The sequence below is a fragment of the Cetorhinus maximus genome, chromosome 20 (genome assembly GCF_964194155.1).
Source record: "Cetorhinus maximus chromosome 20, sCetMax3.hap1.1, whole genome shotgun sequence".
In the NCBI taxonomy this organism is placed as follows: domain Eukaryota; kingdom Metazoa; phylum Chordata; class Chondrichthyes; order Lamniformes; family Cetorhinidae; genus Cetorhinus; species Cetorhinus maximus.
The window spans coordinates 73,498,392-73,570,480 of NC_135898.1; the positions used below are offsets into that span (position 1 = coordinate 73,498,392).

Genomic DNA, 72,089 nt, shown 5'->3' on the forward strand with positions numbered 1-72,089 from the left:
GCATGTACCCTCCTTCAATCCCCTTTACCAACACCTTGGCACTGACAGCACTATCTGGTGGAAAGGTCATACCTTTTACCTGCAGTAGGGTTTGGCTGGCCCCTGCATACCTTAGTATCACTACAGGCTTACTCACCTCACTCTGGGAAAATGTGGTTAGCCTTCCTTCGGATACAAAATCCTTGCAACTCTCAGGGATTTGTTTAACCTCATCCGCACTATCAAGAGTACATCAACAGGGATTTGCATCCGCAGTCAGCGCCATAGCCTGGTCTGTTATGCTCTCTGACTGACTCCCATTCTCTGCACGGAGTATATGTGCCCGATAGATCCCACTAGTTTTTCCCGTAGCCTCCAGCAATTTGCCTGGAGGTGCCCTACCTTTCAACAGTTAAAACACACAGGCTTCTTGGCCTCAATTTTCATCTCAGCACCACCCTTTCTGTCCTGAGGAGTGCCCCCAGCATTTCCTTCTTTCCCATGGGTGCTCTGTTTCCTACCACTCTCTCCACCTCTATCCTTTCCAGTTGGTTGGGAGTGACTAGGGGAGGGTCTTTTCTGGACCAAGGGTTTGTGGGTCAGCTCATCATCATCGGCCAGTGTGGTGGTCTACCTGGCCCCTGTTAGCCTCTGTTCCCCTAGTTGTGTTCTTATTGGGAAGGGTATGGAGTTTTTAAACTCCTCAAGGAGAATTATTTCACCCACTAGTCAAAAGCAAGTTGCTAAGCCTTTCAAATTCCAGGTACATCTGGTCAGGCCATTTCCTAAGGGTACAGAATTTATGACGGTATGCCTTCAGCACTAACTGGTATACGCTTAAAATAGCTCTTTTTTGTTGCCTCAAAGTCAGTGGCACTTTCCACAGGCAAGAGAAAGTAAAACTTGTGAGCTTTCCCTGAAAGTTCACTCTGCAGTAATGGGGACCAATGTTGGACTGGCCACTTTAACTGCTGTGCCAACCAATCGAAAGAGATAAAGAAGGCTTCCACCTCTGGTTCATCAATTTTAGGGATTAATGAGCAAACTGGTTTGCCTCAGCCCATAAGTCTGAGCTAGTGGTGTCTCCAAGGGACACATTAGGATTCCTGCCCCCAGCTTGAGCTGTTTTAGTTTAAACTCCCCTTCCCTCTTTCTGTCCTGAAATTATCTCTCCTCTTTCCCTTTCCCCTCTCTCTCTTTCTTTTTCCCTTTCCTTTTCTCTTTCCTGAAATCCTAATTTCCGTTGCTCCAATTTTAATCTCTCTATCACTACTTTATCGGTTTCATCGTCCTCAATTTCCACCTGTAGACTGTTGGCCACCCCTTTAAAAATCTTGGGTTTTCTGGCTTTCGAGTGAGATTCTAACCCTAAGTGCCTCGCTAGCTCTTTTAACTGTTCAAGGGACAGAACTTTTAAATCTTCAAAAGTAACGTACCCTTCTCCTAAGGAAGCATTGATATCAAATGTGGACATTTCTACATTTTAGTAGTACAGAAGAAAACCTTATGCAGTTTTTATAATTGGTATCAAAGGGACAATTTACTTTCTCCACTCTAACCCTTCTGTTTCATCTGTGGGAACTATTCAAGCACCGAGCCCCCAGTTTGTTATGAGCAGTCCCCGGGCGAGGTCCCCGCAATTTGTTATGATCCTGGGTGAGATATCACAAATTGTTAACTTCCCAGATGGGACCCCAATTTTGTTATGCTCCCAGGTGAGGTGGAATGTGCTGGCTCCCCTTCTTCATTCAACCCTTTCGGTTGGTCGCTACAAGATTAATTTAAAAAGGATCCCTTCCTTCATGGATACCTTTTCCCAGTCCAAATGTTTCAGAAGGAGCCAATTTAATCAGGTTTTCTTGAGCCAAAGGCAAAGTAGGTTTATTAGTTACTAAAAACCTGAGGAAAAAAATAATAAAAACACAACACACAGGTCAGAAATAAGAAGTTGAGCCCAAAAATATAAGTTGAAACAGATATATGAATCAGTCTTTGGGTTGTCCGTGAGGAGTAGATGGCAAAACGTTGTGGCCATTAAGTTGGGTGATTCCGGTAGAGCTGACTTTGGCAGTTGAGAAGCTGGTTTGGAGACACTTGATTCTGCAGATTAGCTGAAGGAGTTGTCCTGTTTCCTTTTTGACTGTGACTTTGCTGACTTGCCCCAAGCCAGAGAGAGAGAGAGAAAGAGAGAAATAAGATAAGATCCCATGGTGTTGGGAGTAGTATATTAGCATAGATAGAGGACTGGCTAACTAATTGACGACAGAGAATTGGGATATGGGGGTGCATTTTCAGGATGGCAATCTGTAACTAGTGGAGTGCCACAGGGATCAGTGCAGGGGCCACAATTATTTACAATAACTATTAATGACTTGGATGAGGGAAATTAATGTACTATCGCCAAGTTTGCTGATGACACAAAAATAGACGGGAAGGCAAGTGGTGAGGATGACACAAAGAGCCTTCAGAAGGATATAGACAGGTTAAGGGAGTGGGCAAAAATGTGGCAGATGGAATATAATGTGAGAAAGTGTGAGGTTATGCAATTTGGTGGGAAGAATAGAGGAGTGAATATAATTTAAATGGGGAAAGACTGCAGAAAGTTACAGCACAGAGGCATTTGGGGGTCCTCGTGTACGAATCCCAAAAAGCTGGCATACAAGTTCAGCAGGTAATGGGTATGGTAAATGGAATATTGGCCTTTATTTCAAAGAGAATGAAATATAAAAATAGGGAAGTCTTGCTAAAGCTATGCAAGGCACTAATTAGACCATACCTAGAATACTGTGAACTGCTTTGGTCCCCTTATCTAAAGAAAGATATACTGGCATTGGGGGCAGTCCAGAGAAAGTTCACTAGGTTGATCCCAGGGATGGAGGGATTTTTCTATGAAGAGAGGTTGAGTCGGTTGGGCCTGTACTCATTGAGTTTAGGAGAATGAGAGGCAACCTTATTGAAACATATGAGATTCTTAGGGGGCTTGACAGGGTAGACGCTGAGAGGTTGATTTCCCTTGTGGGAGAGTCTAGGACCAGAGGGCATAATCTCAGAGTAAGGGCTCACTCATTTAAAACAGAGATGAGGAGGAATTTCTTCTCTCAGAGGGCAGTCAATCTGTGGAATTCTTTACCGCAGAGGGCTGTAGAGGCTGGGTCGTTAAGTATATTCAAGGCTGAGATAGACAGATTTTTAATCAGTAAGGGAATCAAAGGTTATGGGGAAGAGGCAGGAAAGTCGAGTTGAGGATTGTCAGATCAGCCATGATCTCATTGAATGGTGGGGCAGACTTGATGGGCCGAATGGCCTACTTCTGTTCCTACATCTTATGGTCGTATGGTCAATCATTCAATTCCATATGGCCATAACAGACTCAGAAACAAGATGTTACTAATCAGATGATTCACAGACTAAGTCTTGTATCTGTTGACCTTGAGTGATCGTCCTTGCAGAATCTTCTATTCTGCTGCTCAAGAGTAGACAAGGCAGATCTGATTAATCAACATCTCTGAAGTTTGTTGATTGTTACAATGAAAATAGCATGATGATTGATACCCCATCACTGATGTTTCTTGACATTTATAGAATCAGAGGAGCATGGCTTAGGAACTTTGTTGCTCTCCCTATTTATCTTTACATTATTGTTTATCCATAATATATTGTTAGCATGTTGTTGGCAATTGATGTAAAGTAGACAGCATCTCATTCATTACACGATGTTGAATTAATAGCCACTGTGGTTGAGCCCTAGCCAAAATTCAATTTCAGGACCATATAACAGTTTGATATTTTGGTGAACAAATGATTTGAACTTTGGTATGCAAAATAAGGCTGTGTTTCCAGCCAATACTGTTCATGTACCGAGCACATGCAGTTCGAGCATGTTGCTCAGTGACGTAATTTGGAACGCCTGGGCAGGCAGTGGCCAGGACCAAAGATGGCGCTGCTGAAATCATCACAGCTGGGTGGAGGCGTACTTTTGACAGGCACTCGGAAATAAATGTGAAATTGTATTAATTTGTACTTATCCATTGTAGGTTATTTAAATTATAACATACATAAACAAAGACACAGATTTAAGGAAAGGTACTACACTCTCTCCGTCATGAATACCAGCATGCTGGAATGAATCACAGCTGCTTGTAAACAGAATTCATATAATGAGTTAGCTTTAAAAAGAGAGCATTTTTGCAAGAAATAATTGCAGAGTTGCCCGAGGAACAAGGGGTGATAGTAGATTGCTGGGTTTCACTGTGAAAACTGTACACTGTCTACCATCCATAAAGCCTGGAGAAAGCATATGGCAGCATGTGCTTGATCACAATAGCCATTAAATAAGCAAGCATTGGCAGGGATTCCCTGAGAATGTTTGCCCAGGGAGCAGAGTGGGGAGGGATGGGGGTGAGGAGGAGCAGATGGGGAGCCCCATAAATACTGCCCAACACTCCTTATAGATGCCCCATGCCTGCTGACACACTGGGAGCCGCTAAATATTGAAATTCGGGCATGCGTGATCCTTCTGACGCCACCATGCTGTGCAGCCCTTAATTGCACATGTGTAGAGGCCTGCGCATGAATAGACTGGTTCTGGCAGCCTGGGTGCAGCGGAATGACGTCAGTAGATTTCCACATGAGACTGGCATCTTATGTTGGCAGTGGCAAAATAATTGTTCAACTGTGCTGCATGTGCTGTTGAAGGCTGTACATAGTGGATGTAATGCTTCAGTTCATTTCTACTGTTATGTCACTGTTCCAGTAAATATTGCTATCAAAGTAGAAAGATTGTTCCATCTAGTCAATATTGTTACTTCCAACTTGCAGACCTGTAGTTGATGGAGTCAAATTGTTTTCATCTTGAGCCAAGTGACTTACATTTTTGACTTGGCAGAACCTTTAGATAGCCGCCCAAGGGTTTATGACAGATGCTATTCATTTCAGGATGAAAGATGTTGCCATACTTCTGTTCATAACTGCATTAAAGAGTTAATGGGGCATAACACATTTTTGACAAATATTTTAATGTGCAGTAAAAATGCATTTATTATTAGTAGTGCACAGCAACTGAAATATTTGCAGGTCCTTTTCAGACATGACCAATTTAGATATTGCAGTTGACTGTATCAAAGATGAACTAGGGCAGTATAATATGATCTGTTGCACTCCATCATCTTGTCACCATTGATCAGCTTCCAAAAACCTAGCTTCAGGAAGTGCAATCCCAAGATTCATTAGGCTTTGTCCACCAGGCCCTTAGCTGGCCTCAACTTCCACCGTCAAAAGCTTGTCCCAGTGGTTAGCCTCTGTCTACTGCCTGCCCACAGATGCAGAACTGCTCATTGCTGCAGTGCACTTTGAAAACTTCAAACCTTGAATGGCATTCCAATCCTGGAGCCTTGTTTGTGTTTTTATTTAATCCCTTAGTGAAAGTTTGATCATTTTGTTTTAAATAGGATCGGCAATAGATGCTGGCTTTGCCAGTGCATCCACATCAAGTGAATGAACAATGAAAACATCATAGAACACTGTAATAAAGGCCTTTGTCTTGGATTGCAGCGGAAGAACAATCACAAGTGCTTGAGTGGGTGTCCTTTCACGGCACTGTGCTGATTGGGGTGTGGAGTGCATTAGCCACTGTAGCAGTATGGATGGAAACTTAGGTGATGGATAGGAAACAAAGAGTTAGGTTAAATGAATGTTTCTCAGACCAGAGAAGGATTGCAAGTGATGTACTCCAAGGGCTAGTACTGTGTCCACTTTTATTCCTAGGATATATAGATGACTTGAATTTGAGTATAGAGAGCAAATCTCAAAATTTGTTGCCAACACAGAAGTAACCAATGTTTAAAAACTTGTGAAGAGCACTGTAAAAGACTTCAAGAAAAAAAATGGAAAGGCTAATGGATAAAATGTATCGTGTATAAACCTGAAGTAATACATTTTTTGTGGAAAAACAAGAGAGTGCACATTTAGGGGAAAGACACTGAAAAGTGTTGATGTACAGAGAGACCTAATTTTTTTTTATTCTTTCACAGGATGTGGGCTTTGCTGGCTTGGACAGCATTTGTTGCTTATCCCTAATTTCCCTTCAGAAGATAGTGGTGAGTCCTTCAAATATGCATTGCAGCAACTTCTCAAGGCTTATTCAAAAGCATCTTCCAAATCCATGACCTCCACCACCTTAAAGAACAAAGGCAGCAAAAATAATGGGGGCACGAACACCTGCAAATTTCCCTCCGAGTCACACACCATTCTGACTTGGAACTATGTGGCCAATCCCTTACCGTTGCTGGGTCAAAATTCTGGAACTCCCTCCCTATCAGCAGTGTGGGTGTACCTACACCACATGGACTACAGCAGTTCAAGAAGGTGGTGAAAAAACATAATTTTCTGACAGTTTGTATACAGGATTTAAAGCCAAAAAAAGGCACACAATATAAAAAGAACGAATGATGAATTCATATAAGATATTGGGTGAACCACAACTACAGATTTGGAGACTATCATAATAAGGGCATAAACATCATGGAGAAGGTACAGCAGTGATTCACCAAGGTAATGCCAGAGATGAGGGACTGTAATTATGAGAAGAGACTTGAGACACAGTAATTTTTCCCACTGAAATTGAGAAAGCAAAAAGGTTTAAGAAAGGATTTTTAAAATAATGACTACTTTTGATAGAGTGGATAAAGGGATGAATTCTTCTGGTCTTGTCTGGAAATGATCTAGTCATTTGTTTCACTGCTGTTTTCAGGAATTGATGTAAACAAATTGGCAGTAGTGTTTCCTACATTGCAACACTGATTGCACTTCAAAAAGTACTTTATTGGCTGTAAAGCACGAGGGATATCCTGAGGCCATGAAACACATTATTTAATTCAATTCAATTCAATTGCAATGCACAAATTCATTTCAGACACATTGCTTATTCATGAAAAAATAGCTGTATAAATGAATAACAACAATAAAGAAAGAAAATTACCCTATCACAAAAATCTAACTTTGATACGTTTAAAATTATTCCAGTACATTAAAATAATCAGTCAATAAGTCCAATCATGAGTGCATATCCTCATCCATTCATCAAATTCCTGATAAAAGTTCTTATAGAGAAAGGCATGACTGAGTTCAAAAACCGATTTGTCCTGCATCTAGGAGATTGTAGCCTTTTCCCTGAAAGCATCGAAGATTAGAGACTAGTGCTGATTCTCTCTATTCATAAGTCAATATTTTCAAGATTCTTCAAGAACAGGTTTTATCAGAAAGATCTGCTCGTCAAATATCCTTCCTGACTGGTTCAACAGTCTCTGCACCGTTAAAGAGTCTACTTCCCTAAGACAATAGTACCAAGAGGGACATCCAAAAAAGATAGCACACTCAACTACAGCCATATAGAAGAGTTTCGTGATTGCGGGATCTATTCAAAAGGATTTTAACTTTCTAAGATAATATAATCATGGATGTCCCTTGGCCACCACATTTCTACACAGTTCCCCCCAACACCACCCTCACCAGTTCAACTTTGATACCTAGATACTTGTAGCTGGTGACTAGTTCAATGTCCACATCATGAATCTTCATGGGAACAATATCATTGATTGGCTTTTTCCTAAAGGCTACAACTAGTAATTTTGCCTTGTTTTCATTGAGTTTAAGGGAATTGTTACTGCACCATTTTACAAAACTCTCCACCGAGTTCCTATAGTTTACTTTGTTATTCCTTATGAGAATCATCAGTATGGTGTCATCAGCATACTTATGTTATGTTGTTGTACTCTGATCGACAATCATTCGTGTAGAAGATGAAAAGCAGAAGATGACAGTACATAGCACTGAGGAGATCCAATATTTGTTGACATGGCCCTGAGTAAATTAGAGAACCTGACATCCATTGGGTTCTGTTGTGAAGGAAATTACTGATCCAAAGTAGGAGAGTAGGATTAACATTAATGTTTTTCAACTTCTCAATAAGCTTGAATGGTTGCATAGTATTAAAAGCTGAAACAAAATCAATAAAGGTAGCATGGTCATAGTTGCCTAATCTGTTGGTGTGCTGTTGGATCAGATGGACCAAGGTCAGAACAGCATCGTCCACTAACTTATGAGGTTGGTAAGCAATCTGTAACTGATCAATATATGGAACAAGAGAATCTAAAAGATGCTTTGACACAATGTGCTCGAAACACTTCATGACTATTGATGTAAGAGCAACTAGATGGTAATCATTCAGTTCAACAGGCCGCAGCTTCTTAGCAACCGGAACTGAAGAGGAGTCATATTGGACTCGAAACATTAACTCTGTTTCTCTCTCCACAGATGCTGCTGGACCAGTTGAGTTTTTCCAGCACTTTCTGTTTTTATTTCCGATCTCCAGCATCTGCAGTATTCTGCTTTTATATAATGATGTAGATGGTTCCCCTTCGTGACTGTATATAAAGAATAAATTCCATTGAATCTTTGCTGTGCACATTCAAGAACTGCTTTCGGGAGAAGAAAATGAGATGTCTTTGGTGATACTTTTATCGCTTTCTGATCTGTCATAAGCTGATCCTTCAACAGTAAGTGAGGGATAACTATTAACAGGACATCGGAGAGGACTCCCCTGCTCTTTTTCAAAATAGTACCTGGGGATATTTCACATCCACCTCAGAGTTCAGAAATGACTTCCATTTTACATCTCCACCAAAAGAGCTCTGACAGTGCAGCACTCGCCCAGTACTGCACTGGAATGTCATCCTAAAGTCACTGGAGTGGGATTTGAATCCACAATATTCTGTGTCCAAGATGAGAGTACTGTAGCTGAGCTACACCTAAAACATGCACAGTGTTAGCACCAGTGACACCACCAAAAATAGTTTTCTAATATTACATCTTTTAGGTTGACTTTTTAATTTGTGCAGTGCCCACATTTCTGCAGCAGAAAACAAATTATCTGAGTCTTCTTCCATCATTTTTTTGCAAATAACTAGTTCATGATTCACGTGTTTTAGAATAAAACTTTTACTTTTAGGAATAAAGCTTTTAGGTTATAAGTTAAAATGTTAAATGTAGGAACATCTGATGGAGAAACTGGTATTAATTCTGAAGTGAATGCAATTCAAAGAAGCTTGGAGTTTATTACACTTAAAATGTTGGGGCTGTGTTGACTTAAGATGTTAACAGCTAGAAAGGTAATTAAAGGGCATGTGGGCTTACTTAGCTACAGAACTGGAGACATGACTTCTGCAGTTATTGCAGTAAAAGCATATGTTATTCATGGGGTTTCCCAGCATCAAAGGAAGCTTTGGAATTAAAAGATAGTTAATCTGTGTTTCTACCTGGGGACAAGCTGTGTGTGTCACATTGCCATGTAAATGGGTAGAGTTTAGGGAGATTCTGTGGTTTCAATTTACCTGGTATTTGCTGAGTTTTATTTGCCACTTAGAGCTGGTGTGTACAATTTGCAGTTCACTAAGAAGATAGACAAAATAAATGACAGTTAGTTAGGCCTGCACTGTAAACAGAGAAAAAACTAACTTCATTATTCACCATGTGGAATGTGGATGAAGCATAATCTCAGTTTGTGTGAGAGAACAGAAATTGGAAGATTAATTCTAGCTTGCTGTTAGTAGAAAAATCTATCATGGTCCTCACAGATTCTTGTGACAAACGAAAGAAACCAGCAGAGTTAGCTTGGAAGTATTGAGACAGCAACTGGAACAAGGGACTAAGACATCCACAGTCAAGAAGTAATAAATGAAAGTTACCCCTGAGAGAAGTTTTTTTATTCTTTCATGGGAAATGGGCGTTGCTGGCTGGGCAGCATTTATTGCCCATACCTAATTGCCCTTGAGTAGGTGCTGGTGAACTGATGAGTAGCTGGAACCGAGGAGAATTAAAGTAAATTCCAGAGGACTGTGGCATACCTTTGAGTGGTTCCAACAGAAGCACATATCTCTAAGATGTCATAAAGTATGAGAATTCTTGGCGGAAGTAAGAAGTTAAACTGAGTGCATAATAATAATAGTTATATCCTATAGTGTTAAGTTAAAACCATGTGTTTTGTTTAATTATTTTGAATACAATCAAGTTTGTATTTTTTTGTTGAAAAACATGGAACCTTGTGGGATAGTTCTATTCATTAAAACAAGGTGTTTGGCTTCCTCTTTAAATGTTGCCACATACTGATTGTGCTCTCACTTGGCAGACCGTTATAGAACAGTACAGTAGGACACCTGAAAGAAAAACAGAAAATGCTGGAAAACTCAGCAGGTCTAACAGCATCTGTGGAGAAAAAGACAGGGTTAATGTTTCGAGTCCGGATGACTCTTCTTCAGAGCTAAAAGAGTCAGACACCTGGTCTCCTCAGGCAATATAACCTTTGTTTCAGCTATACTATTGTATATTCTGTTTGTATATCTGTGCAGCACATGTCTCATAAGGTTGTTTTCCTGACACGCTAACTGGACTCTGCAGTGTTATCAGCCATGGCTCCAAAGGCTCTCCTCTTTAAAGAAAGAACTTTAATTTGCATAGTGCCTTTCATCATCTCTGGCTGTAAAGTGCTTTTCAAATGTGAGTCACTGTCATAATGCAGGAAACACAGCAGTGAATTTGCAGCAGCAAGGTCTCAATAACAACAAGGAAATAAGTGACCAGGTCATCAGTTATGCCTGGCATAACTTCCATTCAATAGTGCAGAAGTATTGATTGGGCAGTTTCCAGGGTATCTGCTATCCATTTATAAGGTATAGTTTTATAGTCACACCCAAATATTATACTAAAAAAATGAAAACCCCTACAAAAATAGCATTTTATGGATGAAGTGGGGTTGTAAGGTCACATGGATTTTATTAATGAGAGGCTGCATTCTTAGAAAGCCAGCTACCACTCTGAGAAATGAATGGTCCCTTCTTGCCACAGATCATTATCCATAGGAAAAGCGACATTGTCCACAAGAGCTATTTACTCTAGTCCCATTTCCCTGTGTTCTTTTAATAATTTCCTCCTATTTAATTCCATCTTCAGTGCCATATTCAGTTGACCTTTATATGGAATCATTTGCTATACTCAGCAGGTCTGACAGTATCTGTGGAGAGGAATACAGTTAACGTTTCGAGTCCGTATGACTCTTCATCAGAACTGAGGACATATAGAATTGAGGTGAAATATAATCTGGTAGAGGGGGGTGGGACAGGTAGAGCTGGATAGAGGGCCAGAGATAGTTGGAGGCAAAGAAGAGATTGCCAAAGATGTCATAGACAAAAGGACAAAGGGGTGTCGACGGTGGTGATATTAGCTAAGAAATGTGCTAATGGGGACATTAAGGTAGAAAGCAGGACAAGCAAGTGACAGATAGCCTTAGTAGGGGTGGGGTGGGGGGAAGAGATCGAAATAGGCTTCTTCTTATCGTGTCCATGGACGGTCTATACATGGCCCAGCCAGAACTGGACACACTTTTGCGCCTTGTTGTTGAATTCAGCAAGATCTGCAACAGTGCAGGGTTCCTCTAGCGATAGACATTGCAGGAGATGTTGCATAGTCTGTGGCTCGGTTCCACATTCACAAGTTGTCGGGCTGGTTGTATATCCCCATTTGCTTAGTGACACCTTTGAACGACCTACAGTCCTAAGTCTGTTAAGGCACTTCCAGGTTGCCCAGTTGCAATTAGCTCCTGGGGGAAGGCTTTCATCCGGTAGAATTTCCATCGCTGGGGGTTGTTCGAGACTGGCGAGCCGGTCTTTCCACAAGGCGATGCAGGCTTCAGATGGGGTTGATTGTAATGGAACAACACTGTTCATGAAGCTCTTCCTTGACTTTAGGCAGCTGGGTGTAGGTGTATGACCATGTAGAGGGTGCCTCTCATCTGAAGTTTGACGGAGTCGCTCTTTCTTGCTGGCTACCATTCTTCTTATATCAGGGGGAGCGATACCCTCCAAGATATATAGGCTGTTGGTGTTTGTTGGTTTTAAAGAACCTGTAATAAGTCGGCAGCTTGCATTCAGAACGGCATCCATCTTCTTGGCATGAGTAGATCTTTCCCATGCAGGGCAGGCATATTCGGCAGTGGAATAGCAAAGAGCAAGTGCACTGGTTTGCAATGTTTTCGAGCTTGCTCCCCATTTTGTGTTAGTGAGCTTATTCAGGATGTTGTTTCATGTGCTCACTTTTGCCTTTGTCTTTTTGATGTGGCTCTTGAAGGTGAGGCATCTATCAAGGGTGACTCCTAAGTAGATAGTGTGCTTGCAATGCGTCAGTGTTGCTCCACACCAGGTTACTTTAAGCTGGCGTTTGGCTTCATGGTTTCTGAGGTGGAATGCACAAACTTGTGTCTTTCATGGGTTTGTGTGAAGGTGGTTTTCTTCATAGTAGGATGTTAGTCCCTCCAAGGCCTCAGAAAGCGTTTTCTCCACAGTGTTAAAATCAGTGCTTTGGGCAGTGACACATAAGTCATCAGCATATATAAAATGGCATGTGACACCGTCCATAGGTTGGTCATTCGTGTAGATGTTGCACAGCAGTGGTGCAAGCACGCTTCCCTGAGGAAGACCATTCTTCTGAATACGCCACCTGCTGCGCTTCCCACCTAGTTCAACGGCGATTCTGAAGCATGCTTTCTAACAGCTCTGTTAAGTGAATATCTTTTGTCATCTCTAGGATCTTGTAGAGAAGACGTCTATGGTTCACTGTATTGTATGCTGCTGACAGGTCTACAAAAACAGCACCTGTTACCATCCCTTGCTCAAAACCATCTTCGATATGTTGTGTGAGGTTGAGCAGTTGGCTTGTTGTTGATTTGCCGGGGCGGAAACCTGCTTGCTCTGGAATGATCTTCTCATCTACAGTTGGTGCTATCCTATTGAGTATCAGGCATTCAAACAGCTCATTGGTGTGGCAAAGCAGTGAAATTGGCCGAAAACTCTTAGGATCTGAGGGATAGTACTATTACATGTGCCTTCTGAAATAGGCTAAAAGGTGGGGATAAAACAATGAATGGGAATACATTTAAAAATAATAGAAATAGGTGGGAAAAGAAAAATGTATAGAAAAATATAAATAATTAGAAAAAGGGGGATCAGAAAGGGGGTGGGGATGGAGGAGAGAGTTCATGATCTGAAGTTGTTGAGCTCAATGTTAAGTCCGGAAGGCTGTAAAGTGCCTAGTCGGAAGATGAGGTGCTGTTCCTCCAGTTTACGTTGAGCTTCACTGGAACATTGCAGCAGGCCAAGGACGGACATGTGGGTATGAGAGCAGGGTGGAGTGTTAAAATGGCAAGCGACAGGGAGGCCTGGGTCATGCTTGCGGATTGACCGACCATGTTGTTTTATGTTAATGAGATCAGTTTATCTTAGCACAACAGGGAGGGTTCAACAAAAATAATGGAACCTATTGTTTTGATGGAGCACTTAAATGTGCAAAGGATGCTGAGCTTTCTTTGTTACCATAATATCCTCCTATTTGTTGTTACTGGATTTAAAACTAATTCAAAATCACTAGATAAAAGCACTACCTAAGCAGGAGAAAACAGTACATTCGTGCCATTCTTTTTGCTACTCTGATGGGTGCAGTACCAATAATTTTCACAGTTATCCAGCTGAAGAGCCATATTCCCATTGCTTGTTTTACTTTGAACTTGAGAAAGCAAAGAATATGCGTAGATAAACATGCTCACAGTATTATCACCCACCAATCTCCAGGGTTTTAGGAATAGAAAGCAGCTTGTGAAGTAGTTGACATTTTTTGATCTTTACAATGTGGCAGTGCATCAAGTCAGCAATTATTTTAAAAGTTAAATCTACTTTTTGCCAAATTTGGAAGTTTAAGCATTAGGTAAACATGCTACCAAGTGGTGTTCAAAACTAGGGCTTTGATTGGTTTTAAGCGCAGGTGCCAAAAATAAAGAGCCTTGATCTTGTTTTTTTTTGTTGGTAGTGGGTGCATTTTGGGTGAGCTGTTTAGCCAATTCAAAGGTTGGGAGGTAGGGGTAGTCAGAGATTTATGCTGTATCAGGCTGAACCAGGCTGAACTTAATCTGTGAGTTCTTGATGCTGATACTGGGCATCATAATGTTACCTTTCCAAAACTAACACCCAGCTGGACACACCAACTTTGATCTCAGATCGATTTTAAATGTTAAGATTAAAAAAAAACAGATATGAAGCTTATTTTTCTTTGTGACAACTATGGTAAAGTCACAAAATGAACATTTAGGGTTTTTTTTATATTTCTCCTTTTTTAGTTTATAAAACAAGAAAACAATGTCCATTGTCAAGCATGTCCAATGATAAGTCATTGTGTTGCAGTTGCCACAGTTCTTTCCTCTCTGTGACCAATGTTTGTGCTGCTTTCCGCCTTTAAAATAGTGCGATGTGAGGAGATAACGGCTCCATGCTCCAAATAATCCACCTGGTCACTGCACACCTAACATGTAGAAAACTCCAAATGGAACAAAAAATGTCTGCTAAAGAATTTGAACAAGCAATGTCCTATTATGTTGGGAACTCTATCGGAGACCGTTGAAATATCAATTAAAAACAGCAAGCGTTCGACAAACTCAGCAGGTCTGGCAGCATCTGTGGCGAGAGGAAGGGAGCTAACGTTTGGAGTCCAGTGTGACTCTTTCCGAAGTTCCGAAGAAGAGTCAGGTTGGACTCAAACGTTAACTCTGTTTTTCTCTCTCCACAGATGCTGCCAGACCTGCTGAGTTTTCCCGGCACATCCTGTTTTTATTTCATATCTCCAACATCAGCAGTATTTTGCCTTTTATTTTGGAGTTGACATACCATTTATTACGACAGTGTTAGGATGTTGTTCGGTATAAATGTTGATGACCAGATATAAGGAATAACTGAGGAATTTCTGAGTGATGAATATGGGCAAGTAAACTGACAACATGACTAAAGATGCAGGTACCAGGTTGTCATACCCGGGCTTCAACTTTTTTTTAATGTTATTTGCCTTCACACTGCCACTTCTACACTTGGCAAACATCAGCAGGGGGTCAATTTAATCATGGGTGACGTTCAAACCAACAGTAATGAGTTAACCGATGTTGAAGCATTTATGTGTTGTGTGAGTTTAAATACAGCAACAAGCTACAACCGCCTCCCCTACCGCCCCAAAAAAGGGGAAACATTCAGAGTGGGAAAGGCAGTATAATTGAAACAACTCTTAGAGCAAACTGAAATCTATTACAGATCCAAAGAGTGCAAGATGAACAGAACATTCTCTATCTGGTTATCTGGTTCGGATGATACAACTCGCGTTCCATCCATCCGATCGATTTATAACCTGTTTTGTTCATATCTGTCGGCTGAGCACTTTTGTCTAAAATTTTTAGTCAACGATCGCCTCAAATCACAAGAAGGCATGCAGCAGGTTGGTTGACACAGAGGAGAGAACTTTCTTTTTTGAGATGGGTCTTTATAATGAATAACATTCCCGACATGTAGATGGCAACTGCATTTGTTGGAAAGCACTGGAGGTATAACTTCGCCCTACGTTTTGCGCTTTGACATATTTTTTTTCAGTAAATCTGTGTTCTCAAGGGGCTGAGGTTTCAGTTTGAACCTTGAAGCATCTGAATATTCTTTTATTCCTCCCGATTTCTTTCCGTGAATATTAACTGCAGGAATTCTCCCTCTTCTCCCCAGAACAAGTCCATTCTCATGGGAGTTGCTGCACACGACCAACTAAACCCCAGCTCCACCTGATTTCAGCATGCCAAGTTCCCGGTAGCCCTCCCCCCCCCACTCCATACAGTGAAGATGCTGTCAGATGTCCATGTCTGAAGATAGTGCCATTAATCACCCAGTGTCCGAGCAGATAACACCAAAAACTGGAAGGGGCTGGGGGGTAAACTGCTGCTCTTAAACCCATATAGTTTCGGCAACATTTCAGTAAGACCATAGTGATTGCTGCACGCTATTGGCCAATTCCTCTGTTGTGTGTGTGTGTTAAAGGATGAATTCCTCGTGGTCAAGGAGGGCTGGTAACGAAGCCCTGTCCTCCGAGGCGACCCATGTGCTCTCCCCGGCTGCAGATCCGTTCGGTGGTCCTCTGCACACCATCGAGCCTTGGAACTTCAAACTGTTGGCGACTTTAATGTTTTTTGTGACGTTTTTATCACTTTCTGAGAACTTCACCGTCCTGCTGGTGACCTACAGGTTTAAGCAGCTGAGGCAGCCCCTGAATTACATTATTCTCAACCTGTCCGTGGCCGATTTCCTTGTGTCGCTCATCGGCGGGACCCTGAGTTTTATCACCAATCTCCACGGATATTTCTTCCTGGGGGCCTGGGCGTGCGTTTTGGAAGGTTTTGCTGTAACTTTTTTCGGTAAGTCCTTTTACTTTGAGAAGTTTGTTGCTGACCGTGGAATCCAATTGTTTTGTGGCAAATAAGATATATTTGCCCTAATAGAGGAAGCAAAAAAAGTCTGGTGCAGGAAGCTAGGAGAGGCATATGGCGATTTAATCCCCGTTTCTACACACCGCACACTTGGCACGGCAGAGTGCTCGAAACGTTAACTCTTTGTCTTCCCCTCCACAGATGCTGTTAGACCTGCTGAGAGTTTTTGCAGCATTTTCTGTTTTGCTTACTGCAGAGTGTTAAATGCTTCCTGTAAATGCCGCTCTAGCCACGCGTTATGAGATGAAAAGTTCAGTTGCTTTTCGCTATGAACACGGTGGACAGCGGACAGAGTGCTAAGTCTCCAGTGCCTGGGAGCTCAGACTTTACAATAGGTGATGTGGATTCTCGCTGACAGTCACGACTGCCCTAACATCAATTTTATCCATTCGATCTAAAGCAGGCTGTTTCATTAGCACACGGTTGAAGAAGGGCTTGTACAGATCCCCCTCCTGTCAAACCTCTTTGCTGTGTTGAATTTGCCGAGTCCCCCAATCGCCTCAAGGTAGGGCGATTGTAAACGGTCCCCTCCAGAGGAGGATGCAGTTGCATTGGGAGCTTCAGCGCTGCGGCTGGTGCAGCGGAATGAGATCTGCACATCACCTATAATGTTTAATTTCAGAGCAGGAGGCAAGGTAATGTGCTGAATCAAAACACCACCATTGTGGTGGAAATTGCATCAATTTCTAGCTGTTGTGATTAAAAATCCACAAATCGCCCCATGCGATCCGTGTAACAGCGGGGCCACAGTGCAAACATTCAGGCCGTTAACAGCTCAGCGTGGGGCTGATGCCTCTGCACCCGTCCTGTCCGTGTTGGCTCAAACTTCAGTCTGCTTTCACATGAGCAAAAGTTTCACGGTTAGTCGGAGCTCCGAGGAACCAAACATGTTTTACATTCCACCCCAGGAGTCGCTGCTTCCCAGAATTATTGGAAATTCCCCCACCCCCCCCCCCAGTAAGTATTGGAATGACAGGCAGAAAAAAAATATGCAAGTTATTGGTCACTATTGTCCACACGTTGTGGGCAAGATTTTCGTGTTTACTGCCTGGGCGTCGTGGACCCGCCTGGACGCAGCACAGAGAGGAAAAACTGGTGGGGAGGGTACAGAAGCCATATACATCCAGTGAAAATCTGGCCTCTTCGTGTGGACACTTTTGCAGTGATATCTCGGTGTGAAGTTTCTCAAATTGGATTTAAGTGAGTGTAACTGGGAGGGGCATAGAGTGCGGTTCTCGGCTGGTCCTTTTCACTGCATGGAAATTTTAAATCACTTCTTTTCACTGTCAGAAGAACCAGTCGCCCTGTCAACTCTCAGTTAACATTAAAATGTAAGCACCATGTGGATACCAGGTGAGTGCAATCTAAGTGGGTGGAAACTTCACAGAGAGCCAGCTTTGTATCCACTAACACACAGCTCAATATATCTTGTGGCCCAAGGGTGGCAGTGTAAAACTTTAGCAGTTTGTGCTAGTAGTATAGAGTCCTGAATATTGTCTTTTTACTGTATCTTTGGTGTTACTATTCCTGCCTAGGTGATCTTACACCACTTTGCTTGCACTGTCTACACCATGAAGTCCATCTTGAATTAGCTAAAAAAAAAGAAACTATCATGTGTTCTTAGGCCTTTGTATTGAAAATATCTAACTGCTGTTGAAGGCTGATAACCATTACGCTCAAGGTGCGTTTTTTAGGTGTTGAGTTAGAAATGGATGCAATTTCCACCAGGATGATGTTTTAATCCAGCACATTACCTTATCTCCCGTTCTGAAATTAAACATTATTGGTGTCATGCAGACCTCATTCCGCTGCACTACCTGCAGGGCTGAAGCCCTCAATGCAACTGCAACCTCCGATAGAGGGGATTGTTTGCTGGGCACCTCTAAGACAGAAGGTTATGGGTTCAAGTTTCACTCCACAGCTGGAGTACAGAAATCAAGGCTGATGTTCCAGCGCAGTAATGAGGGAGTGCTGCCACTTTTGGAAGTGCTGTCTTTTGGATGAACCTTGGCCAATATTTATCCCCCAGTCAACATCAGAAAAAGAAATGATCTGGTCATTATCTCTTTGCAGTTTGTGGGAGCTTGCTGTGTGCAAATTGGCTGCTGCATTTCCCACATTACAGCAGTGACTACACTTCAAAAAGCACTTTATTGGTTGTAAAGCACTTGGGATCATTGTGTGGTTGTGAAAGGTGCTATAGGACTTAATTTTAGGGAATGAAGCCAGGCAAGTGTTGGAGGTATCAGTGGGGGAAGCATTTTGCAGATAGTGATCTCTGTTAGATTCAAGGTTGTGATGGAAAAGGACAAGGATGGGCCATAAATCAGAGTTCTAAATTGGGGGTAGGCCGATTTTAATAAGATCAGATATGAATTGGCCAGAGTGGACTGGGAGCAGCTTCTTTTAGGTAAATCTGCATCAGAGCAGTGGGACTCATTCAAGAAGGAAATAGGGAGAGTACAGGGCCAACATATTCCAGTAAAGACAAAGGGTGGAACCAACAAATCCAGGGAACCCTGGATGTCGAGGGATATACAGGACTGTATAAAGAGAAAAGGGGAGGCTTATGGCAGATACGGAGGGCTCAAAACAGTAGAAGCCCTAGAGGAGTTAGAATGTGTAGGGGGGAACTTAAAAAGGAAATTAGGAGAGTAAAAAGGGGCATGAAAATACATTGACAGGTAAAATAAAGGAAAATCCAAAGTTATTTTACAAGTACATTAAGAGTAAGAGGATAACTAGGGAATGAATATGGCCCATTAAGGACCATAGTGGTAATTTGTGTGTGGAGCCGGAAGATGTAGGTAGGGTTCTAAATGAATACTTTGTGTCGGTGTTCACAAGTGAGAGGGGCGACGTGGTATGGAAATCAGGGAGAAGGACTGTGATATAATTAAAGAAATTAGCATAGAAAGGGAGGAGGTCCTAAGTGGCCTGGCAGGCTTAAAAGTAGACAAATCTCCAGGCCCAGATGAAATGTCTCCCAGGCTGTTGAGTGAGGCAAGGGAGGAGATAGCAGGGGTGTTGGCAATAATTTTCAATACCTCTCTGGCCACAGGAGAGGTGCCAGAGGACTGGAGGACAGCCAATGTGGTACCGTTATTCAAGAAGGGAGGAAGGGACAAACCAGGGAACTACGGGCCAATCAGTCTAACCTCAGTGGTGGGGAAACTATTGGAAGCAATTCTGAGGGATAGAATTAATCTACACTTGGAGAGACAGAGATTAATCAAGGACAGTCAGCATGATTTTGTCAAGTGGAGGTCATGTCTGACCAATTTGATTGAATTTTTCGAAGAGGTGACCAGATGTGTAGATAAGGGCAATGCATTTGACGTAGTCTACTTGGACTTCAGCAAGGCTTTTGATAAGGTCCCGCACGGGAGACTGATAATGAAGGTAAGAGCCCGTGGGATGCAAGGCAATCTGGCAAACTGGATCCAGAATTGGCTGAGTGGCAGGAAGCAGAGTGTGATGGTCGGGGGGTATTTTTGTGAATGGATGCCTGTGTCCAGTGGGGCTCCACAGGGATCGGTGTAGGATCCCTTGCTGTTTGTGGTATATATAAACGATTTAGACTGTAGGAGGGTTGATCAGTAAGTTCGCGGATGACACGAAAATTGGTGGGGCGGTAGATAGTGAGAAGGATAGCCTTAGATTACAGGAGGATATAGATGGGCTGGTCAGATGGGCTGATCAGTGGCAAATGGAATTTAATCCGGATAAGTGTGAGGTGATGCACTTGGGCAGGATAAACAAGGCACAGGAATACACGATGAATGGTAGGACCCTGGGAAGTACCGAGGATCAGAGGGACCTTGGTGTACATGTCCACCGGTCCTTTAAGGTAGTGGGACAGGGAGATAAGGTGGTTAAGAAGGCATATGGGATACTTGCCTTCATTAGCCGAGGCATAGAATATAAGAGCAGGGAGGTTATGCTGGAACTGTATAAAACGCTAGTTAGTCCACAGCTAGAGTATTGCGTGCATTATAGGGAGAATGTGATTGCACTAGAGAGAGTGCAGAGGAGATTTACCAGGATGTTGCCTGGGCTGGAGAGTTTTAGTTATGAGGAGAGATTGGATAGACTGGGGTTATTTTCCTTGGAGCAGAGGAGATTGAGGGGGGACATGATTGAGTTCTGTAAAATTATGAGGGGCACAGATAGGGTAGACAGGAAGGAACTTTTGCCATTGGTGGAGGGATCAATAACCAGGGGGCATAGATTTAAGGTAAGGGGCAGGAGGTTTAGAGTGGATGTGAGAAAGAATTTTCTCACCCAGAGGGTGGTGGGAATCTGGAACTCACTGCCTGAAAGGGTGGTAGAGACAGAAACCCTCATAACATTTAAGAAGTATTTGGATGTGCACTTGCGATGCCATGGCACACAAGGCTTTGGGCCTAGTGCTGGGAAATGGGATTAGAATAGTTAGGTACTTGTTTGACCGGCGCAGACTCGACGGGCCGAAGGGCCTTTTTCTGTGCTGTAGACCTCTATGACTCTATGACCCTATAAATGCAAACCTTTTCTTTTCTGTACTATTTGGCTTCTGTGGAATCTATTTATATGGGTATTCTGAAATCCTCACATCACACAGAGGAAAGAGGGCATTGCCATTTCACTTCTTTATCATGCAATAAATGTCTGAAAGCAATTCACAGGGCAGAAATGTTTGCTGAGCAATAGCAAAAAAAATGTTTCAGCAGATTCCACCAAGCATGGTTAAAGAGATAGGATCGACAAGGCTTTTGAAGCTGGGGAGATAAATAATGTATGAAGTTTAACAGGGGATCAAGCTGACTGAACTCTACATTTAGTAATGGAATGAAGGAACCAGGATATTTGAGGGAGCATAGAATCTTACAGTAGAGAAGGAGAACTTTTGGCTCATCATGCCCGTGTCACCTCTTTGAAAGAGCTATTCAATTAGTCCCATTCCTCTCTCTTTCCTCATAATGTTGTAAAATTTTCTGCTTCAAGTAGGTATCCAATATCTTTCTGAAAATTACCACTGAATCTGCTCTCAACATAATTTCAGGCAGTGCATTCCAGATCACAGAAACGCCATGCTGCATAAATATTCTGTCACTGCTGCTTCTTTTGCCTGTGATCTTAAATCCGGTTACCGCCTCTCCTGCCACTGGAAACAGGTTGTCCTTATTTACTCCAACAAAACCTTCCAGGAATTTGAACACCTCTATAAAATCTCCCTTTAACTTTCTCTCTCTGCAAGGTCTTGACATTCTTCCTGAAGTGTAGCACCCAGAATTAGCCACAATGCTGTAGTTGGGGCCAAACCAGTAATTGCTAAACATTTAGCATATCTTGCTTGCTTTTGTTCTTTATGCCAAAATTTATAAAGCCAAGGATCCCACATTGTTTTTCAACAGCCTTCAATGATTTGTGTGCGTACACCCCAGGTTTCTATGTTCCTGCACATCCTTTAAAATTGCACCATTTAATTTACATTACTTCTTCTCATTCCTGCTGCCAAAATGAATGACTTTGCGCTTCCCTGCATTAAATTTTGTCTGCCATGTTTCTGTCCATTTCACTAGTCTGCCTATGTTCTCCTGAAGTCTGTTACTGTTATAGTCACTGAGTTCATGGGAATTGGGGATGAGTAGTGTTAAGGAACTATCATATATTTCCTGATATTACTGTGGGATACTTTAAAGCAGGCTTATGTTGGTGTATGTGTATGGTTCTGTGTGTGTGGCTAATTTAATTAAACTAGGGATGATTAGATTGCAAGATTTAAATTATCAAAGAAGTTGGGTATAAAACAGGCATTTGAAATGGGGATGTGTAAACTAGAGTGAGGTCTCAACAGAGGTGGTATGAATGAAATTTGCATTTTTAAATAAGTGGAAAAGGTGTTTGATTTTTAAAGGGACATGCTAAATGTTTGCAACAGGCAAGATAAATAAGGCAAGGTTATTACATTGATTTTTACCAAAAGTGCTGGCCATACTGAGAATATGAAAGATTTTTATATTCTGGGAAAAGTAACTTCTAAAGACAAGTGGAAACAATGGGATTTACAAATGAAAAGGCGTAAAATATAGTTAAAAAATGATGGAAGGCTGTGTGAGGTGTGGCCATATGAGATCCTGAAAGGTGACTATGTAAAACGAACTTGGAGGAAAAAACCTCTAGCCACCCTGCAGAAGTTTACTGTTCCAGTAACCAATGTTGTGTTGAAAGCCTTTGAAATTCCATTGTCCACTGGGTGCTTGTGGTAATATTGCTGGATCACATTATAAATTTGGAATCTATTTGGACTGTTGCCTTAAAGGGGGTGCGTAGTTGGGAGTCTGGTTAAGTAGAAATTTATGGAACTATTGTAACTGTGTAACTGTAATCTTGTGTGTGTTTAAATTTGTTCTTTTTTGTTAATAAATGTTTTAACTTAATCTTTAAAACCTTTGAAGGTGGAGTGCACTCATTGCTTCTGACTTCAGTACACAAGCCTTCTCACAATAAATACAGCTTGCAAAATTGTTGTGATAGCGTGGCCAAGTATCCCTTGTGGATTTGTCAGCCTGGCAAATATTCTGAAATTGCTGCCCATATCTTAACAAAATGGGGGCTCGTCCAAGATTTTTAAAATTCCTTGATTGGTTTTGAGTTGTTGAATCTTAAGGCTATGAGTACGAGAAGAACATTAAACTCGGGAGTTGGTGTTGAGGGATTTTAAAGTGGTTAGACTGCAAAAATGGCTTTAACAATTGCCAAGACTTTTCTGGGAGTAGCAGATGTAACCCTGCTTTGTTTACAAAAAGTAACTAAGGCATAGTTAACAGAATTGGTGGGTAAGTTGCAGTTAGGATTAACCGCAGGGGCAAAGAAAGCGGACATAATTGAAATAATAGTGCAGCATTTGAAATTGGAAGGGATACCTGAAACTAGTGAATCACAGCTGGAGGTAGTGAGACTTCAGTTACAAATGAAGAAACTTGAACATGAACAAGCAATGCAAATGGGAAAACTTGAATTAGAGATGAAAGGGAAAGAAAGAGAATTGGAATTGAAAAGGTTAGAGGTGGAAGAAAAGGATAAGGAAAGAGAACGAACATTTAAAAGGGAGCAAGCAGAGAGGCAGAAGAGGGAAAGAAAACAGGAAAGGGAATTGGAACTGCAGAAATTAGCAATGGAGAAAAGAGAAAAAGGAAAGGGAAAGGGAATACCAGCTTAAAAGGCCAGAAGTTAAAAAAGAGATTTCAGATGCTGAGGAAGGTTCTGATGTGGAAACAAGTATTTTTAACTCAAAGCCCAATGGGGAGATATTTAAATTTGTGCAGGCTTCTCTGAAGTTTGAGGAAATGGATGTAGAGACATTCTTTATTTTGTTTGAGAAGATAGCCAAGCAAATGAAATGGCCACAGGAAATCTGGACATTGCTTTTACAGTCTAGGTTTGTAGGTAGAGCTCATGATGTATATGCATCGCTGTCAGAAGAACTATCAGTGGACTGTGAGGTAGTAAAAAAAGGCTATTTTGAGTGCAATTGAGTTGGTTCCTGAGGCGTACAGGCAGCAATTTCAGAATATAAGGAAAAAGCCTGATCAGACTTATATTGAGTTTGAGAGACTAAGGCAAATTAATTTTGACTATTGATTTTTGAATATTGGTACTAAAGATAGAGACAACATAAGCAGCTCTTAGAGAAGTAATTACTTTGGAAGAATTTAAAGAATAATTTCCTTTGGTAGTTAGAACTCATGTGGAAGAACAGAGGATTAAAACGGCTAGGAAAGCAGCAGAGATAGTTGATGATTATGAGCTAGTTCATAGATCAAAACCTTTTTTCCCTTTAAGTCCAAGAAGGTTAGGAAGTGGGAAAGTGAAAGGAAGGCAGGTAGTCAGCGAAGAGAAGGAGCAGTTCAGGAAGTTTTGCCTCAGTCCAGAAGGAAGGTGCGGAGGGTAGAAGTGACACTCAAAGACTTCAATGTTTTCACAGTAATAAGGTAGGGCACACAGTCAATGTGTTGGAGGTTACAGGGAAAACCTATTGCAGTCGTTGGAATGCAGAAAGGTTCTGGAAATAGGAGTACTGTGTGTTCTGAGATTCGGAAGCAGGAAAAGACAGTGGTTTGTGTACAGGTGGATCAGGAAAAATCAGTGGTAGGTAAAGAAGTGGGAACGTGTTCTCAATTTACCCAAGGGAGTTCTGAAGGACAGGTTGTAGAAATGTTTAAAGATTTTGTGTATGAAGGGAAAGTCTTTCCATGTGTACAGGGTGGAGCAGGCAAAGATGTTAAAGTATTAAGGGATACAGGGGCTAGTCAATCTTTAATGTTATAGGATAATGCTGTTTGTTGTCCAGAGGGAGCATTGCAGGAAAGAGTGGTTATGTGGAATTCATGGAGACGCTAAACCTATTCCATCGCGGAAGGTAAATTTAAAGAGTACGTTGAAAACAGGTGAAGTGATTGTTGGAGTAGTGAAAACATTGACCATGGCAGGGGTTCAATTTATCTTAGGTAATGACATAGATGGGTCACAGATGTTGGTGATGCCTACCATAGTCGAGCAGCCTGTGGCGATGCATTCAACAGAGATGTTGCAGAAAAAGCATCCTGGATTGTTTCCAGATTGTGTAGTAATCAGATCACAAACTCATAGGTTGAAATTGGATGAGGAGGTATCTAAAAGGCAGGGGAAGGATGCTGACATCCAATTAGCTGGATATGCCTTTGAAAAGATTATGCAGGAAGAGAAGGTTGAAGAGAATGAGGCAGAAGTGTTTAGCTCAGTGAAATTGGTAGAGTTACAGCAAAAGGATTTACGAATAAAGAAGTTATGTTAAACAGCTTAGTTGGAAACAGAGGCAGAATGTATTCCAGAGTGTCATTACCTTAAAGGTAATGTGTTAATGAGGACTCCAGCAGATGAGAAGTGGATGATAGTACATCAAATAATTATACCAACTGGATACAGAAATGAAATATTGAGAGTAGCTCATGAAATTCCAATAGCTGGACATTTAGGAATTAGGAAAACTCAGGCAAAAATACAAAAACATTGTTATTGGCTTGGACTGCATAAAGATGTAGTCAACCTCTGTAGAACATGTCACACATGTCAGGTGACAGGAAAACCTCAAGCAGTGATTAAACCTGCACCTTTAATTCCAATTCAAGCATATGAAGAACCTTTTACCAGGGCCCTGATTGATTGTGTAGGGCCCCTCCCTAAGATCAAAAGTGGAAATCAGTACTTGCTGACGATCATGGAAGTGTCCACTAGATTTCCGGAAACAATACCTTTATAAAATATTACATCAAAGAGAGTTGTAGAGGAGCTGACCAAAGTTTTCACAAGATATGGGTTACCAAAAGAAATACAGTCGGATCAGGGTTCAAATTTCATTTCACCGCTGTTTAAGGAAGTAATGAACAGCCTGGGGATAAAACAGTTTAAGTCATCAGCTTATCACACTTTACCAAACTTTAAAAACTATGATGAGGGCTTATAGTCAGGCTACCCACAGGACTGGAATCGGGAGATTTCATCCTTGTTATTTGCAATTAGGGATGCTCTAATGAATTGACAGAGTTTAGTCATGAGGTGAGGGGACCACTTAAGTTGACTCAGGAGAAACTAATGGGTCAGAGTTCAGAAACTACTCTCCTGGATTATGTGACAAAATTCAGAGAAAGATTGAAGAGAGCATGTGAGTTAGCTAAGGAACATTTAAAGATATCACAGCGGGTGATGATGCCAAATGCAGATAAGAGAACCAAACCACTTAGTTTTGTTGTTGGAGATAAGGTGCTTGTTTTGTTACCAGTGTCATGTGACCATCAAAAGCAATGTTTAGTGGGCCTTATAGGATTGAAAAGAGACTGAGTGAAGTAAATTATTTAATAAATACTCCAGATAGAAGAAAGAAGCAGAGGGTGTGTCATGTAACTATGTGTGTCACATGACAGAGAAGATAACCAAAAGGCGGTATTAGTAGCAGTAGATAAAGAGAAAGAGGTAGAAATGAAGGATTCTGAAATTGATTTTTCTCTAAGCAAATTGGGCAATGAGGGGGTACTTTCGAATTTAGATGTAATATTGTAATACCTTCCAGACAACTGTCAAAGTGATTTGGAAAAGCTATTGCAGTCACACAAAGCTATGTGTGAGAATAAGCTGGGGAAAATAAATTTAGCTACACATGATGTAAATGTGGGGGATTCAGTTTCAATAAGGCAACAACCAGAAAGATTAAATCCAGTAAAATTGGCTCAAGTGAAAAAATAAATCAAATTCATGCTTCAGAATGACATCATACAGTTTAGTTGCAGTAACTGGAGTTCATCTATTGTGATGGTGTCAAAACCAGATGGAACACAAAGACTGTGTGTGGATTATAGAAATGTAAATGCAGTGACAAAAGCAGATTCATATCCTTTTCCATGGTTGGAAGATTGTATTGAGAAAGTGGGACAATCAGAGTTTATCACAAAGATTGACTTGCTGCGAGAATATTGGCAAGTACCGTTACTGGAAAGAGCAAAAGAGATATTGGCTTTTGTAACACCAGGTAGACTGCATCAGTTTAAAGTTATTCCATTTGGTATGAAGAATGGGCCTGCAACATTTCAAAGACTGACAAACAAAGTAATTGCAGGACTGAGCAATTGTGCTGTTTATATTGACGACTTGGTAGTTTTCAGTCAAACGTGGGAGGAGCATTTACAATGTCTGAAATAACTGTTTGATCGACTGCAAGAAGCTAATTTGGTGGTGAACATGGATAAGAGTAAATTTGCAAAAGCTCAAGTTACATATTTAGGCCATACAGTTGGACATGGTCAAGTGGTCCCAAGAGATGTGAAAGTAAAAGCCATCATGAATTTCCCGGGAAGTTTTGAGATTTCTGGGCATGAGTGGATTTTACTGGAAGTTTGTACCAAATTTTGGCAGTGTAATTGCTCCAATGACTGAACTATTAAAGAAGAACAAGAAATTTCAATGGATACAGGAGTGTCAGAATGCATTTGACAGTTTAAAAACTGTGTTGACTACTACACAAGTTTTTGCAGCACCTAGTTATGCCAAGCAGCTTATGTTGGCAATTGATGCAAGTGATTTGGGTATTGGCGCTGTGTTGTTACAAAAAGATGAAACAGGAATTGAAAAGCCGATTGGATATTTTTCATAGAAGCTGAATGTAAACAGAAAAGATACTCAACCATTGAAAAAGAGATTCTAGGTCTGGTAGTAGCATTGCAGCCTTTCAAGGTTTATGTTACAAGCAATTCTTCAGAAACAATTGTTTATACAGGCCACAATCCTGTGAAATTTCTGGACAAATTTCGAGACTGAAGTGCAAGAATGTTCAGATGGAGTTTAGTACTGCAACCATTTAATTTACAGATTATACATGTGGCTGGATGAGAACATTTAATTCTGGATGCATTGTCAAGAGTTTAAAGTTCAAATGAATTTGAAGATTTGAAACGTGGACACTGGACTGAAATGACCTCTGTTGATACGAAGGATTTGTATGTATTGCCATGTTAATACATGTACCTGGTAGTGTAATAGTTTAGTGTATATAGATAAGTATAGTAAGTAATGTAAGATGGGTTTAGAAAATGAAACCGTCTTTTAAAATTATGGCAGTTCATTTTTCTAGAGGGATGGAGGTGTCAAGGAACTATCGTATTTTTCCTGATATTACTGTGGGACACTTTAAAGCAGGCTTATGTTGGTGTGTGTGTGGCTAATTTAATTAAACTAGAGACAAATAGACTGCAAGGTTTAAATTATCAAAGAGGTTAGATGGAAAACAGGCATTTGAAATGGAGATGAGTAAACTAGGGTGAGGTCTCAGCAGAGGCGGTGTGAATGAAATTTGCACTTTTAGATATGTGGGAAAGGTGTTTGATTTTCAAAGGGACATGGAAAATATTTACAACTGGCAAGATAAATAAGGCAAGGTTATTACGTTGATTTTTCCCAAAAGTCCTGGCCATAATGAGAACATGGAAAATTTTTATATTATACCTGGAATGCATGGGTTGTCTTGTGAGGAAAGGCTGGATGGGCTAGACTTGTATCCATCAGATCAGGCTTTACTGCTAGTTTTTCCAGGTAATTCTATTTTTGTTTTTTTTGTTGTTTTTACTGCTAGTGGTGGATTTAAGAAACTCCACAAAAAGAGAAAAGTGTCTGGAGATGGTCACTTGAAGTTACTACTTAACAAAACAGGGTTACAGGAATCCATTGGAAGCTGTTTACTCAACAGACTGTAATTCCATGGAGAGTGTGATGGGTGATAAGTATAAAAAGGCAATGTTCCTCTCAGTAGTTTAATGTATAAGTTGCATACAAAAAGAAAATACGGTTTAATCAATAGTGCTTTTACTCATTTGTTACAGTAGATTTTTAAAACGTGAAATCTTCATGTGTCATTCTTTCAGCTATTAACTGGAAGTTTAAATTTCTTTTTAAACATTATCAGTTTCCATGGGTAGCATAACAAATTCAGGATGGCTGTTCAAAGATAAGGTGGATCCATGGTATTCCTCTGTGCTGTAAATCTATATTCAGTCAAATATCCTTTACCTTTACATCTGAAACTGAACACATCCAAAAACCAAGCTTTTTTCTGAACGTGAGCCAACATGAGCTTTTGCGCAGGAAGACTGTGATCCTAGCCGACAAAATAAAATATAAAATAAAAGACAAACTTATGAAACAAAAACCAATATTGATGAGGCAGATGAAGCTGGAAGAGTTCATCGACACTCTGAAGGCTGCTAAATATACTTCAGCTACACTGGGATGCAATCAATATACCAAAGAGAACAGGTCAAGGGGAGGATGACATAACTTTCTACACTTTGGACATGGAAAAAAAATTGAATATAAAATAATTAATGGAAATTGAATTTGCACCTAAATGGTGATTTGTAAACTTTATTAGTTTTCTGTGTCTATTTTACAGGCATTGTGGCACTCTGGTCACTAGCGGTGCTAGCTTTTGAGCGGTATTTTGTGATCTGTCGACCACTGGGTAATATCCGCCTGCAGGGAAAGCATGCTGCCCTCGGCATTGTCTTCATTTGGGTGTTTTCCTTCATTTGGACCATCCCACCCACCATTGGCTGGAGCAGTTACACTGTCAGTCCGATTGGCACAACGTGTGAACCTAATTGGTGAGCCAACAGCTGAAGAGAGCGTAACTGAAATGCATGCAGATAAGTGTTAATAACAAATTTATGACATATAGTTCTTTTGCAGAATTTTTGCTAAGCCAAACTGTTACAGATTAGAGTCTGTGTCTTACTTATTCCACAGATATTGTATAGTATTGTGCTGCTATATTTCCAAGCTATAGATAGATAGACTTACATGTTGGAATCACAGGATCGTAGATGATAGAATGGCTACAGCACAGGTGGAGGACATTTGGCCTATTGTGTCTGTGCCTGCTCTCTGCAAGAATAATTCAGCTAAATCCATTCTTATGCATTTTCCCCGTAGCCCTGAAAATGTTTTCCTTTCTGGTTCTTATCCAATTCCATCCTGAGAGACACAATTAAATCTGTCTCTACCACATTCTCAGGCAGTGTATTCCAGATCCTAACTATTCACTGCATAAAAACATTTATCCTCATGTTGCCTTTGGTTCTTTTGCCAATCACCTTAAATCTGTGTCCTTTGGTTCTCAACCTTTCTGCCAATGGGGACAGTTTCCCCTACTTGCTCTGTGTAAACGCCTCAGGATTTCAGATGCTGCTACCAAATCTCCTCTCAACCTTCTCTTCTCCAAGAACAGCCCCAAGTTCTCCAGATGATCCACGTCTCTCATCCCTGGAGTCATTCTCATAAGTCTTTTCTGTGCCCTCTCTAAAGCCTTCACATCCTTCCTAAAGTTCAACTTTCTGGTGAGGTACTTTTTGACTTTCTTTTGCTGCTGCAGGGCGGGTGGAGATACTGTGTTATTGGAGAAGCTCACACAAAATCATTGAGCCACCAGTGAGAGATGCTGGAACTTTGCGAGAATTGAAGCGAATGTTGAAGGACTCTGTGCAGAAAACTTGCTCTCAGTTATGGGGGTGTCATGTCCGGTACAAGCTTGAAGATATTACAAACTTTAAAGCTATATTTTTAAAAGTGGACACCAAAAGCTATTTAAGATGACTGTATCATATCATGTGACTTGGCAATAATCGGCTCCAGACAGTCCTGAAACTCCAGCAAACGCCTAATGAATATATGGACAATCACAACCACTTGTGAAGTTCACACATCCCCTTGTTAAGGATGGACCATCAACAGAAAGGACCATGGACAATAGAAACGTCAAAACTCAGTGAGTGCTAGACAAAGATGAAATGGATCTCATCGACATTTCATTGTATTGCGATGGTTCCTTATCCCAAACACAAAGACCCGGCTGAGTGAAACTCCCAGGGTGTGAAAAGCCACAACACAGGATGTTTACTGGTCTAACACACCACCTTATTTGGAAAATGACTTGGGACTTGAAACATGGATAAGACAGCCATGTTTGTCATATGCAATCCTCACAGCAGTTACAAAGCTTTTCTCCTGTGCCAGCCAACCATTCCCACCATCTTCAAACACCACACCAAACTAGAGCCTGGTGGCTGGGTGACATGTGGCTCTACATGTGGCTAATGCCTCCTCTCCACTACCTAATCACATGTGGACAGTGGTCCGTCAACCAGAACAGTGCTGCGACCAGGAACATTGTGGAACAGATCATTGGTGGCATCAAGCAATGGTTCGGCTGTCTGGACTGCTCATGAGGAGCCCTCCAGTATTTGTGAGAGCATGTCTCCCAGTTCATGGTGGTCTGCTGCCACCTCCACAACATGGCAATCATGAGGGTGGAACCCTTACCACCAGGTCTTCAACAAGCACATCACGAGAAAGAGGGAGAAGGACAGAAGCATCACAACATCCGGTCAGGCTTTCCATGAGTGTCTCGTCAGATTCCGGTTCCGGTAAAAAAAAATCCACAAATTTACATTCCTGACCTTACCATCTCTATGTTAGGGACCATCATAACATCATAACATAACTCTTGACCAAAGTCCTGAAATAACAGACACCACAAAGCAACCAATCCATATAAACTTTATTCAATTATACTTTCAATAATACATATGATACTCACTGAGCACCCTAGTGCATTTCCTTAGTGACTTTGCCTGTTCTACCTGCTCCTACACAGTGGCTGCCGAATGGCTGGTGACTTTCAGTGCAGGAGATTGTAGATGGCCTTGGAGGATGACCTAAAGCAGCTCTGGGCCTTGAGTGCTTGACTTCGGGCCACACCTTCATGGCATGGGCGGCAGCCCCAAGTTGGGGCTGATCCCAGCTGATGTTAATACTGGACAAGTCAGATCCCAGAGTGAAACCTTGCTTGGTAGATCTTAACTTTGTTTTTTATTTAGAAACCGTGGAGGTCAGTTCCTAAACACATTCACTAGGGTCTGCCAGTATACTGTTAACACAAAGGATAAAACACCTATTAAACATGAAAGAAATTAATTATATTACACTAGACAAAAAGATTAGAAAGATTTCAATACAGATACCAGAAAATGATTCAAACTCACACTATTCCTTTTATCCCAACAACCCTTATAGACACAAAGCCCCAGTGAAGATTTACCACTGTCTCAATACCAAAGTTTCTTGCTTGGGTTCACTCAGTTTCAAACAGTTTTCTTCCAGTAGACTTCTGAACATTCACTAGATGCTTTTCTTCAGCTGGTACCTCTCCCACACCTACAAACCGCAACCTAAACTCATCATTATTTCAAATTCAGAGCAAACACATGAGTTCCCTAAACTCAATTCCCTGGCAGACTTGCAGGATTTCTTATTAGAGAGATTAGTCCTTCTGCCTGCATTCTCTGGAGTACACATACTAACTGACTGCCTGACCGCCCTTTTGTGTTTCCTTGTCTCACTGTGACTCTAAACCCTTATCGCTAGGCAACAGCACAATTTTTTCCTCCTTTATTTTTTTTAGCTTTACTAAACTACTAACCCCCTAGTAACCCATGTCTTCACTTCAAGAGTTGTAAAACCTTATTAAAAATGCATGTATACAAGTAGGGTCCCAGGCTTCCTGGAACCCAGTTCACAAAAATTTCTGAATGAAACTGAAACCAGGTTTCACCATTCTTAACACCTAAATACAAAATATAAATCAAACTTAAAGCTATGCTTTGTTCCTAACACAGCGGTCTGCACTGAGTGGTAGCGACAGAGTTATTGGTGGAGTGGCAGCAAAATGAATGCTGTCCTCCTGAGAGATGACAGCAAGTATGTGCTCTATGGAACCCTTCCCAAGGGATTGTGTCTCAGCCATCCTGGCAATCTGGAGCACAGACTGCTGAACTGCAGTGAGACTCTGTAAGCCCCTTTGAGCCATGATGGCAGCAATCTGACTCCGAAAGGTACCAAGCTGGGCTTACATGGCAATAATCATGGGTCTCATCACTTCAGTCTGACCTTCCCCTGCAGCATTCAAGCATTGTGTGGCTTCTGCCTGGAAGCTGAGACATCAGCGATCAGATTCTGCATCACAGCTGTGTCTGCAAGTGCTGTGAGGGACTTGGCCACCACTTCCACTCTTGAAAGGATTGACTCCAAGCTCTGCATGGAACCCTGTGCCCAGTTAGAGCCTGATTCCCCCATGCTCCAACAATAGGCTTTCTGTCAGGACAATATACCAAGCATTTTGGTTTGTATACTCATCAGTGCTTTCCTGCACAGTGCCCCATTGAAGTCCTTGTCTGAGTCCTCTACAGCAGAACTCATCTGTGACCTCGCCCTCTGGGGAGCTGATGTGCACATTATCCTGTCCCCTTGCCCTGGCTTCAGCCCACTCACACCCAGTGACTCACCATGTCTCTATACTAACCTCTAAAGTAGGCACATGCCAATATCCAAGCTGGTGGCTGTGACTGTCAAATCAAGTGACAGTGGCCTTTCCCAGAAGTGTGCTCCTCTCCTCGCCCTTCCTCATCAGACTGCATTGACTGACCACGCAGTAGATGTTGGCTATCTGAAAGCGTAAATGTAGAAAAGGACAGTTGTGGTGAGAGAAAGCTGGGAATGTGGAAAGCAAGGACCCCATGGTCACATGACCCGCATCCTGGACTTCACACCATTGTGGGATGAGGGTGAAATGTGAAATGAGAAGGTACACAATTCTGGAATATACATCATCCTGGATGGTTTCAACAGCGCCAATTGTAATGGCTTCAGTGGCAGCTACACCAATAATGCAGAGCACATTTTTCTCCAAGAGGCTGAGGATTTAGTCATGCATGTTCCCATCAGATCTCTACTGCTCCCTTTTGTTATGTACCACCTGTCCTTCAAGAGAGAGGGACGAGTGTCAGTGAGTGTGTTGCAAAGTGTTTGGGTGAAGTGGCTGTCATAGCTGAATAGCTGGAAGTGTGTGTGGAAGCTGTGAGACATTGGTGTGAGGCTTGCAGCACTGTTAAGTGTGTGAGGATGAGGTGAAGCTTCTGAATGTTAGGCATGACTCCTGATTGCTGGAGATTGTTGATGGGTGAGTGATGGGACTGTGGTGCATTGAGCAGTGTGCAAGGTTGATGATACTATAGAAAGCATGCCATTTGAAGATGCATTCACTGCCCTTGGTCACTCTTATGAGATCATTGAATTATTACCAGACTGTAGCCAGTTCCTCCGGGCCAGATTCTTTGCATTGACCTTCTAGTTGGGCACCTGCTCCTATTCCCTTTGAAATGAATGTTTGGAGAGCCCCCTGGTCACCTGTAGAAGTATGACCTGTCTTTCCACCTCCTACACTAAGGCCACCAGCACCGTGTCAGAGAACGTGGAAGTCCACTCTCTGATCTGCTGATCCACTGCAGCTCTTGCTTCCTTCTCATAAACACATTCACCACCAGTTCCAGACCATGCTGCAGCCCGAATGCACTTTCCCTTTTAAGAGTAGCAACCTGGCTTTAAGAAGTGCAGGCTAGCTTTAATCAATGCGAACCTCAAATGAACCTGGCCCCGCTGTGGTGTGTGGTTAGCGCACCCTAGATTCATGGAGTTGAGTGGGCAGCACTGAGCTCTGCGTTGCCTCCCTTGCATCTGCTGGGCGCCGCATAATCGTGAATTATGTTCCCATCCCACAAACAAGGCTTATCAATTTTTTTCCACCTAAGGAGACATGTGAGGCTGCAGTATTTCTACTTTATTATTTTTGTCCCACAATAGGGAAGTTAAGCAATTCAACACAATTTGTTGAAGCTATCCAGCGGCACTGTGTGCATTCTATCCCACATGATCTGTCAAGGGGATTCCATTAATGTTCTCAGCTGCTGAAATTAATTTAAAACAAACTTTATTTAATTCAGGTTTTTTTTTTACAATCAATAAGCAAGATTATGTATGCATGTCAGTTCCTTTTCAGACAGCTTTATTTGCAGAAAAATGTTTGTCTTAAGCACCACACAGTCTGTATTGAGTTACTGCAGGAGAAACATATGAGTGGCTATATATATCACCTTGACTGAATTAAAAAGGAATTTCATTTCATTTATCATTAAAACATTATTGGCTTGTAGCTTCCAAGGACTGGCAATCACCATCGGATTGCCACTCCGCTCCTATTCTTTCCCCCCACGCTGGAGCTCTGCACTTCTGGCCGGAACTTCTGATCCCGGCTTCTCCGGAAATGCAAGCCTCTTTTTACAACACTAGCTACAATATTCTAGTAAGTAAAGAGCTTAAATGTCCCAAAGCTTCTTTGGAAAGCTATGGAGAGAAGATAAGTGGTTAAGTGGGTAAGCTGGGTATGGTAAGTGTTTAAGGGGGTAGAGTTGTTAAGGGGGTAGGGTGTGCAAGGGGGCAGGGTGGTAGGTGGGTAAGGTGGTAGGGTGACTGGGGGTTAGGGTGGTAAGTGAGTTGAGTGGGTAGGAGGGTGTGGTAGTAGCGTGGCAGTAGGGTGACAGGGTGGCAGCTGGGTAGGGTGGCAGATGGGTGAGGATGGTAGGTGGGCGAGGTGGGTAGGATGGCAGTTGGGTGAGTGGGTAGGTGTGTCGGTGGGTAGTCGGGTCAGCTGGGTTTGTCAGGTTGGGTTGGTCGGGGCGGGGGGTGAGTCGGGTCAGATCGGGTTACCGGGAGTCGGGTGGTAGGGTTGGGTTAGGGGATGTGGGGGGCTCAGGGAGGTTAGGAGGAGTGGTCAGGGGGTTGAGGAGGGAGTTGGAGAGGTCAGCTGTATAATTCCTTAGGAGTTAGAGTTGGATTTTTCCTGTCTAACATTTCCTGGGTAACTATCCAGGTAAGTAAGTCGGAGCAGTCCGAAGTCACCGACTCTAACTCAGACTTGAAGCAGAATTTTACCATCCTGTTGCGCCGGGGGGTGGGGCCGGAAGGTGCAGTGAGCCATCCAAAAGTCCCTTGACTTTGGTGGGACAGGAAGATCCCGCCAGCAGGAGGGGCTGTAAGATTCCCCGTTGGACACATCTTCGGAGGGTCCCAGGGAGCAGGGGAATTGCCTATCTGAAATTCAAACTTCCCAGGCAATTCCCACGAAGTCAGTATGTCGGTACTTATGAGGGGTCTTGTAGCACATTTCTCGAGGCATGTCCAGTCTCCACTATACGAAGGGCAGAAGATCTGGGCCAATTTTCTTTTCCACATGGTATTAAAGGGCAGAATTTTCCTGCACTTGATGGTGGGGGATTCAGTGATGGTAATGCCATTGAATATCAAAGGTAGATGTTTAATTCTTTCTTGTTGGAGATGGTCATTGCTTGACACTTGTGTGGTGCGAATGTTCCTTGCCACTTATCAGCCCAAGCCTGAATTTTGTCCGGGTCTTGCTGCATATGAACATGGACTACTTCTGTATCTGAGGAGTTACGAATGGTGCTGAACATTGTGCAATCATCAATGAGCATCCCCACTTCTGGCCTTATGAGGGAGGAAAGGTAATTGATGAAGTAGCTAATAGCACTGTAAGTGTACCTACACCACATGGACTGCAGTGGTTCAAGAAGGCGGCTCACCACCACCTTCTCAAGGGCAACTAGGGATGGGCAATAAATGCTGGCCCAGCCAGCGAAGCCCACATATGGTGAATGAATAATTTAAAAAAAGGATATTGCCCTGTGTCTAAAGTGCCTAAATCAATAAATGCTGTAACAATCAGAAACATCTCTCATGAGGAATACCTGGGAAAATCACTATCAACATCCTGGGGGATTACCATTGACCAGAAACTGAACTGGACTAGCCATTGTGGCTACAGGAACAGGTCAGAGGCTGGAAATTCTGTGGACAATAACTCACCTCCTGACTCCCCAAAGCCTGTCTACTATCTACAAGGCACAAGTCAGGAGTGTGATGGAATACTTTCTGCTTGTCTGGATGAGTGCACCTCCAATACTATTCAAGAAGCTCAATACCATCCAGGACAGAGCAGGCTGCTTAATTGGCACCACATCACAAACATTCACTCCCTCCACCACCGACGCACAGTCGCAGCAGTGTGTACCATCTACAAGATGCACTGCAGAAATTCACCAAGGCTCCCACGACAGCACCTTCCAAACCTATGACCTATACCAGCTAGGAGGACCAGGGCAGCAGATAGATGGGAACACCACCACCTGCAAGTTCCCCTCCAAGTCACACAACATCCTTACTTGAAAATATATCGCCATTCCTTCACTGTTGCTGGATCAAAATCCTGGAACTCCCTTCCTAACAGCACTGTGGGTATACCTACACCACAGGGACTTCAGCAGTTCAAGAAGGCAGCTCACCACCACCTTCTCAAGGGCAATTAGGGATGGGCAATAAATGCTGGCCTAGCCAGCGGTGCACACATCTCGTGAAAGAATAGATTTTGAAAAAATGGACAGCTATGCCTTTTGGTAGAGCTCTACTCACCATTCATGGGGATGGTAGCATAGTGGTGATGTTACTAGACTAGTAATCTGGAGGGTTAGAATAATGCAATAGAGGCATAAGTTCAAATCCCACCACAGCTGCTAGGAAATTTAAATTCAACTAAATAAATTTGCAATTAAAAAGCTTGTCTCAGAAATGGTGAGCATGAAACTACTGCACTGCTGTAACAACCCACCTGGTTTCCAAAATCTGCTGCCTGGCTGACATGTAACTCTGAATGGCCCAACAAGCCACTCCTAAGAAATAGGGGCAGGAGTCGACCATTCGGCCCCTCAAGCCTGCTCCACCATTCAATAAGGTCATGGCTGGTCTTCTTGTGTTTTGATTTCCACATTCCCATCTAACCCTGAAAACCTTTGATTCCCTTGCCTAACAAGAATCTATCTACCTCTGCCTTAAAAATAGTGTATCGGACTGCTACAGAGAAGTCAAATGACACCTCAATGCTTCACTTGAAGCAGTCACCAAAACAGATATACATGGGTGGTATTTATGAGCATGTGGGAGTGAAGGAAATGAGCAAGTGGTAACTGTGGTATCCGTTAATGAGGTGACAGCTAATACAGGAAGTTGTCTAGCATACTATGTGTCCCTCCTGAAATCTCTGGGGTTTTAGACTATTAGTAAGCTTGCTTTTAAATGAAGCCTGGTACAATAGCAGGAACATGTTGAGTTACTTTCTTCTTTGCACATAACATTGGAAAGTAGTCTGGGATTCTTGAGCTCACCTGTCACTCAGAATTTTATCTTCAGGTTGAAATTTATTTAGTGTAAGCATAAACTAATATATTAATCATTAAGAAACAACAAGTGAAACACTATTAATCAGAATTCATACATGAAAAAATTGAGTGAAAATAAAATTTGTTAATAAGTAATTATTAGGTTCATAGTCTGATTAGTAATAGCAATCACAATCTGGAGCTATTTTCATGGATGAACAAATTATAGAATGTAGGTGATATAGTACAGCAAAAAAATTTACTTTTTCTGGTCATTAAATTCATGCAATTAGATGGCAAAATAAACATAAGGCAGACCTATTGAACAGGACCTATATCCTACACGTAGAGTGAATTCTCAGGTGACCAAGCCACAAATTATGAGAAGTGACACAGGTGAAATATGGGTTTTCACAATCAGGTAAATTCAATACTTGAAGTGTTGAGCCGAGCTCAAAGGAGTGTTACACCCCCATCATACACCCTGCAACGTATAAAGAAGATGGACATGTTACTTTTAAAAAGCAGCATGGAATATGGGCAATTTACCTTGACAAGATGAGACTCCAGGGGATCAGGTGACCTTTTTTTGGTTTCTATACAGGCAGGAACTGAATCCTCCCTGGGCATGTTTCTGGGAAGTCATTATATGTAAACGGTCTTTGAAGAGACATCAGAATGTAACAGATCACCTGGAGTTAACAGTTATTACTGTCTACATGTTCATAGAAACTGAGATACAATGGTCACCCAGACTTTGTGTCTACAAATTGACATCCATAAAAGATGGGTGTGAAGGAAAGCCACTTAATCACAAGAAGGCGCAATTGGCCAACATTCATCCCCCATTATGTGATAATTGCTTAGACCATCAAACTATTTGTGTGGACAATGGGAACATCGATACAACGGTCACGTGACAGCAATGGCTCATGATAGGACATACCTTATTAATTCACAAGGATAGCCCAGAGAAGTCAGTCTGGGACAGAGAACACAGAATGAAGGGATCTCGTTCAAAAAAGAAAGAACCCTACCTAGCAAATCCACCACAAGCAGATAATCAGGGCTATTTCTTTTACCTGTGGATTATAACTTTACTAAAGGGGCTCAACTACACATTCAACTGGAGAAACGCCAGAAACCTGCTGTTGTATGGAGTAAATCACTATGAGTTAATTGGTTGAGACTTCCAACCTCCATTCAGTGAACCAAGAGACAACCCTCAAGCCAACAACATTTCGAACTACCATCTTGAGGACTGATAATATAAGTGATTTCGTTGGTTTTTTTAAGTAATCTAAGTGCACGAGGCATCATTTTGTACCATCTTTTCGTGTGTGTGTGTGTGTGTGTCTTGCCTGAATGAGTGAGTGGGTGCTTTTGCATTTACATTTTGGATGTTGAGAAAATAAACGTTTATTCTGTCTTGCGCCTTTTCTTGAAAGTCACAGCATTCATAGGGTTAAAACACACCTTGGGCTGAATTTTGCCCTCGTCGGGCTGGCGCAGTGGGCAGGCCCGGGAGTGGTCGTGAAACCGACCAATTAACAGCCAGCCAGCGTGAATCGCATGCTGTAATGCTGAGCGCTGCCGGGGTGGGGGCGGAAGGAGGGCGAGTGTGGAGGTTTGGGGGCGTGCGCACTGAAATCTCCCTGAAGGTACAGAGCTGCCTCAGGAAGCTGAAGATTTAGAACAGTACAAGTAAAGATTTAAAAAATAAGGTCAACATGTCCCTGCTCATGTGACCCTGTCACATGAGCAGGGACATGTTATAAATGCGATTTAAACAGTTTATTTTATTTTTAATTCCTGTTGGAAAGCTCATCCCACCAGTGGATGAGGTTTCATTAAAAATCCAAAGGCTGCCTGGCCTTTTCGCCTTCCTGCCAACCGAACGGTTGGACAGGCAGCGAAAAATCCGATTTAATTAATTGATTAAGGGCCTTAATAGGCCTCTTAATTGTTGGCAGATGTGCTGCCACCTCTCATGCGCGCCCGCCGAGTGAAATATTGCGAGAGTGCAGGATGACGTCAGGACGCTCGCCCAATGTCATCGCGTAGTATTTTACTCCCATTCCGGTTGGCTGTGCTCCCACCTGACGCGAGAAAAATTCTGCCCCTTGTTCTAGTCATTCGAGAGTTTGGAAAAGAAGGAAATGATCACACATCTCTCCCTTGCTCGTAAAAGGAGAGACAAGTCAAAGAATATGGATGACAATATTGTTGTCCTAATTTTTGACTCCAGGATAGTTTGAACATGGCTGAATTTTCAAAGCATGGGACAATTGAATTTAGTTGCTTACTTTTCACATTGTACATGAAAGCATTCATTAACCACTAACTTGCTGTGAGTTAAAAAAATTAATTGTAGACAATAGAAAACATGATATAACCCATGCGTTTATGATTTCACTATGCTTAGTGCTCAGTAGAAATATTCTTCTTGAATGCTGTGTGGTTTGGTTCAGTTGCTGCTAAGGACAATACAAATGCTGGTTGGTCTAATATGAAGATTGTGCTGAATATTCTCTTCAATCAGTTTTCCTGTAATTAGAATGTGATGTGTGGTCATTTCTATTCAATAATTTATTAAAATAACATTACATATAAATAATACTAATTAGCACACTTTGAGCCATGAAAATCTATGCATCAGATTGCACATTTTCCCAAACTGCTATGAAGCAAATATTGGTATGGCAGGAAAGTTTACTGAGCAGTTTCTTGAGCGGCTACACTACCTCCAGTTTTTAAAGTCATGTATTTTATATTTATAGGTTCAAATATGTGTTGATTCTGGGTATTAAGGTGTTAGGTGTTGTATGTAACTGCTATTTTTCTTGCAGGTATTCTGGAGAATTCAATGATCGTTCCTATATTATTGCATTTTTCACAACTTGCTTCATTATGCCTTTATTGGTTATATTTGTGTCTTATGGAAAGCTGATGAGGAGACTAAGGAAGGTAAATTACTGTTCACTGATTATTCTATTCTCTGGTGTAACTATGAATCTCAGCTTAATTTCATTAGAGAAGTTGCTCAATGTCGTTCACATTAGTTTTCCAGTTTTTCACAATTGCCAATTGGTTTAGAATATTAGCTTAATGATCAATTGCAAGTTCCTCTTGCATTACTTAGTTAATCTCCTGCAGCAATCCAAAGTTTGAGTGTTAAGTTGAGTGCTGATCCACAGGACACAGTGAGACAAGTTTTATAGGCAGTTACATACGCAGCCATTCCATAGCTACATATTTTAAAATCAGTATTCAAAATGGTTCATATTTAGATTTAAAAGGAGAAAGCAAGGCCGGGATTTTCCAGCCCCGTTGTAGGTGGGACCTGCCGTGGGCGAGGTGGCACCCCAGCAAGAAGCCCATTGACTTGCAGCGGGACTGGAAGACCCTGGTAGCGGGCGGGTGTGGAAAACCCCGCCCAAAATATTCGAAAGCATTCATATAATCAAAAAAAAATAGCAAACACTTGTAATGAATGCTTTCATGTGCAAATATGAATTTTAGAATTGTTTGTACGTTAAAGTTTGTACGATTAAAAAATAAAAAGGTAAATAATTATGACACAATAGTACACATCCTGTATAAAACAGCTGACTTTTCATTTTTTTATTTTGCCATAGGTGGCAAATACTCAAGGGAGGCTGGGAGTCGCAAGGAAGCCTGAGAAGCAAGTCACCAGGATGGTAATTGTCATGATACTGGCATTTCTTTTCTGCTGGTCTCCATATGCAGCCTTCTCCATAACTGTGTCCATTTGTCCAACTATCGAGTTAGATCCACGGCTGGCAGCCATACCAGCTTTCTTCTCAAAAACCGCAACAGTTTATAACCCAGTCATTTACGTGTTCATGAATAGACAGGTATGATGTTATTTTGTTTTTCTTCTAATTTATTACGCACCAATGATAGTGTTGAGATTTATTGATAATATTAGCCTACATAGCCAGCAGCAATGATAGCAATCTGATATGTGGCTGTGCAAATTGTATTGCCTGAACTGCAATGATTACCATAGTCGGCATAATCGTTAAAAGTATTTTGTCAATTCAACAGAAAGATCAGATTAATCATTGCAATGCAATGTTTTCACAATTGTAATAAGACGTGTGTAACCATGGGTGGAATTTTCCATGCCCGCTGGTATCAGGCATGCTTGGCGGCGTGAGTGGACAATATGGCAAGAATGCCAGAAATCGGCTTCACAATGTCGAGAAACCCACTTTATGATCGGCCGTTCAGTCTGTGGATAGCGGGCCGCGTTTCCCGCCATCGGACGCTGGGAACCTCATTGTAATACATCTGCATAACATTATAAGGCCAGCCCGCCGGAATCATCCGCCCTACTGGATCGTCTGCTCACATCGTCATGATTGCACACCGAGGTGTTTCACAACAGCACATATAAGGCACGCACTTCGCGGGCTGCAATTTGAGGGGGATTCAGAGGTGAGTACACAGTAACATTGCGCAGCACTCGCTCAGGTCGCCTGTTGGACTTCAAGGTTGAGGTGCATTGGAGGTGTGGGGGCAAGGACTGCCCTGTGGTTGAAGGTTTGCACAAGCACGTACGGGTGGGGGAAAGGGAAGCGGCCATGCATTAGGGAGACCTTGTATGGCATGAAAGTGCCACCAAGTGCTCCAGAGCTTTTTTTTAGTGGACTGCAGAACAATTGCACAACTGGACACGTTATACAATCTCCTTGCTAAAGCTGGCCACTGTCACTGGTGGAGGCGCTCACAGCCCCTCGCCATGTCATCATCCCGGTTTGGACCAGTCTTCCCCATGGTTCAAGCTAACAGCGCAGCCTTTCAGTGTGGGTTAGGAGAATGCCTGTACCTGAGCTGAGAGTACAGCATGCAGTCCAATGGGCAAAGCTGCCGCCAATTGGTCAGGTGGAGTGGGGTGGATGTGGGTGGGGATACAGGTTGCAGTGCTGCACACTAAAATCTGGCCACCCAATTGGTGGCCAGCACTCTCCAGGATGCATTAAGGGGCCTTCAGACTTAATCAAGAGAGGTTCTTAGTACACCCAAGCTAACCCACTTGTCTCTCTCTTTCACCCTGCAGGAGGAGTACATCAGGAGCATGGAGCCTGGTGAATAAGCTGTGTGCCTCATGGTGTACAGTGAGCGGAGATGACAAAAAAGAGAGCGACGGAGGCTCCTGGCTGCGTAGAGGACAGAGCAGCACCCTCTGGAAGTAGGGGCAGCCGGGGTTCCCGCACACACCGCCGAAGTGCCACAACGAGCCATCATTGGCCAGCGCCTAGCCAGACCCGGGGTCTATGGATGCCGCCTTTCATTCTTGCAGATGACTGACAACCAGTGTTGCCGAAGACTGCACATGTCTAGGGAACTGGTCGATCACATCTGCCAGCTACTGCAGGATTTGGTGCCACAGGGACATGGAGGGCATCCACTGCCAGTGGCCATGAACATGACCGCGGCGCTCCTTTCCGGGCTCCACAGGTGACCTCTGTGGGATCTCTCAAGCCTCCACCCACAAATGCATCCATGAGGTCACGGATGCCATCTTCACGAGGGCACACAACTTTGTGCATTTTGCCCGGGACCAAGATAGCCTGGATGCAAGAGCGATTGGATTTGCCCAGATCTTGGGTTTCCCACAGGTGCAGGGTGCGGTTGACTGCAATCATGTAGCGCTCAGATCTCCATCATAACAAGGGGTCAACCACATCAGCTGCAAGGGCTTCCATTCGCTGAATGTGCAGCTGGTGTGTGACCACCACAAACACATCCTGCAGGTCTGCGCACGGTTTCCAGAGATTGTCTGCGATTCCTACATTCTCACTTGGTCACAGATCGTTGACGTCTTCCAGGGTTCACAGAGGCTGCAGGGTTGGCTCCGAGGGGACAAGGGCTACCCACAGAGGACGTGGCAGGTGATACCCGTGTGGTGGCCTCAGACTGCAGAAGGTATAACGAGGCTCATGCAGCAGCTCGCAACTTGGTGGAGCAAACTATCGGGATGCTGAAAATGAGGTTCTAGTGCCTGGACCAGTCTGGTGGAGCCCTGAAATATAGTCCACAGAGGGTGTCACGCATCATCGTCGCCTGCTGTGCCCTTTACAACCTGGCATTGCAACGGGGAGAGGAGCTGGTTGAGGAGGAGATGCACGAGCTGGACGTCTCCTCCAATGAGGAGGACGTTGACGGTAATGAGGGTGAGGAGGTCCACTAAAGCAACAATAATGGCGATGAGGCCCTCGCACTGCCCAGGTGAAGCATGTGTGCTCAGGAAGCCCTCATAGCTGCTAGATTTGTGAAGGATGATGACGACATGCAGTGAGGAGACATCATGGATCCTCACATTGCATCTATGAATGTCTGACCCCTGTCTGGCTTATGGCAGTGCATGTACCCTCTGTGATAATGTTCCAGCAATTGAGATGCAGCAGAGGCTCTAACAGTCGCTCGATTGCAGGAGGATGATGATGACATGCAGTGAGGACACTCCATAGATCTTCATATAACCTCTGAGAATGTCTGACTCCTGTCCAGCTGAGGGCAGCTTGCCTCCCCTCTGTGATCAGGGTCATATCATAGAGACGCAGCCATGAAACTTTAGAAGCACCTGGTCCTTTGTCTGCCTTCAGCACCTGAGCCCTTCAGGAGCACAGCGTCACTGGTCATAGATGCTGAAGAGATGGGGGCCAGCCCCACCTTAAAGGTGCTGAGAGCTCACAGAGAATGATGGGACTCTGTGACTCCTGAGCACGACATTCTGGCAGCAATGACAAGCACCGTCGAGGTGCTGGCATCACTAAGGAGTGTGAGGCCGGGCGATCACTTTGGTCTGAAGGCTGCACAGAGCACAGGGAAGAGACCCTGGACTGAGACACCTGCCTTTATCTTGTGCAGAAAGGTTTCACATCTGAGTGACACAAGCACTGCTTATCAGAACAAGGAGCCATAGGCAGGGAGACATTCATGCGAGTTTATTTACAATAGTGACCTTTAAGCACAAGAGATTAACACCTGTGCCCAGACTGTGCAACTACATCTCCTTACCTTTCCTAACCTTTCCGCTACGTCTTGGTGCTCCCCTGACATCCACAGCAGAGGTGGAGGCAGCCTGCTGACTGCTACGCCCTGTCTGTGAGGGGTGTCCTCCAGAGGGCTGAGAGCCAGAGGGCCCTGCTTTCAGGGTCCTGCTGTGTGGCAGTAGCACCCTCCTCAGCCTGTGAAGCTGGAGCTGCTGAGATCACAGGAAGAGGGGATTTGGATGGGCCAGACACTCCGGAGTCACCTGGATGGATGGCCCCGGGGGGAGGGGGCGAGGGGGTACACCTTCTGATCCTCCTCCCTATGGGTGACCGAGGGCCCCTGGTTGACTCCTTGAGGAGAAGGGTAGCTGGAGTGAGATCGAACTACCCCATACCCCTCTTGTGTACACACTGTTGGAGGCCAACTTTAGCGTCAGCGATGAGGTTCAGCCCTGTGCATCAGAGCAGAAGCAACGTCCTAGACCAAGGTCTCCATGGCGGCTGCCACCCTACCAGTGTTGACCTCGGTGCGTTGACATGCCGGAGCTATCACCTCAGCCTGAAAGTGGATGGACTCCTCCATCGTGCCTTGCAATCTGATGAGTGCAGTGGACATCCCTTCCTGATGTTCCTGAGCTTGTCTCTGCAGCTCCAGCAACTGTGACAGGACAGAGTCCAGAGGCTCCTCATCGGACTCAGACTCAGCAAATTTCTGGCCTCCAGCAGTTCTCCGGGTGCCAGGGACCTGGGAAGTTCCTGCCACTGCCTACTGTGGATCAGAAAGTGCAATGTGCTCACCAGATTGTGATCCTGAGGCTCCTCTAAAGCTAGGTCCCACCGAGGTGTGTGTCTCTGCCCTGGTGGAGGGTCAGTGCTGTGACGGGTCTTCAGGGCCAGTTTCAGTGGATTCCTCTTCTGAGCTTCCCTCAGGGCTTGATTGGAGGCCCTGGGTCATGGACTCTGTCAGCTGTTTCCCAGATGTGCCTGCGAAAGCAAGGAGAGATAATTAGTGCATGGCAGTGGCAGAACACATCACTTATGGTTGTCTGATAGATGTTGCACTGCTGGATCCTCACTTGGTAGAGCATCACCGACCTCACCATCAGCACAGGACCGGCCCAGATCCTCACCGGCCAACTGGATGGCTCTATTTTCAAAGTCTGTGAGGACCTTGATTTCAGGCTTTCCTCCACCAGTTGTCAACCTCTCCTTCTTGTTGTGTGCCAGCCTGACTTGCATGAATAGAGATAGAGAGAGTGTAAGCAGGATGCCTGCCAGACCAGATGAAAGGTATAAACAAAAAGCTAAAAGCTACTGCGGATGTTGGAAATCCAAAACAAAAATAGAATTACCTGGAAAAACTCAGCAGGTCTGGCAGCATCGGTGGAGAAGAAAACAGTTGACGTTTCGAGCCCTCATGACCCTTCGGCAGAACTGAAGTATAGTTAGGAGAGAGGTGAAATATAAGCTGGTCTAAGGTGGGGGGCGGGGGGAGAGAGAAGTTGAGGGTGGGGTGGTTGTAGGGATAATCAAGCAGTGATAGGAGCAGATAATCAAAAGATGTCACAGACAAAAGGATCAAAGAGGTGTTGAAGGTGGTGATATTATCTAAGAAAAGTGCTAATTAAGAATGGATGGCAGGATACTCAAGGTACAGCTCTAGTGGGGGTGGGGTGGAAAGACTAATAAAGTATTAGTTGTAGATTTAAAAATAATGGAAATAGGTGGGAAAAGAAGAATCTATTTAAATTATTGAAAAAAAAGGGAGGGGAAAGAAACGGGGTGGGGATGGGGGGAGGGGGAGTTTAAGATCTAAAGTTGTTGAATTCAATATTCAGCCCGGAAGGTATGAAAGGTATGTCTGGCATGTGTGGGTGGTGAGTGGTCCCATGGACGAAATGAGGACAATGAAGATGTTTGTGAGAGAGTGAATGGTGATGTCCCAAGAACTGTCAGTGAGTGAGGGCCCTCTGGATGTGTGATGGGTTTGTGGGTGTGTGAGTTGAGAGTGATGAGAAGAGTGACTTACCCTGGCAGAATGGAGATCATTCATCCTCTTTCGGTACGGGTGGCTGTCCTCTTTTGCAGGGCGTTGGCGCTGACCACCGCTGCCACCGCCTCCCAAGCAGGGTTGGCAATGTTGCTGCGCCCATCCTGAAGTCAGAACAGGGGTAGAGGTCATCAAGGCGGGCCTCCACTGCATCCAAAAGGCGCACGAGGGATGCATCATTGATCCTGGGGGCTGCAGTCTTCTTGCCTTTTGGGGCATGTCTTCCATGCAGCCGTCCTGGATTGGAAGCACTGAGAGGTGTGCGTGTGGCTGCACTTTAAATGTGGCGCCTGGCATGATGAAGCGGTGAGGTGATGGCGTGGCGGGCGAATGAGAGACCGCCTGCCGTGGAAATGCTGTGTTTCCTGGAAATGCATAATTAACACGGTGCAATTGGGACAATGTGGCGTGAGAAGCCACCATTGCAGCCGACAGGTTAAACATCCTTTTACCTGCCCTCTACCACACATAGTGCAAATCTGGGACAATTCTGCCTCATATTGCTAATCACAAACCTGAGACACAGTAATAATACAAATAAAAATTATGCAAGTCTCAAGTGCAATTATACCAATTATATTTGTTTCTAAAAATGAAGGACAGAAACCAGTGCAATTGGCATTTAGCAATCTGTTCAGTTTCTGAAGCATTTTTAATTTATTGATTTAGTATTGCTTTCATGAATAAAATTTGATAGGATTGTATGACTCTAATGGAACTCTACTAAGCCATTGCATTGTACAACACAGCCCCAAATTCTGGGCAACATAATTGAGCAATGTATATCCAATCCTTTAATTCCAGATGATTCTTCATGCTGATATTCATCTTTTTACATGAAAATAAGCTGATTAAAATAGGAGATATGCAGATGGGGTACTGGGTGTTTTTGTGGGTTATCTCATGGCCTAATCTATACTGGGGAGGTTTCCCTCTACTCATGGGTGACTCAGGTCTGACTCAGGTAAGTTACTTCAAAGCTACTTTATTTATACTATACACAGTATATACATGGTAAGCTCCTGGAAAATACATCTCTCTTCTATACAGGCTCTCTCATCTGCTCTATAGAGTCTCTAGCACATGACTGCTGATGTCGCTGTTAAATCATGATACACATCATTATTTCATTACCATAACTATTAACATAAGAACATAAGAACGAGGAGCAGGAGTAGGCAATTCAGCCCCTCGAGCCTGCCCCGCCACTCATTACGATCATGGCTGATCTCATTTCGGCCTCAACTCCAATTTCCCGCCCTCTCTCCATAACCTTTCAACCCGTTACTAATTAAAAATCTGTCTATCTCCTCCTTAAATTTATTCAGCGTCCCAGCATCCGCTGCACTCTGAGGTAGTGAATTCCACAGATTCACGACCCTTTGAGAAAAGTAATTCTTCCTCATCTCTGATTTAAATCTACCACCCCTTAGCCTAAAACTATGGCCTCTCATTCTAGAATGCCCCATAAGGGGAACATCTGCTCCGCACCTACTTTGTCTATCCCCCTTAGCATCTTATATACCTCAATTAGATCTCCTCTCATCCTTCTAAACTCTAGCGAGTATAGGCCTAAACTGCTCAATCTCTCCTCATAAGACAAGCCCTGAATCTCTGGAATCAATCTAGTGAACCTCCTCTGAACCACCTCCAGTGCAACTACATCCTTCCTCAAGTAAGGGGACCAAAACTGTGCACAATACGCCAGGTGCGGTCTCACCAATGCCTTGTACAGTTGCAGCAACACTTCCCTATTTTTATACTCTATTCCTTTTGCAATAAATGCCAAAATTCCATTTGCCTTCCTTATTACCTGCTGTACCTGCATACTAGCTTTCAGCAATTCATGCACGAGGACCCCCAGGTCCCTCTGCACTGAAGCATTCTGAAGTTTCTCTCCATTTAAATAATAAGTCACCTTTTTATTCTTCCAACCAAAATGATAATTTTATATTATAAATTATTTATATATATTATTATATATTATATATTATAAATATATTATAAATAAAAATAACCTCACTTATCCATGTTAAACTCCAACTGCCAAATTTTGGCCCATTCACCTAACCTGTCCATATCCATTTGTAAATTTCTTATTTCTTCATTGCAACTTACTTTCCTACCTATTTTGGTGTCATCTGCAAATGTAGCTACAGTACCTTCTATTATTTATTATTATTATTGTATATTATTATTAACCCATTATGCCACACTGGGTGGGCCACACCAAGAGCAGCTGAAGGTGCTGCGTGTCCACCTTGGTGGACCTCTGGTTTCCAGTCACACTGCAGATCTGAATTTTGCTTCCTTTGCACATTACCAGGCTAGGTTAACTCATACATGCGCATATGCATACAGCCCCTGTAGGCTGCAGATCCTACTGAGTTGGCTCAGATTACTCTTGTTCACCTCCTAGTGGATAATAAGAGCAGCACAAATTTGTTTGTGTGGAATTGCTTCTGGCAGCACTGCACAGACTCAGCTGATTTCCCAAGGGCAGACAGCACTGCAGGCTGTTACCTGCATTTTCAATGATATCAATGAGGAAAGCCATGTGGACAGTGCAGGTTGCAGACTGTGGTACTGCCTGCCCCTAGAAATCAACATTAAGCATGCATATTGTGCAACAGGTTTTTCCTCTCTGTAAGCCATGCAACTCTTCACCCTCTTAGATGGCAAATGATGCATAATACCTAGGACGTGAAAGAGAATGGCAGCGCATGTGCAGCTAGGCATCATTGTACTTCAGAGAAACCACCTAATACCCTGTCCACTAAGGCTTAGCTAAAACTAACTATATCTCCCAATCACGTGATCTTGACAGTAAAATTGGTACTGCCAGTCACCACCGCTGCCTGGGAGACATGGCCAGTCATCGCGACACTGGCTGGTTCTCAGTCATCTGCAGGAATGGCAGATGGCGTCTATAAACCCTGGGTATTGCTAGGCGTCGATAAGCCATGGCTCGCTGTCACTCCTGGGCAGTATGTGCGGGTGCCCCTGCTGCCCTTTCTCCATGAGGTTGCTGCTGCTGCTTTTGCGTGGCCAGGTGCCTTAGTCGCTCTCTCCTCCTCCTTCTACGGTCTCTGTAGGCCATCAAGCATACAGCAAAGTCACCAGGATCCATGATCCTGACGTGGTCCTCCTGCAGCATGAAGGAGAGAGGGAGACGTGGTTATCAAGGCTGTACTTACATCTTTCCTGGCCCTGTGTGACCGCTCCTTAACGCTTCCCGGGGAGTGCTGCTCACCCCTGGGATGGCCAGAGATGAGTCTGCTGCATGGCTGCCCTATCAACCTGTGACATGGGGGACACTGGTCCAAACCAGGACACTGAGATTGTAAGGGGCTGTGAGCACCTCCACCAGTGACTGTTACATGGCCAGCATTGGCGAGGAGATCGTACAACGTGTGCAGTTCAACTGCTCCGCGGTCCAATAAAGTGGTGGCGGACTCGAAGTCTGTGCTGGGGGGGAGGAGGGGTGGTTGCAGGGGGTAGGGCGGGTAAGGTCTGGAGCGCTTAGTAGCCCTTTGGTGGCTCCGCGTTGCTTGCATGGGCGGGCAGGCTAGGAACCCGACACCAATCATATCACTGTGGCTGTGCCTGATCTGTCTCAGTTGCAGAGACATGGTCAGTTTATACAGGTGTCCCTAGTGTGTGGCCACTTCCCTCACTTACCCTGCCCCTCACCTCGACTGCCTGTGCGTGGGATGCAGCCCCGGGGCAGCACTTGACACCTCCCCCCCCGCCCCACGACAATGCTCGCCTCCGAAGCTGTCCAGCACTTGCCCCCGGGCACACCCCCTCATCAGCTGCCTTCAAGGCTGGCCAGCTGCCCCCAGACCCCACCCCCCCCACCCCACCTCCGCCACAGCAGTTGCACAGAGACTGGTGGGATGGCCTTTTAATTATATGCTAATGTATTACAATTAGCTCCCCGCCGACCGATGGCGGGAAACCCAGCCCGCCATTGACGGGCTGAGCGGAATGTCGCGACCTGACTTCATGCCATTGTGAAGTAGGTCATGCTACATTTTCTGCGCACGCCACCTATCATGCCCGCCACCAGCGGGCTTGGACAATTCCACCCACAGAAATATAGAACTAAAGTTCAATTTAATTTCAGCTTGGGTTTCTAAACTGATTTTAGGACTATTTATTCATTAACTCAATCTCAACTGCAAGTCTTTGGAATGATAAGCAAATTTTTCGCAAAAATTGGAAGTTAAAGTCCAATATTCTTGTCACAGAGAGAATTTTAAAGCAAGGGTAATTTTGTAACCTTAACTCTTCATATTAATGAAAATGTATCTCTTTATTTATGAAGGAACCCAATCAAACTGTTTGTTATCCGTGAACAAGAAAAGTTAATACAGTTTATCTAAACTTGAAATCCAGAATGCAATGCTTATTCATATTTTTCTTGGAATATTTGATTTCTGAACCTTTTCTTCTGTATATCCAGTTTAGGAAATGTCTCCTACAAATGTTCAGCCTTAGTGAACCTGACATCAACCCAATAGCTGAGCATGGAATGCAAACTGTTAACAACGAGAGAGAAATGTCCACCATTGCAACACGGATGACTTCTTACTGCAATACAGCAACGAAGCACGAAGAGGGAAACAAACGCGAAACCTTTGCTCAGCTGCCAATTCCTGAGAATGAAGTTTACCCAGTGTAAATACAAGGGACATGTGGCATTCTATGTACAGTAAGAGTATTCAATCATTACGTATCACTATCATGTGCAAATTGGTGTAAATTGGATGTAAATTGGTAGCATGCCAAGCTGTCAATATTCTTTTCTATTTCATATTCTGAATTCACCGACCATGGCAATAATGAGCCTCAGATAAGGGATTAAATGAGCATGCTCAAGAACAATGTCTAGATATGCCAGTGGCTATAGCATGAATAATTCTGTTAAGCTTGCAGCTTAATTTGCTAATCACAACTTCACATTGCAATAGAATTCACAATAGCATTGTTGAGATTTGGAATTGTGTGATTGAAGTGATTCACTGTATTATACAGGCATATGCTCTTCAAATTAGTAACTATGATTTGCAAATGTCTTCAATTGTTGAAAGAATTTTAAGTTTCACATTTGGGTGTGGAAATGGAATTCTCTGGCCTTATTAACCAAAGAGAGCCATTGGCTATTAAGTTATTTTATAAATAAGCCATTGAGATCAGAAACAACTTAATGATTGCTATCAAATTTGAACACTCTGAAATCGGAGCCCACAATTTCATACCTTATGTGAACGTTTTGACCAGCTGGTTGTGGGGAGCCTGGTAGCGCATGAGGATGCCAGAAGTATCTGCAGTGAAATAAAAACAAAGTGCTGGAAAAACTTCAACAGATCTGGCAGCATCTGTGGAGAGAGAAACACAGAGTTAATGTTTTGAGTCAAATATGACTCAATGAAACCTTCTTCAGAAAAGTATCTGCAATGCATTTGTCAGTGGCTTTTTAAGCCAGCCATTCCATTTGCATCTGACTTCCAGACTTTGTGATCATTTAGTGTGAGCAGGCATCATGATGACCGACATGAGTCTAGTTCAACTGAACTATTTAAAAGATACTGTAAGGATGAGTTGAAGGAATGTGCAGGTGGGAGAATAGAGGATACAGCTGTACTAATGGAATCCCAGCAAGCAAAGGCTGTGCCTCACTTCATAGATACCTCCCTAGACCTGCTGTGAAGGGCCTGTGAATGTGTAATGGCGCATTTGGGGACAGTCTTCACTGCTGACAGAAGGAAAAAGCCTGCCTCAGAGAGAAAGAAGGCTGGAGCTCTCTGAAGAGCTTAGCAGTGGGATTTTGGTGCCATTGGGAGAGATGATGCCATTGTGGTATTGTCACTGGACTAGTAATCCAGAGACTCAGGGTAGTGCTCTGGGGACCCATGTTCCTACTACGGCAGATGGTGGAGTGGAATTTGAATTTGAATTCAATAAAAATCTGGAATTAAAAGTCTGATGATGACAACCATGAAACCATTGTCAATTGTTGTAAAAACCCACCTGGTTCACTAGTGCCCTTTAGGGAAGGAAATCTGCTGTTCTTACCTGGTCTGGCCTACACATGACTCCAGACCCACAGCAATGTGGTTGACTCTTAAAATGCTCTCTGAAATGGCTTAGCAAGACACTCAGGTTGTAACAAACCACTACAATTCACAAAAAAGGAATGAAACCGGATAGACCACCTGGCATCGACCTAGGCACCGGAAACGACAATGGAAATCTCAGCCCTGTCGACCCTGCAAAGTCCTCGTTGCTAACATCTGGGGGCTAGTGCCAAATTTGGGAGAGCTGTCTCACAGACTAGTCAAGCAACAGCCTAACATAGTCATCCTCATGGAATCATACCTGACAGATAATGTCCCAGACACCATCATCACCATCCCTAGGTATGCTGCTCTGTGCCACTGGCAGGATAGGCCCAGTTGAGGTGGTGGCACAGTGATGTACAGTCAGGAGGGAGTTGTCCTGGGAGTCCTCAACATCGACTCAGACCCCATGAAGTCTCATGGCATCAGGTCAAACATGGGTAAGGAAACCTCCTGCTGATTACCACATACCACCCTCCCTCAGCTGATGAATCAGTGCTCCTCCATGTTAAACATCACTTGGAGGAAGCACTGAGCGTGGCAAGGGCGCAGAATGTACTCTGGGTGGGGAACTTCAATGTCCATCGCCAAGAATAGCTCGATAGCACCAGCACTGACTCAGCTGGCCGAGTCCTAAATGACATAACTGCTAGACTGGGTCTGCGGCAGGTGGTGAGGGAACCAACAAGAGGGAAAAACATACTTGACCTCATCCTCACCAATCTGCCTGCCGCAGATGCATCTGTCCACGACAGTATCAGTAAGAGTGACCACCGCACATTGTGGAGACAAAGCCCAGCATTCACATTGAGGATATTGTGTTGTGTGGCACTAAATGGGATAGATTTCAAACAGATCTAGCAAATCAAGACTGGGCACCCATGAGGCGCTGTGGGCCATCAGCAGCAGCAGAATTGTACTTGAACACAATCTGTAACCTCATGGCCCGGCATATCCCCCACTCTACCATTACCATCAAGCCTGGGATCAACCCTAGTTCAATGAAGAGCGCAGGAGGGCATACCAGGAGCAGCACCAGGCATACCTTAAAATGAGGTGTCAACCTAGTAAAGCTATAACACAGGACTACTTGCATGCCAAACAGCATAAGCAACAAGTGATAGACAGAGCTAAGTGATCCCACAACCAATGGATCAGATCTAAACTCTGCAGTCCTGCCACACCCAGTCGTGAATGGTGGTGGACAATTAAACAACTCACTGGAGGAGGAGGCTCCACGAATATCCCCATCCTGAATGATGGAGGAGCCCAGCAAATCAGTGCAAAAGATAAGATTGAAGTATTTGCTACAATCTTCAGCCAGAAGTGCCAAGTGGATAACCCATCTCGGCCTCCTCCGGAGGTCCCCAGCATCACAGATGGCAGTGTTCAGCCAATTTGATTCACTCCATGTGATATCAAGAAATGGGAGGGCACTGCATACTGCAAAGGCTATGGGCCCTGACAATATTCTGGAAATAGTACTGAAGACTTGTGCTCCAGAACTTGCCATGCCCCTCCCAATCTATTCCAGTACAGCTACAACACTGGCATCTACCCGGCTATGTGGAAAATTGCCCTGGTATTCCCTGTACACAAAAAACAAGACAAATTCAACCCGGCCAATTACCGCATCATCAGTCTACTCTCCATCATCAGTAAAGTAATGGAAGGGGACATCAACAATGCTATCAAATGACACTTGCTTAGCAATAACCTGCTCACTGATGCCCAGTTTTGATTCTGCCAGGGCCACTCAAGCTCCTGACCTCATTACAGCCTTGGTTCAAACATGGACAGAAGAGCTAAACTCCTGAGGTGAGAGTGACTGCCCTTGACATCAAGGTCACATTTGACCGAGTGTGGCATCAAGGAGCTCTAGCAAAACTGGAGTCAATGGGAATCAGGGGAAAAACTGTCTACTGGTTGGAGTCATACATAGCACAAAGGAAGATGGTTGTGGTTATTGGAGGTCAGTCATCTCAGCTCCAGGACATCACTACAGGAGTTCCTCAGGCCTAGTGGGCCTAGTGTCCTAGGCCCAACCATCTTCAGCTGCTTCTTCAATGACCTTCCTTCCATCATAAGGTCAGAAGTGGGGATGTTCGCTGATGATTGCACAATGTTCAGCACCATTCGCGACTCCTCAGACACTGAGGCAGTCCATGTTCAAATGCAGCAAGACCTGGACAATATCCAGGTTTGGGCTGACAAGTGGCAAGTAACATTCGTGCCACACAAGTGTCAGGCAATGATAATCTCCAACAAGAGAGAATCCAACCATCACCCCTTGATGTTCAATGGCATTACCATCACTGAATCCCACACTATCAACATCCTGGGGGTTACCATTGACCAGAAACTGAACTGGACTAGCCATATAAATACTGTGGCTACAAGAGCAGGTCAGAGGCTAGGAATTGTGTGACGAGTAACCCACCTCCTGACTCCCCAAAGCCTGTCTGCCATATGCAAAGCACAAATCAAGAGTGTCATGGAATACTCCCCACTTGCCTGGATGAGTGCAGCTCCTACAACACTGAAAAAGCTGGATACCATACAGGACAAAGCAGTCCACTTTATTGGCACCACATCCACAAACACTCACTCCCTCCACCACCGACGCACAGTAGCAGCAGTGTGTACCATCTACAAGATGCACTGCAGGAATTCACCAAAGCTCTTTCAACAGCACCTTCCAAACCCACGACCACTACCATCTAGAAGGGCAAGGTCAGCAGATAGATGGGAACACCACCACCTAGAAGTTCCGCTCCAAGTCATTCACCACCCTGACTTAGAACTATATAGCCATTTGTTCACTGTCGCTAGGTCAAAATCCTGCAACTCCCTTCCTAACAGCACTGTGGGTGTACCTACACCACATGGACTGCAGCGGTTCAAGAAGGCAGCTCATCACCACCTTCTCAAGTGCAACTAGGGATGGGCAATAAATGCTGGCCCAGTGAACGATGCCTACATCCCATGAATGAATAATAAAAAAAAATATGCTTGGACATGGTGCCAGATAAAGTTTAATGATCTAAGTAAGGTAGTAATGGTAAGTACAATGGTACATTCAACGACATCCTTTTAGGCTATGAAGCTCTTGTGAAGCACCTTGGAACATTTTATTGAATTATATACATCCAAGTCTTGGTATGTACCACCTCGACTTCTTCCCTCAGCCTTCTCAAGCCCACTGCAGCACATTTCTCTTTGCATAATCTTACTTTGCAGGTAAACCCATCCCTCTTTATTCGTGCACTTTCTGACATCTCCGGCTTTTCATTCACCGCTCCCGTTCACCCTCATCCTAATGCAATGCTTATCCTTCATAGTGACCCTCAAAAAAATGTCATCCATCTATCCACTCAACACATTCCATTACTCTCACTCATAGGGTTTTTCTTACCCTCCTTGCAGGAGAGGAGAACACAGGTCCTGATGGAGATGCAGGTGACCCTCCAGCCATCGTGATATTGACAGCTGTAGAGGACTATGCACTGGAGATTAGCTGAGTGTCACCCATCGGAGATGGAGAGATGAGGGCTTCCCAGCTAGCTGGTGACAGGATTAATTATCATACTGCTACATGGCATGCAGCACTCACTCATGTTGACTTGGTGTGATCAACCAATGAAGTGCACAATGTCCACTTAACACCTTCTAACCTTGACAATTCTAATTCATGTCTTTCATCTCCCACAGGCCCCTCTGCAGGTGGTGGCACTGGAGGAGGACAAAGACTCCTCAGAGCAGGTCACTCACTCCGAAGATGCACTGTCAAAGGACTCATGGAGACCATGCAGGAGCTTAGATGCACATACCTCGTGGTGAGATAAGCAATTGGGTTTTCTCCTGGCATCTCACACATCACAAGCAAACAAGAGTAGATTGTGGATACAGGGACAATAGTGGAGAATCACCATTGGAGGGCACAGAATACTTGAAGCTTTACCCAGCTGCAAGCAAGTGCTGAGTCTCGAGGGCCGTCAATGAAAAGGATAACTCTGGAGCAGCAGCAAAACATGTGTGAGATAAAGGCAGCTATTCCAGCCACACTGTACACACTTAGAGAGAGACTGCTGCAGACCATTTCAAGCAGGGGTGTCATGATGTCACAGGTCTTTGCAATGATTCTTCATGGAAAAAGTAGTACCTGTATGGAGGATCAACATGACAGGCAACCAGTGGGAGAGAAGCCCCAAGACACTGAACAGAGGCAGCAAGAGCACAATTGGCAGGAGCATAAATAGAAATAGAATAGAATAGAAATTTGACAGATTCAAAACATCAACACGTAAAGGGGATGTTGGGGTTGGGGGTGGCATCACAGGATAGCAGGTAGGTGATTGATTAATGAGTACTATCATTGCCTTTTTTTCTCTCTCCAAGTTAGGGCAATGGCTTAGACTAAAAAATGTAGTTAGTGACATGGCAGGGCACCTCAGGCCCATCGAATGCACATTCTGTGTAACGTGGGAACTCCAGGATGCTTCTCCTGCCCTAGACAACTGCAAGTGCAGGAAGTGTTGTCAGCTTGAGGAGCTCAAGCTTCAGAGGTGGATAGCATGTTCCAGGATGTGGTCACCTCAGAGCTTAAGAGTAAATGGGCAGAGAGGGAATAGGTGATCACCAGACAGACAAAGAGGAGCTGACAGGTGGTGCAGGATTCTCATGAGTGTATCTTGCTCTCCAACTGGTATTCAGTTCTGAATACTGGAGAGGGCAAAGGTTTTGCTTGAGAGTGCAGCCAGAGCCAATTGTACAGGGGAGTACTGAGGGCACAAGGAAGGTTAGGAAAGCACCAGTAATTGGGGGCTCAAGAGTTAGGTGAGCAAACTCTGGGATGGTAAGTTACCTCCCTGGTGCCACGATGCCATTGAGATGCAGTAGAACATTCTGGAAGTGGGGAGTGGGGGAGGGTGAACAGCCAGAGCTCATGGACTATATTGGTACCAATGCCATAGGTAGAAAGAAGGATACCTGCATGCAGATTTTAGAGAGCTAGGAGATTAATTAAAAAGCAGGACCTCAAAGGTAGCAATCTCTGGATTACTCCTGGTGCCACATGCCTGTGAGTACAGGAATACAAGGATAGTGCTGCTCAATGCATGATTGGAGAGCTGATTTAGGAAGGTGGGCTTTAGATTTCTGGGGCATTGGGACAGCAATTCTGCAATGGTGGGACCTGTACAAACCAGATGGGTTAAACCTCAACAAGGCCGGGCCCAATATCCTGGTGGAGAAGTTTGCTAGTGCTGTTGGGAAAGGTTTAAACTAGCTTGGCAGGGGTATGGGAACAGCAACAACAATGACAACCTGCATTTATATACTTATATAAAGGACAAAGATAGACCAAGAAAAAGTTTTAAAGTGGAGAAAGACCCAAAGCTGAGATGTGATTTGGCAAAAGTAGAAGGAAACAGCTGATTGAAGGTAAACCAGTGTCTGAGAAATGGGAGACATTCACGGAGGAGTCGGGAGGGTTAAGAACAAATATCACCCCTTAAAGGAAAAGGGTGGGACTCCAATATCTAGGACTCCTGGATGTCAAAGAGCATATAAAGGAGGATCAGGCAGAAACGGGAAGCTTATGTCAGATAGCGAGAGCTCAAAACTGCAGAAAGGCAAGTGGAATGCTGAAATAGGAAAGCAAAGGGACACCATGAAAAAAATCAAGAAAATCAACAGGTGTTTTGGTGCCTGGAAGGCTATTTTCAGTGGGTTCTATGGGGCCTCGTACTAGGTCCCTAGCTTTTCATGGTATAGATGTATGATTTAGACTTAAATGTAGGGGCATTATTAGGCCAGCAGATCATATAAAATTTGAGGAAGAAAACTGTAGACTGAAGGAAGATGTCAATAGGTTAGACAGGCAGGCAGAAAAGTGGCAAATGGAACTCAGTTAGAAGTGTGAGATAATGCATTTGGGCAGGGTAAACAAGACAAGGGAATACACAGTAAATGACAGGATAGTGAAAAGTTTAGAGGAACAGAGGGACCCTCGACTGGGTGTCCACAGATCCCTGCAGATAGCAGGACAGGTAGATAATCTGGTTAAGAAAGCATATGGGATACTTTTCTTCATTGGCCAACACCCAGAGTATCAGAGCGGGGAGGTTATGCTGGAACTGTATAGCACACTAGTTAGCTGGAGCTGCAGCTGGAGTGCTGTGTGCAGTTCTGGTCACAGATCACACTATGGTGGGTAAAACAGGAGATTTATAAGAATGTTGCCAGAAATTGAGAATTTTAGCTATGAGGAAAGATTGAATAGGGTGGAGTTGTTTCTTTGGAACAGAGGAGGCTGAAGGGCAATTTAATTGATGTGTATAAAATTGAGGGTCCTAGATATAGTGGAAAGAAAGGACCTATTTCCATTAGCAGAAAGGTTATAGCGGTAGTTATATATAGTGGAGGATGGGAATATGGGTGGGATCTTACTGCTAATTGGTCAGGCTATTGTGTTTGTAAAGATCAGTTCATGTTAATATTCTTGCTGCCGACTGGTCAGCTGTGTGGACTAGGTGGTTGTGTGTTTCTTGAGTATGAATGGCCAGATATCACCGATGAGAAGATTGCTGTCTTGTGGAATGGAGTGGTGTTGGCAGATCTCCATAGCCTCCCTGATAAAGAAGTCTGACAAATATCATCTTAGAAGCTCCACTCCATTCTTGATGCCCACAAAGTCAAGGAGCCTTTTTACTATAAACTAGGAATTTGCAGCACACCATGCAATTGTGAACTTGTCTACATTGGGGAAACAGGCTGCAGCCTACATATTAAACTCAAGGAACCTCAAACCTACTTCAAACACAATGAATGGGACACATCAGCTATTGTCAAACAGGTTCAACTTAATAACCGCCATATCCAATGGTCCAACTCTAACCTTATCTCGTTCATCACACACCGGCGTACACGACACATCAGGGAGACTTTGAAAATCTGCCAACACCACACCAATCCCCAAGACAGTGACCTTCTCATCAGTGACATCCGGCTACCTTTAGTCAAGAAACACACGACCATCCATTCTACACAGTCATCCAATCAGCAGCAACAACGTTAACATGAACTGGCCTGTTACAAATACGATAGCCTGACCGATCAGCAGTAAGATCTTGCCCATATTCACATCCACTAAATGTAACTACCTCTTTTACCAGTCATTTCTCCAGATGTTGGGCGGAGTATGCTGCCTGGAATGTTGAGGCCTATCAGATCTTCCAAGGAACTCTTTTAATGGGTAATAACTGCTCCATTTTAGTGTAACTGTAAAATTGTCTTCCTCAATGTTACTGCTCTCACAATGAAAGCCCTCAACAACTTTTAAAAATTATCACCACACCAGCCCTTGCTTTCAAAGGGTCATCTTCCACCATTTCCGCCAACTCCAGCATGATGCCACCACCAAACACATCTTCCCTTCAACCACCCTGGTGGCTTTCCACAGGGATCGTTCCCTCCAGGACACCCTAGTCCACTCCTCCATCACCCCCTACACCTCAACCTCCTCCCACAGCACCTTCCCATGCAACCGCAGAAGGTGCAACAGCTGCCCCTTTACTTCCCCTCTCCTCACCGTCCAAGGGCCCAAACACTCCTTTCAAGTGAAGCAGCATTTCACTTGCACTTCCCTCAATTTAGTCTACTGCATTCGCTGCTCCCAATGCGGTTTCCTCTACATTGGAGAAACCAAACGTAGACTGGGTGACCGCTTTGCGGAACACATTCGGTCTGTCCGCAAGCATTACCCAGACCTCCCTGTCGCTTGCCATTTCAACACTCCACCCTGCTCTCATGCCCACATGTCCGTCCTTGGCCTGCTGCAATGTTCCAGTGAAGATCAACGCAAACTGGAGGAACAGCACCTCATCTTCCGACTAGGCATTTTACAGCCTTCCGTACTGAATATTGAGTTCAACAATTTCAGATCATGAACTCACTCCTCCATCCCCACCCCCCTTTCCGATCCCCCTTTTTTCCAATAATTTATATATATTTTTCTTTTCCCACCTATTTCCATTATTTTTAAATATCTTTCCATCCATTGTTTTATCTCTACCTTTTAGCCTATTTCGATCCCTTCCCCCCACCCCACCCCCACTAGGGCTATCTGTACACTGCTCGTCCTGCTTTCTCCCCTTAATATCACCACTAGCACTTATCTCAGTTAATATCACCACCGTCAACACCTCTTTGTCCTTTTGTCTATGACATCTTTTGGCAATCTCCACCTATCACTGGCCCTCTATCCAGCTCTACCTGTCCCACCCCGCCTTAAACCAGCTTATATTTCACCTCTTTCCTATTTTTCCTTAGTTCTGATGAAGAGTCATTCAGACTCAAAACATTAACTGTGTTCCTCTCCACAGATGCTGTCAAACCTGCTGAGTTTTTCCAGGTGTTTTTGCAATTGTTTTGGATTTCCAGCATCCGCAGTTTTTTGCTTTTATTTAAAAATTAATTGTTGCATCACTTTCCTCTCGCCTGCTGCCAGACAAGCGGCCATTTCATTGTGGTGAATTGGAAGGCAAGAGTTTAGGCCAAACAATGGGTGTTGATGATAGGGATGTTTTGTTGATTGTAGCACAGTTTTATATTTGGGGGTGCCAAGTAGATTCAGCATGTTGCCGCCAGATGTGTGCAACCTAACTAAATTGTACCATTATGAGGACATCCTATGAAGCAAGGTGTACCACTGCTGGTGCCATGGCCACATAATGTATTCTTGCATCTGCTCCTCCTCTGAAATGTTACTGTGCTGTGTATCTTTCTCCTCCAGCAGCTCCTAACCTTGCTACTATTGAATGTTGTGCAGAGTGCAGTATACCACATTCATTCTGGAGACCCTAGCTGGTGTGCATTGAAGGGCACCTCCAGATTTGTCCATGTACCTGAAGTGCTTCTTCAGCTTCCTGATAACTTGGTCTATTATGCATCAGGGCCTGAATTTCATGCTTGGTGTGTGTGTGCTGAGTGTCCAGGCCCAGAGTGGATGCATAATTGCTCCTGGTTGAGATTGCGCTTCCAACGCGATTTCACGCTGGGCAGCCCATTAAGGGCCACCCAGCGTGAAACCCGTCTGCTCATTGGTCAGAAGGGCTGGGTGGGGGCGGGAGCCTGTTGTGCGCTGGGCCCAGTGGCGACCCAGTGGGGGATTTGAAAGCAGCAGAGGCAGCTCCCTGAAAGCTGCCAGGGGACACTTTGTAGCTTTGGAGTTGTTTGATGGAATGTTTTTTTTGAGCTGCAAAGGTATCTGCAGATGCTGGGCCCACCAGGCGCGAGGGCACGCCCTGTGGGCACTCGGCTCCCCAGTTCTCGGATGAGTGCCTGGGAATCCTTGTGCAGGAGGTCAGTGCCAGGTGAGACATCCTCATCCCCAGGGACGGCAAGAGGAGGCCACCGCATCTGACCAAGAAAGCATGGTGGCAGCCCAGGTCGGTGGCAGCCCAGGGCAGCGGCCATGATGTTGTGCGGCGCACATGGGTGCAGTGCTGCAAAAGGTTCAACGATCTGCTGCGCTTGGCAAGGGTGAGTATCGAGTTGGCATGGATCTGTGTGGGGAAGTGTCAACAGCTGACTGTCCCCCTGTGGTGCTCAGGGGTGTAAGAGCCTGAGTGCCAACTGTCAATGACATCGGCGCCAGCCAAGGCAGTGAGCTTTGGCTGCTTGGCCTGATTGCCTTGCGGGTTGAGGGCCACAACGCGGATGTGTCCTGCAAGGTGGGGTTGGCCAGGCTGAAATGGCACTGCAGCTAGAGAGTGGACTAATCAATGCTCCCCTGTCCTTTCAGGAGAAGACAAGCCATACCAACATCGAGAGGTCAAGGACAGGTGGAGGCCCCCCAAACTTACTCATATTGATGAAGTACGAGATGGATGCCTTAGAGATGGAGTACTGGTCGTGGAGAGGCAGGGGTCTCTTGACAAAGGTAAGAGTGCAGTGCACGGATGCAAGTGTGCTAGAGCATTTAAGTATTGTTGTATTTTCTCACCAGCCTGCCTAGCCTGCACAGTGACAGTGTGGTGACTAATACTAATGATATGTCGTTTTTCTCCCCTAGAATTGCCATCCAGCCAAGTGCAGGACCTCAATGAGCCACTCTTGTCGCCAGAGGACCAGTGGCCATCACGTGCATCTGCATCATACGCCTTCTCTGCACCAGGCACCAGTGCAGATACCAGCACCTCGGTGGGCATTAGCTACAATGTCAGTGCACAGTGGTGAAGGCGTGGCACACTCGCATGAGGAGCAGGCGAAGGCAGAGAGTGCCCAGGGTGCCGGCAGCCAGAGGACTGCTGGAGACCAGGACCACGCTGAGTCCGAGGCAGATGATGAGCCTCCGGATTCCTCCATTATTCGGCAGATGCTGGAGGTCCAGCGGGAAGATCTGGCGGCGATTCCTGAGAGTTTGCATGCCATGGTCTATGTCATGGAGGAGTCCATGTGGAGCATGAGTACTGTGTGGCTCTCAGCACCTCCTCCATTGAGAAAGTGGCGACTCCCTTAGAGAGGCAGCTCCAGGAACAGAATCAAGGATTCCTGGGGTTGCAGTCCAACCTGCAAGCCCTCACACAGGCGCTGGCCCCAGAGGGTCTCTACTAGTCTGGGAGATGGATGAGGCACCTAGTATCTCTGCTAGATGCCTGTCTATCAATGGCGAGGAGGGAGATCCAGAGCGACCTCACATTGGCGCATGAGCTGTTTGTCGTCTCTGGAGGCCCCTTTCAGGGCGCTCTGGATTACAGCAGCAGCTCCCCTGCCCCTCTGCCAGTGACTGTGGCATCTGATGAGGCCGTGATGACTGAGGAGGCCCAGCCTGGTGCTGGACCCTCCCTCCCAGGCGGAGCCATCACAGGCTCCACTGGCCAGAGGACAACCGCCAATCATCAAGGCCAACAGGACAGCAGAGTCAGCAGATGGCCTCCAATGCCACTGCCAACAAGGGATGGTGGGTGGGGGAGGGGGAGGTGGGCAACAAGACGCAGCACTCACAAATAAGGAACTGTGAGCACAAGAAGGACTGTTCACGGGTGATCTTCTGTTCTGTCATGTTTTGTTAATTTGTTTACTGGTGTGACCGTTAACACCTTATACTGTTATGTTCACTTTCTGCGAGTGTCAACATTATATAAACGTTGCTTTAGTGTTAATGGCCTGAGTATGCTTCACCTGTTTTGTAGGTGCAGGGCACGCCAGTATGTCATGCTGGATGTGAGAGGCTCTAAACTTTATTGCACAGGCACTGAGTGGGCTTTGGGTTCAATGGAATGGGTCATTTCAAACATCCGGTAAGGAGGTGAAAGCAGTGCCTTGGCAGCCTAGCTGAAGGAGCGTTGAACCAAGGCTTCCCTGGTGTCCCTGCCTCCCTGAAGGTTCCGGAGGTCTGCCTTCACGTCCTCACCGTGTTCTTCCCTGGGCTCCTCTTCTGATCCACCACTAATGTCATCATCTGTGACCTGTGGAGCTGCCTCAAGATCCTCTTCCTCCAGTGGGCCCCCCCCTTGCCGGCTCCAGATTGTGGAGAATGTAACTACTATCAGTGACAACCGCTCTGGGTGTATTATAGTGCTCCCTATGAATAGCCCAGGCACCTGAATCTCATCTTCAGCAGACCTATGGTCCCGTCAATCACCACCCTTGTGGAGGCATGACTCCTATTACACCTCTGCTCTGGTTCTGTTCTTGGGTGCCGGAGAGGCATCATAAGCTAACTTTTCAACAGATAGCCCTCGTCACCCAGCAGCCATCCATCCAGTTGGGCTGGAGCAGTGAACAGCTTTGGCAACTGAGTGTCGGAGGATGTATGCGTCATGGGAGCTGCCAGGGTATCTTGCACAGACTTGCATAATCTGCATCTTGTGGGCACAAACTATCTGGATGCTCATGGAATGGAACCCCTTCCTGTTGACGAAGGCATCCGACTGACCCGTTGGTGCCTTGATGCCCACATGTGTGCAGTTGATGGCATCCTGGGTGCAGAGGAACCCAGCAATTGCAGCGAAGCCTCCGGCTTGCTCAGCCTGGCTGACTTCATCTGTCCAGAAATGAATAAATGTCATGACCCGCCTGAGCAGAGAATCATTCACCAGCTTGACACAACCGTGGACAGCTGATTGGGACACTCTACAAAGATCCCCCACTGACCCCTGGAAAGAGCTGGAGGCATAGAAGTTGAGGGCGCCTGTGACCTTCAGAGCCATTGGCATGGGGCATCCAACCACACAGTTGGACATGACCTCCGGCCCAATCATCTGACATACGAAGGTCACAGTCTCCCTGGAGAGGCAGAGCCTACTTTGGCATTGCACCTCTGATATGTTGAGGTAGCTGCATCGCTGCCTGTAAACTCTGGCAGCAGGATAGTGGCATCTCCTGTGGCCTCATCTACCTTAGACTCTCTGCTGGCCCTGCGCCCCTTGTGCCTGCGCCTCTCCTCCCACAGGTCACTCCCTTCGACTTTACCTTCGGACACCTGGCCTCCTCTGCCTTCTGCCCCTCTCTTCCTCCTCAGAGGAGGTCCCACCAGTGGAGTACACAATCCCCATTACCAGGGAAACAGAAGGCTGTCTGGTGATAGGAAGGGTCCACATGGTATAAATCCTCCAGGGGCCTTGGAGACAGCAATGGGTCCTGAAATGAAGGCTAGCAATGCAAAGACTGAAGCTCAAAACAGAGATAAAGCTGTCAAGTTTCACTAAACAACCAGCAGCGAACTATCTCCTAAACCCCTCACTACTCACAATGGTAATGCTCCAGACCCTTTTTATCCTGCCCTTTATCACTGTGTTTACCAGGCTCTGAGAAGCGGCAGGTCTGTGAGGAGAAGGCTATTCCTGCTCCTGCTGCTGCTGGTCTCCCTGTTGCTGATGGTGTTGCTCTGCCTTTGTTCTACTGCTCACCTTAATCCTCATCTGAGATCCAGGATGAAACGGCAGAAGCAGTACAAATGCTGATCTGATGTATAAAAGATGGAATGTGGATATCAGATGCACAAACTTCTAAAGTAGTGGAAACAACTTCTAACATAGCGAAGGTCACCTCGAAAGTAATAGAAATGCACTCCAACTTACTGGAAATTATCTCCAAAGTAGTAAAAGCACACTGTCAGCACAAGTGTTGTTAGAAAAAGCCTTTCACTTAGGCAAGAAAGCAGGTTTACGGTCTCAGTATTTATGGGATATTTTGCCTGTCATTTCTTCAATTGCCTCTATGTTCTCACCTTGTTTTGACTGGTAAGTTCCAGGGAACATGAGAAACCCAAGGACCCACATCTGAATTTGAAAATCCCCTGTTAAAACAGCTGTTAACGGGTTATTAGCATTTAAGTTGCCAACCCATCTCTCCTGAGGGGCTACCTCGCAGGCAGCCAAATGTGGAAGTTGACATGCTGAATCTGGCTTCCCAACTTGCTTTCAAAAGCAGTGCTTTTAACCACCCAGACACTCCAATATCCGCTCGTGCTTTGAAATTAACATTCCAACCATGATCTCAGCTTCTCTGAATGGGAAGGGTGAAAATTTTAGAAAGTGTGTCACTTCAGGCCAATGACATGTGCATTATAGCAGCACTTATCAAGAGCTTTATAATAAGATCAAGAGCAATTTTCATTTTAATGCTCCGGTCAAAAATGATGCACATGCAAAAAATTCCTAAAAAAAAAACATTAAAAAAATTGATCCTCAATTTATTATAAAATAGCTGTTCTGAGATTTATTCAATGTGCAGTAGAATGTGGATACTCTAAATTCTGCGTATAGGCAGAATTGCTGGCTCTTTAAGCTGATGGACTATACCTTGTGCCACTTCTAGAACCTAAAAAGATGCTCTAAACATATAATAGAACTGAAAGAAATGTGTATTGATAGTGATGCCTATCTAATTCAATAGAATGTACATTTTATGATGCCTGACATCATCATTAAACTATTTGAATACTGAATGTGATATTGAAAAGTGTAAAATATAGTCAAACAGCAATAATAAATTTCCATTAAAGAAGTCAAGCAATGCATGGAGTCTGAATATGATTGCATATCAGTCACTGTTTTATCAAGGCACCCTAACTGCAACATTTGAAGGGATGAATGTAATAGGGCCTAAAATGACATGATCATCTCAGTATGGTTCATAATTTAATATTTAATTTATCCATAAAGTTGTTTCTTCCAGGTTAGAAATCTTTCCAGTAATGTTTCCATTTGGATGCCTGCGATTCTTTCAGGCAGTTGGTGCTCGAGCTCCTAGACCTTCCTATAGAGAAGAAACTCAACCAGCTACCAGGTTTTTAGCCCCAAATTCACCATTCACCGAATTCATTTTGTGCAGGAACTTTGTGGGCTAAAATTCTCTGAATGCCATTAAGGTTCCCGCCTTTCTGAATCTATTAAACAGCACCACGTTTTGAAATGGGGAGATTTATTTATGTAACCATGCTATGTGTGAGGGGAAATAAACCTTTTTAAATCCACTTTTTAAAAAATCTATGTCAGAATGTGAAATACATTATTTATATAGTAATTTGTTTCTCTTCATTGGCAACAACAGTGGCTTTTTGAAAATCAAGGTGTACAGTGTCAGTTGGGCTACCTACTTTCATTAACTTAGTGGCACAAAAATTCAGTCAGTATTTTCAACCAGTGTGCCAGTTTGCCAGCATCTTCCTGCCTCCAGAGCATTTTTAAGGAGCCAGGTCGGGTGGGGGTGACAGCTACCCAAGCAGCAAGTAACTTGTTAACATAATTTAAAGGCCCATTAAGGCCAACTATCAGAGGCAATTGGCATCTCCAAGTCTGCCTGCTGGCCTGCTGTCAGAGTACTGTAGATGCCTGAGGACAGCCTCTCGGCAGCAGGACCGGGGACCCTGCGCTCCAGGATCAATTTGAGGCCTCCCCCTTGGCTGCAGATGTCAGACCCACCTGGTTTCCCCTCCACAACGATGGTCTGGCAGCTGTGGCCATTTCTTTTTTTATTATTTGTAATAAGTGCTGAGAGGGTGCCTCCATTTTGAGATGCCCTCATCTGTCCTTCCCTGTATCAGCAGGTTGCAGCTCCTACAGTGCTGGAGGCTCTCCTATTGTCCCTTCAGCGTCCAGAGCCTGCCTGTTGTCCATTGGGCAGCAGACGCATTCTCTGGCTATTCATTGGTCATCCCTTTGAAAATCGTGTTGCCTGACTATGTCCAACACGGCATGGGGTTGGGACTTAGATGTGATCCCAACCCTGAAACAAAAATCCAGTCTATTGTGTGTGTGATCCTTCAACGTATGATATCTGAGGGCTATGTTGCTATTTATATAACAGATGTAAAATTGTGGCGAGCACCCCCATGATGTACCTATCCTCACCAGGAAAGCTCATTAAAGGAAGAAATCCAAATACCAAGAAAAAGGCTCCAAAGTTTTAGGCACTAAAAACCCTTGGAGGGTGCTGCTCCAAGCATGTAAAGATACAGGCATCCATTAACTCAGGGTCAGTACCGTTCTGCCTATCTATCTTGTTTGTTCTCTTATTCGCTCCCGCACAGACATACACTCAACTGGCGGCTTGTAATTTGAGCTGTTTGAAAGTGTGCTTTAGAGCCAACAATCTGATATTTGTACAACTGCATATTGACCTCTTCATATACTTGGTAGTGTGATCAGAACCACCCTGTAATGCGGTGACACCAGAACTGCACACTCTCACTATAGCCTAACTAGCGTTTGATACAGTCTAGCATAACCTCTCTGTTCTTATATTCTATGCCTCAGCTAATAAAGGAAAGTATCCTATATACCTTCTTGACCACCTTAATCACATGTTCTGCTACCTTCAGGGATCAATGAACTTGCACACCTAGATCCCTCTGTTCCTCTACACTTCTCACTATATGACCATTTATTGTGTATTCCCTTGCCTTGTTTGCCCCCCCCCCCTACTAACTGTGTTACTTCCTGCTTCATCCATTCCATTTGCAGCTTTTCTGCCCACTAGACCAATCTATTGGTATCCTCCTGCAGACCACAGCTTTCTTTGTCATTATCAATAAACTGGCCAATTTTTCTATCATCTGCAAGCTTTTTAATCTTGATCCCTGCTTTTAAGTCGAAATCATTGATATATAGCATGAACCATAAGGGATCCAGTACTAAGCTCTGCGCAACCCCACTGGAAACAGCCTTCCAGTCACAAAACTACCTGTCAACCATTACCCTAGCTTACTGCCACTGAGGTAATTTTGGACCCTTTGCCATTGGATCCCAAGATCCTCTACTGTTCTAAACAATCCGTCATGTGGGACCTTATCAATAGCCATGCTAAAATCCAGGTAAACATCAAACATGCCACTTTCATCAACACACTTTGTTACCTCCTCAAAAAATTGAAGCAAGTTAGTGAGACACGACCTGCCCTTAACAAATCCATGCTGGCTGCCCTTGATTCATCCGTACCTCTCTAACTGATGATCAATATTGTCCCTCAGAAATTTTTCCAGTAATCTGCCCACGATTGAAGATAGGCTGACCATGCAGCCTATAATTCCTTGGTCTATTTCCTTCTCCCTTATTAGACAACAGTACAACATTAGCCATCCTCCAGTCATTTGGCATCACGCCTGTAGGCAGAGAGGATTAGAATTTGAAGATCAGAATCTCGGTTATTCCCTCCCTTCATTCCAACAGTGAATACACTTCAAAGTATTTCATTGGCTGTGAAGCACTTTGTCACATCCTAATATTACTCGGCATGAGTAAGATCCACCTGAGTCACAAAGCACAAAGTGCTGACCACCTCCCGTGATCCTAACCCTCGTGTGGCACTTAGGGCAGAATTTTTCCCCAGTCGGTGGGGGGAGGTTCAGGAGCGGGCGTGTGCAGGCGCTCCTCGATCGGTGCCCCCAATTAGGGGCGCTCTGCCATTTTACGTGGGTGGGCCAATTAAGGCCCGCCCAGCGTGATGTCCGCCAGGAAACGCTATGCACTCCCTGTGCGGGCGGGGGGGGGGAATTCCCTAAGCCGAGAGTGCGCTTTTTCGCACATGCACACGAAAGAGCGCACTCATCTCCCTGAGGCTAAGTGCTGCCTCAGGGAGATCGGTGCCAAATTCAAAAATGTTAAAAATAGAAAAATAAAATTTCTCTGACACGTCCCCTCATGTGACACTGTCACATGAGTTGGGACATGTCCATCACTTTTAATTAAACTTTTATTACATTTTTAAAAACCTACATCCCATCCGTAGATGAGGTTTCATGCTTTTTCTGAAGCCCCCCAGGGCTCCCGGCCTGCCCACCAACCTGGACGGGCAGGTCCTTTAACTACTGCAATTACTTTCTAAATGGCCTCAATTGGCCATTGACAGGTCGGCGGGCGCACAGCTGATTCGGCTGCACCCCAGCTGACCTGAAAATGGAAATGACGTCGGGAGTTCCGCCCGACATCATCCCACGTAATTTTACGCATCGGTGAGCGGGTCCCACCCCCACACGCCGACCGGGAAATCCTTCCCCTAGAATAAAACATAAGTAGATGAAAATAAAGCAGACTTAGACTCCCAGGGAACATAAGACCATAAAAACATAAGAAAGAGAAAAGGCCATTTGGCCCTTTGAGCCTGGCCCACCATTCAACAAGATTATGGGCAGAAATTTTCAGGGTTGAGGTGGGGGGAGTACTGCTCAACCCACCCGAAAGAAAAGCTGGTCAGAAACCAAAGAACTTTAAATAAGGCTGCTCCTCTGCGATATTATGCTTCGGGTGGCCTTAAGTACCTGAGAGTGGGACTATTGCCTTCAGCGAGAGAAGGTCCTGTCCTCGGGAGCTGCCGGTCAATTTGAAGTCAGTAGTGGGCGCTGGAGGCTCATGAACAACATAATGGCTTCCGTGTCCAGATACCATTTGGGTGGATGGGGCGGGTTTTGGAGATCAGGTTGGGAGGCACAAAGTGGTGGGGGGGAACTTTAGGGGGATGCCCCCAATGCACAGGGTGCTCCCTAAAAGATGGACCCCTCCCGCCCTTCCTTCCAGTCTTTTCACCAGCTTTGGTGAAAAAAAAAACGACCTTCCCACTCTTGCCTGCCTTCCACTTTCCACCGTATTATCAGTGGAAGTGGATTGAGGCCCTTAATTGCCCAATAATTGGGCAGTGAAGAGCCTCACTGGGCCTAAAGGCCAGTGACCAGACTAGTGGGCTCCTTACCCGCCCCTGTATTATGGGGACCAGGTCAGGGGTGGGCAAGAAGGCAGTGGGCTACCCACCCATCATATTTTACATGCCACCCGGTAGAAAACAGGCCTGGCAGGGGGAAGGGGTGGGGGGGGATTGTAAAATCCAGCCCTCTGGCTGTTCTTTGACCTCAACTCCACTTTTCTGTATTATCCCCATATTCTTTCATTACCTTTTTAGCTAAAAATCTGCCGAACTCTGTCTTGAATACACTGAATGACTGAGCACCCACAGCTCTCTAAAGGGAGGTAACTTCTAAAAATTCACAACCCTTTAAGTGAAGAAATTTCTTCTCATCTCAGTCCCAAATGACTGATCACACATTCTGAGGCTGTCACCTTTAGTTCTAGTCTCCCAGCCCAGGAGGAACATCCTCCCACATCCTGTCAAGACCCCTTTCCCTTTTCTAAATGGTAGGGTATATAGGGATCAATTTCTCCTCATTGGACAACCCCCTCATCCCAGAAATCAGTCACGTGAGCTTCCATTGCACTCCCTCTTAGACAAGCGTATCGACCCTTCGGTAAGGAGACCAAAACTGTATATATAGTCCAGGTGTGGTCTCACCAAGGCCCTATGTAGTTGCAGGGAGACCTTATCACGCTTATAGTCCAATGGCTTTGCAAT

General features: G+C 44.3%; 1 protein-coding gene across 2 annotated transcripts; it reads left to right on the forward strand.

Annotated features, from left to right (window-relative positions):
* Window positions 1-15,754: 15,754 nt before the first annotated feature.
* On the forward strand, window positions 15,755-53,639 carry valopa (vertebrate ancient long opsin a). Of its 2 annotated transcripts, none has more exons than XM_078564918.1 (5): window positions 15,755-16,288; window positions 29,319-29,529; window positions 40,893-41,010; window positions 41,682-41,921; window positions 51,587-53,639. In XM_078564918.1, exons 1-5 carry the CDS (start codon window positions 15,916-15,918, stop codon window positions 51,803-51,805), a joined length of 1,161 nt encoding a protein of 386 aa, XP_078421044.1. In that variant the 5' UTR covers window positions 15,755-15,915; the 3' UTR covers window positions 51,806-53,639. The 2 variants fall into 2 exon arrangements, with proteins under 2 accessions (XP_078421044.1, XP_078421045.1); XM_078564919.1 differs by having other exon boundaries at window positions 41,682-41,744.
* The last annotated feature ends 18,450 nt before the right edge of the window (window positions 53,640-72,089 follow it).

Bases quoted from the DNA above. Each gene is read 5' to 3' on its own strand.
- valopa (XM_078564918.1), top strand. From the start codon at position 15,916: ATGAATTCCTCGTGGTCAAGGAGGGCTGGTAACGAAGCCCTGTCCTCC. The intron at 29,530-40,892 runs GTGAGCCAACAG...TTTTTCTTGCAG, and splicing joins ACAACGTGTGAACCTAATTG to GTATTCTGGAGAATTCAATG. The intron at 41,011-41,681 runs GTAAATTACTGT...ATTTTGCCATAG, and splicing joins TGATGAGGAGACTAAGGAAG to GTGGCAAATACTCAAGGGAG.